The 53,820-nt window shown below is 33.0% G+C and overlaps 1 protein-coding gene across 1 annotated transcript; it reads left to right on the top strand.

Annotated features, from left to right (window-relative positions):
• Positions 1–22,292: 22,292 nt before the first annotated feature.
• On the top strand, positions 22,293–28,246 carry LOC137397447 (protein PML-like). Its single transcript, XM_068083736.1, has 5 exons — positions 22,293–22,416; positions 24,026–24,196; positions 24,802–24,880; positions 25,768–25,909; positions 28,121–28,246. Exons 1-5 carry the CDS (start codon positions 22,293–22,295, stop codon positions 28,244–28,246), a joined length of 642 nt encoding a protein of 213 aa, XP_067939837.1.
• Positions 28,247–53,820: the final 25,574 nt, after the last annotated feature.

The raw sequence follows: 53,820 nt of genomic DNA, 5'->3' as shown, positions 1-53,820 counted from the left end.
GTGTACATATCCTAAATATATATATATATATATAATTGTTTCCTCACCCCGGATACTCCGTATGGGTGGTAAGTTATGCTCTAACTCGGGTCTCCTACCAGAGACCTGGGAGTTTGAGCACTCGCCTCAAGATCTTAGCTGTTCCCAATAGCGCACTTTTCTGCAACTCACCTGAGTTGATTGTTGTTGGTATTTGGGCAAGCCACATTTTATGCGCCGGTGTTATTGCGCCCAGTGCCCCAATGACTACTGGGATTACAGTTGTTCGTACATTCCAGCATTTTTCAATCTCTTCTCCAAGAGGGAGATATTTGTCTACATTTTATTTTTCTTTGCTGGCTATATTGTAGTCATTGGGTACTGCTATATCTATTATAGTAGCCCTCTTGTTCTCCTAGTCTTCCACCACTATATCTGGTTGGTTTGCTAGGACATGCTTGTCAGTTCGGATGTAGAAGTCCCAGAGGATCTTAGCGCGGTCATTTTCATTGACCTTACCAGGAGCTTCCCACCAGTGTTGTGGTTTATTAAGGCCATACACATCACATAGACTTCTATACACAACACCTGCGACATGATTATGCCGCTCAGTGTATGCGTTTCTAGCTAGCTGTTTGCATCTACTGATGATGTGTTGGATGGTCTCAGGTGCATCTTTGCACAGTCTGCATCTAGGATCGTCTCTAGTGTGATAGATTTTCGTTTGGAGTTGCCTTGTTGGGAGCACTTGCTCTTGGGCTGCCATGATTAGCGGACTCTGTATTGGCCGTTAGGTTTCCTTCGTTCAACCACATATATGTCTGGTGAAGATCGCCAACTTTAGCTATTTGTTGGTGGTAAGCACCATGAAGAGGTTTTGTGTGCAAGTCAATTTCCTCATCATCAGGGCGTAGGTCCGTTGTAAGAGCAGCCGATTGAAATTCAGCTAGCAACTTATCTGAAGTGGCCATGGAGGCTGCATATGCTTTGATGCTTTGCTCCTCCTCTTTCACTGTCTGCTGTACACTTTATATATATACATATATATATATATATGTATATATATATATATATATAAAATTTATTCATGTAAAACCTTAGATAAAAAACAACTTCATTACTATTAGTTTCATGTCTGTTACGCAGACAATCATCAGATAAAATTGTTTTGGTCCAACTGAGTTATATATAAGAAAGGTGTAATTACTATAACGACAGATAGCTATGTAATTGCATTTTGTAGTGTGTATTTAGCAGAATGTCGGCATGTGGAAGCTAGCTCATTACGCTTGTTGAGTGAGCTCATTTCTGGCTTTGTGAGGATGATATATTTTTCTGATATGCACAGGTTACAACGCTTGGTGGCTGGGTCGTATGGCCTTGCGTGTTGAATGATTTTCCATTTAATCGTATATGGTGTGTTCAGGCCTTTTAGCTGCCAGATGTAGTTACTAAGCTCTGTGGCAGATTGCTTGTCCTGGTGCCTGAAAGATGATATGTGGCCGCTGAATCGTGTCTTAAAGGAATTTTCTGTGAGGCCAATATAACTTTCTGTAGGTTTGCTACCGTCGTCTTAGCCACCAAGCGTTGTAACCTGTGCATATCAGAAAAATATATCATCCTCACAAAGCCAGAAATGAGCTCACTCAACAAGCGTAATGAGCTAGCTTCCACATGCCGACATTCTGCTAAATACACACTACAAAATGCAATTACATAGCTATCAGTCGTTATAGTAATTACACCTTTCTTATATATAACTCAGTTGGACCAAAACAATTTTATCTGATGATTGTCTGCGTAACAGACATGAAACTAATAGTAATGAAGTTGTTTTTTATCTAAGGTTTTACATGAATAAATTTTATATTTAAGCTCTGATCACTCATTGAGCACTATTTGGCAGCTTTAACACACTACTTTGGAATATATATATATATATATATATATATATATATATATATATATATATATATATATATATATATATATATATATGTATATATATACATGTAAGCACACAATTCTGTAGGCTTGTCTTGTTTTTAATACTATAGGATAGTGAATTGGCCCTACAATTAATTTGTATGTTTATTCCTTCAAATTCTCTTTTACTTCAATTGTCCAATGAATCTGTGTACCATTTCTGGTGTAAATACTTTGATCAGGTCTTGGTAAGCCATAAATCTGAGTGGTTATGAATTTATACTCTGTCAATGTCATATACATGTAGTAGCACTAAGGGTTAACGATACACAGAGAGCAAATGAAGTGTATTCGAAAAGCGTAGGTTCGGTTTGTGTTGTTTCGGGTCAGCAGTAAGATCACATTTCTTTTTACTAATCATCAAGGAGTAGACTGAGACCTGGCTAACAAGAATTTTAATTTTTTGAGCTCCTGCAGAGACATACATAGTGCAAGGATATCAAACAAAAACTAATATATAGTATTTTAAAAAGCAGTTGGATAGCGATGAGTTGCTCTAATGAAAGGGAACTTGCGCTATAGCTCATAAGTAGTCCTTCAGGTAAGGTTATATTGGCATAGGAGATGAGCCTGTTTGAACTATTACACATGTTCAAACTGCATATGGTCATGCGATGTATTTGTCGCTTTTACCACCTATACAACAAAAACCTAAAAATAAACAGGTTGGCAACATGAGTTGACACAAACAGAGTGACAGATTCCAAATCATAATAAACCGATCCAAAGCTCTGGAAATTGCAGGTAATATAGCGAACTTCCAATGCACTAATTTTCTGCATAATAATTCACTAAGGCTATTTATTATTTACATCAGCATATTGCCTCATTATATGTTTTCTGGATTTGTTCATGTACGCTGTCAATGTGATGGGCATAATTAAACTAGTATGTTAAGGCAATGTTTAGCTTAAAATTTTGAAATGAATAGAATTGTTATCATTAATTTCCACAAAATGGCATGAATCATATTGTTTTTAAACATATTAAAGCTTATAAAACAATGTGTAGCAATAAAAGCATATATTTTACGAATCCCAAACTTTTTGCAGTTTCATAATTTGACATGAACTTCATTGTTTTGTATTTTCCATTACAAAAAGTGTTTAGTTGATTGTAACAAAAGCAAAGAAAACAGAACTGCCAATCACTAATTCTCTCTATAAGATTTCACACATGTTAAGTATTTCAGCATTTTGATGTTACATGTATATGTTAAGGAAACAAACTTGTTGGATAGATGTAGCTCTTTGCCTTATAACAACACAATGTTCTCTGCTAACATGTCTATACGCAGTCTGGTGTCAAATGTTGATGATTACATTACCGTCATAAAATCTAACATTTAGTCAGGCATGACAAAGCAAGATTCACACTCAACTCTTTTTCCATGAACTTGACTTTGGCCAAATATTGGACTTGTTCCCTTCACGCATGCAGGTTTAGTCAAATTTACAGAGCCACACTCAGACTGATTACATTATTTAGACATTACTTTCCACCACAGCTATGGTAAACAGAATTCAGTAGCCTATCAAACAGTTTAAAACATTAAGATTTAGACACACTTTTAATAACCATATTAAAATTTGATGTAGTGGACATGGTTTTCAACAATTATTTTGGTTAAGGAATCATAGAGACATAACGGTCTCTGGTACGACTAACTAAAGATGTGACTATTTTGTTACTTACATATCATGTAACTCTAGTTTGACACCAAAACAGTGCATAGGGTACCGACTGAAAGGGAATGATAACAAATGGTCGGCAGTAAACATGCAACTTCATGCACATTTTAATTTTTAAAAATTTCCAGAAATCTAGAATGTGATGTATGAAGCTGGCCAATAAACATAGTGCTTGGCTATGTGTTTACATTGCAATCGATTATCTCTTTGAGGCAAATGCTTCATGCTTTTGAAATTGGCCAAAAGTAGGGTCGAGCTTTGAACTAGACACCTTGACATTTCAATTGAGTATTGCTACAAATAAAACTGACATCATTAATATTTCATTATTTCATTGACCTCTATCATGCTTCAAAGTCCACATTAACCATATGTAGTGTGAAAGTGATTGCTATTTTTCCAAACATTACTATTCACAATGTAATTTTGCTGTGCTAAAGTTTACTTATATCTAGAACGTTAGAGTCACTGTTGATAGCAACAGCCTGTGAAGCAACAAACTCAAGGACCGCTATTAGGTATTTATTGTGGTCACATGCCTTTTCTGATCATTTCATTGGAGTAAATGAAAAGCTTTTGGTTCATAATTTTGCATTCATCATCTTTATTTCATGAATCACGCTAGGGTTGAAAAGGCATCAAAGGTTTTCATGGTTTTGCTCACCACTTTGAAGAGTCCCATATACCTGTTGTATCATTGTGCACTCCAAACATAATTCGTTGCAATGAATCCCATTCAATTCTCTCTCAATTGTGTACTTCACTCCTAAGCAATGTGTACGCTTGAGCGAGCAGCATTTCTTGAAAGCCTTTTGACAAACTTTTATCTTATTCTTTGTTTTCTTTGTTACCTGACTCAGTCCATGAAATATCATCGTGCTTGCTGTAACTTTCCCATCTTTAGAAATCTACTTTCGGTGTTATTCATAAGCTCATGCGCGTTGATGCAACACATGCATAGAGGCATTCAAACTAGAGCACTTTATTGCAAGAGCGTGTTATTGCTTGCCATCGCAATTCTTGGCTATTCAGGCAGATTAAAATGTCAAAGGAGAATACACTCTGACGTTTTTCACATATAAGTCGCTATCACAAACCGCTGTAAGACTGATGACCATTTCTTTGAACGGCTGATGAGTCTCTTCCTGTTCAGAAGTACAAAATAGATTCTAAAGAATAATCTAGCTGCTCGTAGCACCACTAGTATAAATCAGCCGAAACCCTTTGAGCCGGTGAGTCTTACCAATAACTCTTCTGACAGCAGCATCTCAGCGCAATGCAAATGTTTCTCTATTGGAATGTTTTCTCTCTCAGCTCAGCGTTATTTAATATCAGTTACAGTCAAATCAAAATGGTAAACGGATAGGAGATAAAATTTTAAGTGATAACAAAATTTAAGTTTAGTTTAGCAAAATACACATTAAACCTTACCTTCAAAAATATGTTTAGTAAGCCAAATTCATTTAACTTAATTATAAAGTTCATGTTATGAATCTGTCTAAAAAGAAAGAACTATATGTTAGACTGAGGAACATAATTTTTGTATTAGGATGCCGACCCAGGAACGACCTAATGTAGTATGATGGGCCAGCATTGTGGTTGTGTAAATAGCCAATCATGTTCTGTGCTATCATAATGGAATAATCATATGTTTGCAATGAATGGATTTAAAACATGTTTGCTTTTCCCCCTGACCTTAACTTGGCCTTGCAAAAAAATGTTCGTATAGATTATTTCTTTTACTGAATTATCAAACACATGATGGCCACATAGAATCCATGATATGTAGATGCATTGTTTTCCAATAATTTTGTATTGGGCGATAGTATTAGTGACAGCATTTATTTTAAACATTTATAATAATGCTGTAAGCTATAATAATAATGATAACTCGCCTAACTAGAAACAAGCTCGACTGGTTTGCCGCAGTACTAGAAAGAGGAAAACTAGTGCTCCAACGTTTTCTGCAACATATTTGTAGTTTTTATGGCTTCAGATGATAAGAACTTTAGGTTGCTCAACTTGGTCAAACTACTGTTGGAACAATTTATATGAGCCAGTGTCAAATATTAGGTTTCACCAAATAACTAATTATAGTACCTTTATACAAATTATTTCGTACCGAATGAGTTAATGGCAGTGGTAACCGATGTTGTTATGTTTCATTTTTGTTAAAAAGTTGAAATAATAAAGGTTCGATTTGCAGTTGTTAAAATTAAAATTGCCAGTCACTTTTTGCAGCTTTCAAGTGGAGTTATGTACATATAAATCAGACTCATATTTCCTCCTATCAACATATTTTCATTACCAATATTAATTCCTTCTCTCCACTTTTGGTGTGGCGGAATAACCTGTTATTTAATAAGTTGCTCAATTTTTATTATCAATGATTTAATTTTTCTCTGCCGTGTATACCGCTCTACTCTTAACCAGATTCATCTTAGAACTAAATATACTGTGACAATCCACTCATGGAATTTAAAGCCATAAACATTGTGACTGGATACCTTTTGTAACACCATCAATGGTCCTTCTATGTATGTAACCATTGACCTAGTGATTATATGCAAGTCCACTAACCCCTAATCATCGGCTGCTCCTTAGTTTGATCACTTTTCGTGGTCTGGAGTTTGCTTATATGCAAATATAAACAGTTTATAGTTGCAATTTGCCCACTTTTGCTTTTTGCGCAGTACTCAGTACAGCCATACTTCTACATGCGAGTGCCCTAACATACAAGAAACTCAAAATACAAACTCATTTTTTGGCAAGTTTCTTCCTTGAGATACGAGTGATATTTTAGATATGGGAATACGAGTCTGTTTTGATGGCCTTTCCAGTTTATGGCCAAGAATGCCAGAGGCCCCTTTTGAAAGTAGCATTGTTCGGGCTAAAGTTTTAACCCGATTTGACTGGAAGCTTTTAAATAATGGCTGAAATCTATGGTGACCGCAAGAAAAACGCGTATAACCAGAAACAGAAAAAAGGAAAATGATGTCAAAATTAAAGTAATATTAATAAAAAGGTAAAACTAAACTTCAAGAGCGTTTTTAGTGATTAAAATTCATCGACGTTAAATTCAGACTTTTGATTACGCAGGGTCACAACAGTTTAGTGCAATGCATGCTTTGCCCTCAAGTTTGTCTCAGATTGCCGTTATCAACAATGCCTGTCTCGAAGGCTATAACTCTATTCAATAGTGTATGTAGTCATGTTACACTTTATTGCAGATCATAACAACTAAAAGGGTATGTGTCACTTTGTTAGAGTGAGCTGTGGATTACAACAATTACAAGCAGTTTTTCCGTCATAATAACCTCTTTAATTGTTTTTTTCATGAAATGTTAACAGATTAATTTTTACCTTGTTATTTTATAAAGGAAATAAGCCTTGAGATGCTGGTAAACTAGTATACAAGCTCATTCAAAGAGCATTAGGCTCATATTTTGAAGCTTGACTTCAGTTCTGCACTAGTTGGTGGGAGTGTTTCAACTTCCATTTCACAGTGCTGGCTGCATAGCGACTTTTGCATGTTACGCAGTACATGCATCTACAGCACATTTTCATCAACCATTTTCATCAATCATTCATTTAAATTTGACATAGTGCATAGCCTATGACTTCTGTTTGGTCCTCACGGTAGTTTTTATAGATAGATTGTTTTATATGCCAATTACAGTTGCTTTAATAGAGCTGTTGCTCCTTAGTGGTGATGGTCACAGAGCCAAACGATAAAAAGGCATAGGTTGAAAAGAATTTATTCATTGGTTGAAGATATACTTGAATCAATGATAAAACTAGTTTTCCTCCAATAATTTACTGTATGGGGGTACCAATGCTATTGGTATAATATCAGTTTATACCTCTGTAACCTTTGAGTTATTTAATATGTGATAGTAAACTCAGATATGCCGCTCATGTGTAACTTCACTTTTCAGATATCCCAGAGGTCTGTACTGATTGTACTTAAAGCTTCTTATTAATAATACTAAATGTTTGATATCACAGGCACATCTATCTTCACTTTTATTTCTCCCTTTGTACATGTTTCTATTCATCGGTATGCTCTTGTATATGCAAATCTTATTTTATGTTTGTCAAATTACTTTGGTTTTAGGTCCTTTCATCAACTACCATGCCTGAGTTGTGTAGGCTAGTTTTAAAAGCTATTTAGGTTTTGAAAGATAAGCCATTTTCTATCACTCTTGATCCTACCCTAAAATGGTCTTGACTCCCAACATTATGTAATGAACTTGAGAGAAAGAGGAAAACTCTTGTGGTCAATGAAAGAGTGCATTTAATACATAATAAATTATTCGTTTTTAATTCCCAAATTTTTATTTGTCATGGAGGGTGTTTGTCTCTATTAATACTAAAAAAATTAGGAATAATGCTATTGATAAACTGTTATGGTGTCATCCTACCATCTTGCAAGGACCTATTATAGAGACTCTACTCTTTCTTATATATTGGATAACGGGCCTGGTAAAAGGATAAGCTTATCTTAAATAAAATGACAAGTTTAAACATTAACAGTCACTTTCTTCAGTTGACTACTAGATTCAAGCTTCAGCGTACATCAGCGACAAATGAAACTGGGTGAGTGTGAAACTGAAATACAGGTAACTATAGCAATAGCAACGAATTTACGCCACTCTAGTGATTTCCTATCTATTTGTATTATTCAAGAAGCCACCCACTGTGACCGCTGGTTGATTACTTTTGTGGAGGCTATACAAGTTTTTTTTTATCTATTTATGTTCTTCAATAAAGTTGGTATTAATAAAATTGATTAAATCTTGTTTTGAGCTCCACATACAAAAGCCGGAAGTGCCTATCATTCACTGTGGTGTTTTCTCTGTAAATAAAAGAATTTGATATGTTGAAGGAAATATCTTTATAATCATAAATTTTCTATCATAATGTTGTCGAAACCATTGAAATTTGACAACCAATATATCGATTACATACAGAATTAAAGTGGTTACATTACATAAGAGTTATGTAAAAACTAAATGTAAAAGTGAAATTTGTATTGAATAACTCAATATAATAACAACCAGTAAAAATGTTTTTGTTGTAACATTGCCTTTGAACAAACAAGTCGTGATGTAGCCATGGCAACACATAATACAATTTATGCATAGGTAGAAGACATCATAGATATTTGGAGCTAGTCAAACACGAATATGCATGTATTTATAATTATTTTGTTATTCTATGTTTGATATTTTCAAAACAAGCTTACTAATCTTCATGAATAGCTGTTTACCACTTGCTAATGTCAAGATTTTATATATGTTCACCACTTTCATTTGTTTTGCACTAATGAATCGGTTATGTGATTGAAATTTAAAATGGTTCATCAGAGTAAAAATAATGCAGAGAGGTGTGAAGCAATGTAAAATATTGTTCGTACCTTGTAAAACAATATGTCAAATATATCTATGTACATGCATACTTATAAGCAGAATTGCATTGTGGCAAGTAAAATTAGATAACATGAATTTGAAATTACCATTTGTATATCCTTTGTATTATTTTGTATTGAGAAACCTCTTTTGCTCATTTACATTCTGTGTTTAAATAGTTTTCAGTTGATTTGTCTTAGGTTGAGATATGACTGTACTTTATAATTCAGCACACCCTTAGGTTGACATTGCTATGTGACTTTTTTTGCATTTTGTTGTAGAACATGCTGATTTTTTACTCTCTCAATATGAAATATATTTTGCCAATCAAAATAAACAACACATCTTTCAAAATTCAAATTTAGCAATCGGCTTGCTGAATAATTTAGAATAAAAATTATGCTAATAGGCTATTTGCTAAAGTCCCTTGAACAATAAATGAGAGACATAGTATGCTCGACCTCGCTCAGTTTGCTGTCAGTCATTATTAGTTTTTATGAGAACAAAACCGGAAATAAATAAGCAATAAAGTTTTACCAATGAAGAAATTTAATTTTAGTGAAACAGATAAAATGCATACTAAAAATTTGCTTTAAATATGTGTTTAGCAAGTTAATTTTATTAAATTTAATTTTATTGTTTTTTATGCGTTTTGGCTCAAAAATACATACTTCCTACTGGTACCATCTGTACATATTACATAGCTAATAGTTAAAATGATAGCAAACAGTAATTCATCGTGGCGTAGATACTGCTTCAGTGGGTCCACCAAATACTTTTTCAGTGAAAACCGAAACATTTATTTCCAACTTTTTTCACTTGATTTTAGATTTAAAGGCAAAATAGATTATTGAGTTATTAATACGTTTTGTAGGCTTGTAATTGACAAATTACGTCAAGTTTATAGACAATATTCTTATTTTGTACTAAAAATACTAATAAATAGCAGAACTAATGAGTTAAATGGCTGAAGAGTAAAACTTTATAGCTCAACTCCCAGATTTGATTCACTGTTGTTTGTGTTCTGATAAATGCCACTTGAATTATAAGAGCTGCATCAAAAGATTTCAGTAGCTGAATACAAAGTTCATAAGGTAATTTTATTATTGAGAGTAACTTTGTAATAATAATTAATAATGATAAAGTTTGTTTTATTAATTTTAATTTTTTTTTGCTGGTGGGGTGCCAATGTTTTAATAAAGCCTTTTTTCCAATACTTTTAAACAGTTGATGTTCTTTGCATTCTTGCTACCTGTATTTTCATACATGAGCAAAGTCTAGCACTTGTTACACAAAAAAGTAGCGTAGATGGCTGGCGCCACAATTCTTGTGATAGAAGGTTTTGATAGAGCAATGGGGTAGGCCCTATCTTTTACAAAATGAAGTTTGATCATTTTGATTATACTTCGTTTGATCATCAATAAATACATTAACTAAAATTAACCAGTAGTCGTGTGAGCTTTCTGAACATGTGAATATTTCTACTGATCATTAAAAAAGTGCACATTTGAAAAAGGGCTGGTATTGTATGATTTGAACAAGTTATCTAAGATTATACTATTCAGTTGCTTATCAGAAAAGTATCATAGAGTCTAGCAATTGTAACATGGAATAGACCTGGAGCTACCATAGACCTATTAACTATACTAATATATAGTTAAAGGTTGACTTGCAATAAAATTCACATTACAGTTATTTGGTATCAAAAGATTCATCATGTCTTACTCTGTTGTGGTGTAGGTGCCAAATATGTGGAAATGTGATTACAAGCTCTTAAAAGCTCAAAAACAAACAGAAAGTCGCAGCCACACGAGACCGCCGTAGTTTGGATTCGTTTTCCAAAACGGCTAAAATGTGACGTAGTTGTGAGAGATGGTTTCTGTTTACACTTTCATGCATCCTTATTTGTCAAAATATTTTCACAAATATACTTCATGCTTGCAATAAAAACCATGTATATTGTTCTTACGCGTCTATTTCATCGGCATCGTAATGTTGCAATTTTGAGCCTTGATATCTCAAAACCTACCATAGAAATATCTTTAATTTTTTAATCTTAGCTTGAACGATTGCATATCATCCTCTGATAAACATGATGAGCCTTTTGGTCTCCTGTGATGGTTGAAAAATGCTGTAGAAATTGTTCGCGTCATATGGCGGGAACTGTAGGTCACATGATCAGATAAGGATAGTTTCAGTTCAAGTTTGATCTATCGCAAATAGCGGACACGCTTTCTCGTATTAAACTTGTTAATTTCAATTCATCATGATGTCTAACGCGCAACATCGTGTTTGTGCAGCTGCAAAGCTGAGAAGCGCCTTTTTTCTTGGCCAAGAGCAGAGAAAAGACCAGACTTTCACCGGGCGTGGAAAGACTAGGTGAAGCTGGATGTGACAAACTATATTTATTTGCCTGCTTACTCTTACCTTTGTTTTCGCCAATTTAAAAACGATATGTTTTCTAACCTGTTTGCATAATCCACGCGTCGCCAAAGCATGTGAGTAATTTATTTTATAAACTACTTGTATTAGTAAAAAGTACCTTGGGTTATTTTCTAGTGATCTCCTAATACTACTGTATTAATTTATATTTAATATTACAACATAAATGTCATTTAATTGTAATATTATCAGTATTTTATCTTTTTAATTACCTGAATTATTCTTATTATAATAACATAACTAATTAATACTGCATATCTATCTGTAAAACGTTATATATTAATCTATAATTGATAAAATAATGTTATAAGTTTCACGATTAATTTTGCCAAATTTCTTAACCCCACTCATTTATAGATATGTTATATAAAATAGTTATTGTCATTTTCTGGTATCATCGTTAATAGCATGTTAATATTATTAGATAATTATTATTAGTATTATACGATGAAGAGTTTGTGCCAACCACTGAAGACTAGGAAGTGTTTGAGTGCTATGTTGGCCAGCGTCAAATGCTCTCGAATTACATGTAAGATAGAGCTGAACTTAACCAAACTTGACAAAATATAAAGAATATCCATAGAGTTATTACTCACGTACTTAAGTTTACAATATCATAGATTCTGATAAGGTTTTGTAAAATCTGTGTCATGATTGCAAGGCTGTATATTTATTCTTTTTCTGATAAAGCAAATATGATATTATAACAGGAAATGATGTTGTGCAAATCTTTTTGCAAGTCAACTAATGTGTTGTAATTTCAGCCCAATTCTTCATTCAAAGAGGAGAAATTAATAGTAAGTGTGACAGCACTCCAGCAACTATTTCACTGTCACGCCTGCGCCTCCCCTGCTCATTCACGGTGGTGCGAGAAGGCGGATGGGTAGAGTTCAAGGTTACATTTGCCTCCTGTCACCAATCGTACACTTGGGAAAAACTGCCAGGGTGAACAGAGCTCACGTCATCAACCCCCTGCTGGCAGCTGCATCACTCTTTTCTTGCGGATGCCTTACGCAGAACCTCCGTTTTCTGTCGCTCCTGAACATTGCAATACCAAGCCACAGCATTTGCCTCTACCAAAAAAAAGAATGCTTACATGGTGTGAGTGTTAATATTTACCCATATACTTGGAAAATGTGAGTAAAAGCTTAGCACACTACATGAATAGCAACATTTAGAAACTATTTTTTCTTAAAATGTAAATATGTCATCCTTTAAACAAAGTATATTATAATTTAAAATTCTGATTCTTTATCATAATATAGCACAAAAAAGGGGAAGAGGATTTTACATTTTTAGACTAATGATATTGATACAAATTAATCTTGTATAATGAAGTTTTACTATATTTTACAGTGTATTGCTGAGCAGTACACCCTGCATAACAAGGGATTGATGGCAGCAATCAATTGGGAGCTTGATTTGGTAGGTGACGGTAGATGCGATAGTCCGGGGCATTGCGCACTATACGGAGACTACACTATGATGGATCAGAGCTGCGGTTTAATAGTCAGCAGCCATCTTGTCAAGGTAAAACTTTGACAGTTTTTACTTCACAGCTTGACCAAAACCCAAATTTTTTAGTACTTATCAATACATAAACATGAAGTTGCTGATCTAGCTAAAAATTAATTAAAATAATGCGAAAGTGATTGTTTGTCGTAACTTTCTTTACTTTGCAGTCAACAGAGACTATCAGCTCCAACGGCATGGAGCTGGAAGGCTTCAAGCAATGCCAGTCCGATCTAATTTCCCACGGCCTGAGGGTGAGGTCCATCACAACGGATGTTGTTACAAAGGTTGTGTGCATACCGCAAGCTTGTGTTTTGGCTTATGCCACAAACTTGCCGGGGTGAGCGGCGACCTCTACCTGCCTGCTTGGTGTCTAAGATTTGGGCTCTTTTCTCACCAACGGATGAGGAAAAAGAGTTTGCAGACTATGTGTTCAAGGGCTTCTGCTATGGCGATAAAGAGACTCAATGACTTTGATTGAGAATTCTAGACCAACTCTATATCATAGGTGGTACTCATTTTTATTGCATTGTCATTTTATTATTTTACTTTTATTCAGCTAAGCCACATGGTGACTACACACCATGTGACTAAAAAACCAATTTTTGTTAGTAAATTGCTGTTACATTGCTTCCATATTTCAAATCAAATGATTAATGTGCATAAATCTGTCATCACTGATTTTATAAAATAAAAACAAATACATAGAGGAACGCATATTGGTTTCACTGCTTACCATTGGTTACTAGGCCCCAGCACTTCGTCAAAGTTTGCATTCATGGCTGGGGTTCCCTACCTGGGCGCCCACTCTGAGAACCTCGTCGCCGGGGAATGAGTACCACCTACTATCATTCTGGCTTTGAACCCTCAGAGCGGTCTTTAGAGTTGAGTTGGAATTCTCAATCAAAGCCGTTGAGTCTCTTCATTGAAACTCTTTAAAGCAACACAGTGCCAAAAGATATCAAAACATGCAAATTACCTAAACTTCTTTGTCATGAGATATTAATACAATTACCGGCGCAAAACTCATGAATTATGTAGCCTATATAATTTTATACCTGAATTTATGTATGTTTGAAAAGAGGAGGGCGTAATCAGTATATCCTGGTTTATTGAGATACGGTAAAGGCAGTGGATGAAGATCATGATTATACATCAGTATCTCAGTTTTAAACATGTGTCAAATATACTGCTTATTTGCTGCTACAACATACATGTTTACTCATATTCACTTAAAGAACACATTTTGTTGTAATGAAACTATTCCTGTGCATCAGTTTCTGAGATTATAAGTCCCAGTAAAGAAAGCATGAATTTTGTTATTTTTATTATTGCAGCGTAAATATTCTGCTACTTTGCAAAACCATATAGATGTTGGCAGTTATATTTCTGTATTATTTTTAAGAATAAATGCCATTTTATTACGCGAAGCATTCCATGGCCTCAGCTTCTAAGATGTACAAAAACAAGCAGAGAAAGCGTGATATGCCTTTTGTTTTGCATTGCACATGCTTGGCCTGTGGTTCCACAAATTATTGTATTTCAAAAATTATTCACCACAAAGCACATTTTTCTAGCTAAAACATTCCAAAGCGTCAGTGTATAAGCTTTACAAAAACAGGCAAGCGAAGCATGATATGCCCTTATTTTGCATAGCGGCATGAGTAGTGGAGGATTTAACAAAACCTTATAGATGTTGGAAGATAGTATTTATATTGTTATGCAAAAATACCATCTAGTCTTTTAAAACATTCAAAAGCATAGACTTTAAAGCTTTACAAAGAACAGGCAAGTGAAATACGATTTGCCCAATATTGTGCCTTGCATCATGAAAGGTATCTGATATTACTATAGATGTTTTGCATAGCCGTAATGGAGGGTGTGTGATTTTGCGAGGCGCTACCCTGCCCTGAGCAAGCAAAATGCCCTATCTCGATCTTTGCAAATTGTTCGGTACAAGCCCAAACGTGTTTTAGTTGAGCCTGGCATCAATATTAGCAGTATATCAATTGTTTTCTCTGACTTATTATGGTGAGATATCCAACAATCTTTACCAAAGATTTTGTTGTGAAAGTTCAGAATCAAAGGAGTTATTTTGCTTAGGGTGTTTTGAACGGCTAAATTGACACTTTACTATGTTGGCACTAGGCAATCAAAACGTCCTATTACCCCAGATAGGGCGTTGTGATTGGCTAATTGGACTGGTTTCTCGATGTTTGTTTGCCATAAGGCAATTTGTTATGTCTGGATTATTAAGGGTTTACATGTTTCAACCCTGATATTAATCCAGTCAGCAAAAGAAAAAATGTTGGAATGCTTATTACTCATCCAGTCAACACAAGGATTAAAACTTTATAATACCCATCCTTCAGCTCAAAAGTAAAGATGTGGTCAAAAATCTAAGTCTCATTCAAACCTGATGTTATGCAATGAAAGGAGTAACTAAAAGAGTGGTTTTAACATGATCAGACTCTTTTATTGAAAATAATTTAAAAGAAACAATTGAGTGCAATAATGTCAGTATTTTAAGAAAGCAAAATCTTTCCATGGACATTTAGTTAAAACAATTTTCTCATCAAATCTCTGAGTCAGATTTTAGAATCTAGACTTATGTCACTTATAGATCCTCTGGTCATAATAATTATATTTTGGTAAAAATATAGCAATAGAATTGAGCACTTAGAAGTGTATTAGCTTGTAAAAACTGCCTTAGAAATAACCAAGTATATCTTCTACAATTTTGCTTCCCATTGTTTAAGTACTATGCGATCACATAATGCTGCTCATGCCCAAATTTGTGTATTTTCAGGCCAATCAAAACGCCCTATCTGCAGATAGGGAATTTTGATTGCCACTTCATGTATGGTAAATGTGGATAGGGCGTTTTGCACAATGTAAAATGTGCTATTTCTGGTGGTCTCGGAAGTATGAAATTTCGGGACATGTTAGATCTCAACCTAATTTACACATGAGCACAAAAGTGAATTTTCAAAAAAGTGTCAAATAGGGCGTCTTGCTTGCTTAGGGCAGTATAGATGTTGGCGGTATAAATTTCAAATCCTAATCTAGACAATACCATTTTTAAATGCTTATGTTAATATTTCTATTGTTGTTGGCAGCTTAGCCTGTTTATCCAATATTATTTAAAATGTGGAAACAATTTTCTGTTCAATCAAAGCTATTAAAACTTGCATTTTTTTGTTGTTGCTAGCTTGATTTGTTAGCTGAAAGATAAGCATAACTAGATGGTTAAATATCTAAATAAAATATCAATTGATATTTTGTTTTCCTACTAAATAAAACATTAATGATTCTTGAAAAGTACTTACATGTAAAATATGAGAACCATATATATTCCAAATGATTCTAATTGATCATGAAATGACAAAAGGTATAAAATAATCAAAGTGGAACTTTATGTAATTTCCAAAAGTTCACCAATAAACTGTAATTTGTCTAATCTAATTTGGTTATTCATATATAAGCAAAGGGAAACTGGCAGATTCTGAAAACTGTTCACATACCTGACGGTGATTTAATTTACTGGTAGTCTATGTTATGAAGGTGTACACTTTGCTCACAGTATTTACATGTCAAGAACTTGATTCTGCTTTTTAATGCCTACTCCCCAGTTATTTTCAGACCTTAGGCTACACAGAGAGTGTCAGAAGAAAATTTCTACTCATGGAAGTTACGTAAAGTTCATCAAGATGAAATTCTAATACAATCACGGTGCAACTTTCAAAGATAGACTCTTGCAATTGATCAATATGTATCTTTCAAAAAGGAAGAAAATCGATGAATGTGTCCTGCTTAATAAGTTTTGGTAAAAGCAGTTAGTGAACCCCATATTTACAAGTCAGTACCTCAGTTTCGAACATGTGTCAATGACAATCAATATGTATTGCTACAACATGCAGGTTTACTCAAATTCATGCAAAGAACACCATTTGATCTGCTTAATACAATCCAAACCATCAGCTTTTGAGATTTAAATAAGCTAGCAAACAAAGCGTGATATTTCCTCATTTTTGTGTTGTAGCTTGATTTGTGAATTCACAAAACCTTTTTGGATACTGTCAGCTTGTATTTCAAATTTTGTTCTAAAAAGAGCATGCTTTTTTCCACTTTTAACATTCCAGAGCAGCAACTTATGCACATTACAAAACAAGCGAACAAAGATCAACTTCCTTATGTTTAGCATTGCAGCAATAAAAGTGTATGCTTTGACAAAACCCTATATAGGTTGGCAGATTGTATTTCCGATCTCAGTCTAAAAAATAACTCCCTTTTTGTACTCTAAATATTCCAGGGCATCAAATTGTAAGGCTTACAAAAAGCTAACAAATGAAACATGATATGCCCCTGCTTTTCATCGCAGCAAGAATAGTGTCTGATTGTGTCTGTCAAAACCTGATCAAGCTTGAATCACTTTTTATCTTTAATCTTGTTCTCAGACTAAATGCCATTCTTCTCTATTTTAATCATTGCGTGGCATCAGCTGATAATTGAAAGAAACTAACAAATTAAACATGAAATATCTTTATTTGGCTGACGTACTCCAACAGTTTGGTTATTGTTTTGACACGTGATGTTATCACATGAAATTAAAGGCCAACAAAATGCTTGATAAAAAACGTCTCGTAGTACTAATTCATGATAAATACCTTGGGCTCTACCGGAAAGCCTGTATCAAATATAAATGCTTTCTACTTTACAGTATCGTCTCAGCCTGGTCTAATCATCTAGTCATATTCTGATCACGTGACCCATACTTTCTGCCAAATCTCGCGAACAGTTTCTGCAGCATTTTTCGACTATTGCTGGTAACCAACAAGCTTCTCATGTTCATCAGAAGATGATCTGCACTTCTTCGAGTTAAGGTTAAAAAATTAAATTTTTATGGTAGGTTTTGAGATACCAGTGCTCAAATGACAGCTTTACAATTATGATGGAATAAACACATGAGGACAATAGACATGGCTTTATTAAATGCGCAAAGTATATTGGTAAGAATACTTTGAAGAATGAGGTTGCATGGAACTGTAAACAGAAACCATTTTGTTCAGCTACGTCCCATTTGAGCTGTTTAAGAAATGAAATCCAATCTACGGCGTTTTTGTGATGGCTGCAACTAACTGTTTGTCTTTGAGGTGTTAGGAGCTTGTAATCATTTTTCAACATATTTTGCACCTTCAAAACAGCAGAGTACGACATGGTGAATCTGTTGATATCAAAGAACTGTAATGTGAATTTTGTTGCAAGTCAACCTTTAAAAAGAGACAATTTTTTATTTAAAACATCAAATTTGTCTGCCTATCCGGTAAGTCTAGTACTACATTGATATAATAACCTTTATGATACTAAACTCAATCGCATAGGGTATCTAGGGTCAGATATATCTAAATGCTAACAACATTCTGGAAGTGTATGTATGGCTATACAATATTTATTTGCTACAGAAGGGTCATGTGTTAACCTTAGATTCAGTAAATACATTAGTCATATTGTTATAACTGAAAGACTTCCTCCATGAGAGTGCTTTAGCTTTTTCTGTTTACAGGTATATTGCTTGGTTATGTTTACTGAAGGTATACCATCATGTAGTATCTTCCATTTAATTTACATCCCATTAATGAGCGATTGTTACTTATTTCACGAAAGTTCACTAATGTATTTGCACTGAACATGTGAAAACATTCATGAAATCTGCTGCAAAATGTTTTTATCATCAAAACTTGTCACTGATCACTAGTAGCCAATTATTGTCTTTCTCAACTCATTTTCCAACATTGCGACAGCACAGAGAATGTCAAAAGAGAATCTCTAGCCATGCAAGTTACTTACTTATCATCAGCTTTAGACTTCATTAAAAGTAGATATGGATATATGTAGTATATTTCAATGTGAGAAAGTTTCCTGATTTGATAAAAAATATATATACATGTATGTGCAGTTTTTAAAAAAAATTGAAGTAATAAAATTTAAAAAAGAAAAGTTCTAGGTATCACACTTAGAGTAGATATTTTTATGTAAATATATATTCACCAAAAACTCTAATTCAAACTTAACTTTCCTGATTCAGCTGGCTCAGATTAAAATTTTTCTTATGTTAGCAATAGCTGGTTTGATCGAAGACTACATAGTCAACTAGAAAATCCTTTTGTTCTCCATAATATCAAAGACTACGATTCAATTGACTGATAATATTGGTGTTCAGCCTATAAGCATTACTACCTCATGTTAAATTGTACACTAATAAATTTCTTTTTTAAATCTTTCACAGCAGTCTCGCATATAGAAGGTTGTCGTATCTACAAGGTTTTTTATGTTTTAGGCATTAGGAATATATCTTTGGGTACTGATGGGCTTTTCAGTGTCCAATCACTTACAATCTGCAAGTTAAACAATTTTTGGTCAGTAATGGGGCACATGATAGGAATTGATAAATTAGTTATTTAGAGTCTGTGCGCAACAGGTAAAGCATGCATAAGGATGCCTCGGCAAAAGAACAGACAATATATTTTGATAAATGTATGTAAATTTAGAGGTTAAAATATATATAGTATGCATCATGTGATGCTCCTCACTACAATAAATTATATTATTTCACCTCATAAAACTTTGACGGACATTAAATGTATATCAAATAATATTGCATTGAACTACATGTCTTTGCAAACATGAGATAGCATTATAGGATGTCACATGATATCCCTTTCTGCTACCTGGTATAAACTATTGTGTTCATGCTAGTTCTCATCTTACTGATTGTATTGTGTCGCACTTTATGGGTTGTGTTTTGCTGTGTTATATTGTACTACCCTGAGTTGAGTGTATCTTGCCTATGTTTTGCCTCGGCAGACACTTTATTTTGTATCAGGTTAGAATTGGCTCTACAAAATTCTAGTTTATTAGATCTACTATCATTCACTTTTTTGTTTAGTTTTAGAATATCTTATTATACAATATTTTATCACATGTATGGTATTATATCATATTACATTAGCTAGTCCCATGCACTGTGAGAGATCATCATGATCAAACAGTAAACATATATTTATGCAATGAATTGTAAGGGCTCCCGAGTGGTGTCGTGGTTGCGAGCCGGCCTTCGAGTTTAATGCTTTGGCTCCATTTGCATGCGGGGCAGTTGTTTCCTAATGCTCATCGCGATGCTTTGAGCAGACAGACAGACATTGCTCATATGATATTATAAATTGCATTTTATTAAGTTATGTTATCCTATAATATCTTAACCTATTTATTAACATAGTGTCACAAAGAATTATCATTATTAAGAGCTCTCAACCATTTTTGAAGTAAGATAACTTCAATCAAGTATGGCTTGATTGTTATTAGCATATATTATGTGATAGTAAAATCTTTCCTTTAAGATTTCTTAGTTAATCTACATAAGTATTATATTGATCAAATTCATTTGAAGTTCAAAGCAAAATGCTTACCTGCTGAAATTGTTTTAAAATTTGTGAGTTATTAGACTATTGACTAAAAGGAATTGCTGCATATACATCATTTTTGAGAGATTGATCTATAAACACTAGAAAGCTACTGTTTATTGTCCTGAATAGAATTAGCCGGTTGTTGATCGATGAGCAATTACTTTGTAATGGGAAAGGTTACTTGTGAAGGACACACAAAAACTATTATGCATGGATTTAGCAACGCATGTTCTCCCTTGCACTTGCGAGGAGCTGCTTGTTGATCCACCAGTTATGAATACCTTCCTAGCCACTATTAAATGTTTAAAAGGACATATGAATGCTATAGAGCCAGTCTACCTGAGACTCTATTTTACCACAACATCATCACTTTATATTATCACTACTCCTTTTCTGAACATAAGACTGTGAGTCATTTTTAATTTTAAACAATTAATACGTTAAAACCAACATAAATTGTAAAACTCAATTGTTGATTTACTCTTCAGTTTTTGATTTACTAGGAATCAACCACATTTATTACAAAACGTAGGCATATATAGATATATACACATATATATATATATACATTTATATATAGTTATATATATCCATATATATATATATATATATATATATATATATATATATATATATATATATATATATATATGTATATATGTATATATATATATTTATATATATATATTTATATATATTAACTTTCCTAATTATATATTCCTAATTATATATTCCTAGTAGCCAGTTAAAAGCATTTCATCAACGATTTTGGGCGGAATGCACAGCTCTGATAATTCTGTGAATTTCGGCAAATAATTTTGTGTTATTTTTTCATTTTGTGATTTTGTTTAGAACCAACAAAAAGTTGGCATGTGTGGCAGTGCTTTTAGTGTTTAGCAGTGTTACATTAGGCATTTAGCTGTTACATAACTAACAGAAGGCTTATGTACATTTTGTCCGTAGAAAGAATACAGCAAACATAACATGCCACTTTATTAGGTGTTTTTTAAACTCATGGTGAGGGACTACAAATGTTATCATCACCAGGTAAATGTTGTTTTACATGTTAATTCTTTGATTTAACCAGTTAAAGAATTGAACAAAGTATTTTGGGTGAATTGAAGGCTAACATGCAAACAGTCTTTATAAGACTGTCTCTAGTGCTATAATACTGCAAACATTTTTGGCTTATTCAACACAACAAAGTGTGATAAAAATGCATCTACTGTTGTATGAACTTTATGAATGCAGATTGCTAGGCCTAACTTGGTCCCTAGCAAGCTACTAATTTTTCTTAAAACAGCAGAGGCTATTTGCTTTCTAGCGGTAGTATACAATACAGCAGGTGTGTGAAGATGTTGTAAATGAATTGCATTTCATGTTGGCTTTTCATAAACATTAAATATTTGTTATTGAATGCATAATTTGATAAAACAACAGTGTTAACTGTTAAAACTTAATACACACCTATTTGGGTCTGAATAATTATATTATACAGACTCGATGATACAGCTATGCAGTACATTAGCATCTTAAAGTTCTCAGCTATTTTTATCCCCAGTTATCTATTCAATTTCTACCAAGATCTCTCTGCACTGAGTAGACTGTATTATCTTGTGTTATATACTAAGGTCTGCTAACATGTTCCTAAAAATAATATTCCGTTAAACTTTCTGATATTCTTATGAAAAGTATATCGGATGTAAGTGGGAGGCGTTGGAAATGTCTGAGTAAATTTTCATCGATGTGTTTAAAATAGACCATACAAAAAAAATCTGTAAGTTCAATTGCAGACTTCAGTGTGAATAATGGCAGAAGGAAGAGAAACTCTCATCAAAAAGCTAAGAGAGCATTTAATCTGCCCTATTTGTACGGAAGAAGCTGAGCTAAGAATGTTGCCATGTCAGCACAGCATGTGTGTCTCTTGTATTGGTGAGTCAGCAAAGAGTGCATGTCTTGGTCTACATGTAGATTAATATTCATGCACTACTAGACTTCATCAGAACTATTTTATCCTAATTATATTAGAAGTCTTGTTGCTCATTCTCATGGTCTAGTAATAGTTACCATAGTTACATGGCTACTCAGAGGTGAGGTAGATTGATGTGAGCAACTGACTATGCAATGAGAGACAAACAAATAGACTACTTCTATTGTAGGTTGGTTTTTTTGGTATTCTTCATGAGGCTATAATAAAATTTGATTTCTGGCCAACACATTGCTGTATAGTTTTAAATAGCTATTCAATGATCTGTTTGCTAAAGATGGCTTGAACTAATAACATTTATCTACAGTGTATATGAACGATTAATAGGTTCTCTTTCACTGACTGCTAACCGTAGTCTTTATATTAACATGTGTTTTAACACCATAAGTTAAACAGTGCTTCCTTCCAGCAGGTACCAGAAGAGAAGGGTCATTGACAGAAATTTTACCAGGTTATAATAGTATATTATCAAACTTCCGGCTTAACTTACACCCTCTAAACTTTCATTTGGACATCAAAATTTGCCGGCTACCATATTTAATTGCTTTAACGAGATCATTGACCGAGAGAAATGTTTTTGCTGCTACTGCATGCATTTGCTGTATTGTCATAATTATTTGAAGCAGTCTGATACTAGATGATTCTAATGAAGTAAAACACATCATCTATAGTATTACATGTAAATAACCAGGTTAGTGTAAAACTATTTACAATGGTAACCAAAGAGTAAAACAAAAGAACATGACTGATGTTTATTCACCACTCACCAATTATGTATAGAACAGCTGTACATGTTCAGGTGCACTCATTGATTTCTCCTATGTTTACTGACAGCTAGTAACATAATTACTATACTACTGCTGGTTTAAGTACTTCTTTGAACTGCGTAGAGACTAAATGATAATCTACTTTCTATGTAAGTCAAAGATGGGTAATCTAGTAAGTCTATGTTAGTAGCTCTAGTACATGGTATTAATATAATCGGTATTATTATTACTCTGGCTATTTTGGTTAATACCTAAGTTGGTAAAGAGCTATTTGATCATCAATATCCAGCAATGATCTCACGAGTAATATGTCTGCTTTCGATGTTAATCCTGATTATTACTATAATATTGTAATCGAATAGCCTTTTGCTTTTTTGTGCGAATTTTCTATTTAGCTATTATTCTACTGGGTACTTATGTATCTTTATCCTAAAGAAATGTCTAAAGGACAAAGAGTGTTCTCCAGTTTCTCTGTTAAAATTTTCAGTATTTTAACTACCACTTTGGTATCATCTGTTTCATTTTCTTCTACAAATTTTCCACATATGTTGGCTTCTCAATTTATTATGTTTCTATGTAGATGTTGCAAAATATGCACCTTTAAAGAACAATAAAAAAAATTCATTACAAATGTCTTCTTTTTTATTAAGTAAATTCAATTTTTCACTTTTTCTAATGTAAAAATTTAGTTTTATAAATAATATTAACTCATCAGATACCAGTATTATTAGACGCTTTGTAACTTTAAACATACTAAATTCTATTAATGTCATATTTTGCCCTACAGAGCGAGTAGTGTCACCATCATCTCAAGATGGAAGAGATGCACACTGCCCGTACTGTTATTCAGTACTTTCAAGGTCTTTATCAGACTACCCCAAAGCTTTATTGGCAAATTCTCTTCGAGAGCAGTTGGACCAGCTAGAGGTTGCAATCAAAGAGGAAAAGCTTACAGAGGGTAAAGTATGCTTACTAAGTTAGGGTCCACAAGCCTGTTTCAATTAAATAATATCTATACCCTGATATGACTCTAATTGAATGTCTAGCTGTATGTAGTAGTTTATTATTAATTGGCCAATCAAACATACACATGTAATATTAAAGTAACTTTCCTAAATGGAACTGCTATAATTTGCTACTTGATTAGCCAATGAGCTTGCTTATACCAGCAGTATTTTTCATTGATATCCTGTGCGTGCTTATATTCCTTTTATATCTACACTATTTTTCTATTACTTCTAGCATATTACACACAAAACTATTTTGCATAAAATCTAGTTAAATCTGAATGTTTTGCTGAAGCAGCAATACAAAATTTAAATGTCTTCCGCTTAGTTTTTTTCAGTGAAAAAAACTGTCTCGCCGACTGAGTGGCCAATAATTGAGTACTTTTAGAAAAAAACAATGATTTTTATGTTAGACATACTTTGCTGATTGTATGTTTTATGAATAGTTACTAACATCTTTTGACTGTCAAAGGTGTCATGTACAACTGCCTGTGTAATTTATATTTATTGTTAGTTACCTCAAATAAATGTGTTGTTTACTGTAGTCTTGTTTCAGGACCAATTTGTAAGTTGGCTGGCTGTCAGAGACCTGTAGATTGGCAGTGCACAGCCTGTAAAGAGTTCATCTGTCAAAGGTTAGTTAATGAATATAAAAAGTAGTGTTTATTTATTGTGTGTCTCAAGATGAAATCGACTTCAGGTATACAAAAATATTGATGCGAATATGTCATTTTCCGCAATTATTTTATTTGAACATCACCTTTATTTGAACTCCACCTCTAATAGATTATTACTATAAGATAATGGTTAAAAGAAAACAATTAACAACCACGTAATTTTAACTTTAATTTTACTTTGACCTTCTTTGATGTTTATGAACCAATAATACAAAGTTATTAGGAAACAGTGTTCACAAAATGGTACCAATAATGATTTACTTACATCAATAAAATGAATTATTTTGTTGTTGCTGTAGAGGTTGTCATGGTTTTATTGACAGAGTACTTGTAAAAATTGATATTTGCAATCATCAGAGCTGCATCCCGATTTGAAGTTACCGAAGTCTAAGTTCAATCTAATATTTGCATTTTTATCTTTAATGCGGTTTATTATCTTACCTGAAGAATTTGAAATGTTTTGGTAAACCATGAGAATTATTTTAATAAACTCTTTACCTTCTAATAGCCACCATTGATATGCTTACCCAAGGTCTCTTCTCTAACTTTTTGGACTTCACAACTTTTATTTTAACTTAGAAAGCAACACTATGAAAATATTTATTAGCTGTTTCAATCTACTATGCTTTACTTGAACAGTTCTTTATTTAACTCAATGTAATGTTGCAACACATTCAAAAAGTGGGTAAGCAAAAAGGCATTAATGTAACTCTATTCTGAAAAAGTTTATAGTTTAGAAAAAGTCTATAGTTTAAAAACTCTATTCTGGAAATTTTTCTCAGGTATATGGCAATCAAATTATATTGCATTTTATTCAAAGTTTGAGAATATTAATATTTAATCAGATGCAGCAAGAAGAAGCAGTGTCCAATCTCTCATTCTCTCCACGAACTTGCTGATTTTCAAGACTTGAAGAAGAAATGTGAGGAGCGTTTTAAAAAATGGAAAGTAGAAAAAAAAACTGAAATCGACTCTTTGAAACAAAAGGTAAGTAAACATAAAATGGTTGGTTTACAGTTCACACAGTTATATGACTCAGGTAATTTTATACCAAAATCGGAGTGTATTTAGACGCGACTAATTTATGAGATGGTCTGTTGAACAGCTTACTTAAAACTTTTATTTGGCTTTTAATCTTGCTTATGTAAGACAGTCATTTATTGGTGATAACTTGGTGCTTTAAAAGCTGTGGCAAATATTTTGATGTCTTGACCTTTTTGAAGGCAAAGCTTGAGGCTATTTCAAACTCTCACAGGTGAATTAATTTATTTAAAATGTAATTTTTTGAACTTGATTATCACATTGATTAATATACTTTTTTACATTTACATGTTTTTTAAAGGTTGACTTGCAACAAAATTCACGTTATAGTTATTTGATATCAAAAGATTCACCATGTCTTAATCTGTTGTGTTGTAGGCGCAAAATATGTTTGAATGTAATTAAAAGCTCTAAATAGCTAAAAAATTAACAGTTAATCGCAGCCACACTAGACCGCCATAGTTTGGATTCCCTTTCCAAAACGGCTCAAAAGTGACGTAGTGGTGGGAGATGGTTTCCGCTAATACTTTCATGCAACCTTATTTGTCGAAATATTTTCACAAATATACTTCACGCATTCAACAAAACCATGTCTATTGTTCTTATGTGTCTGTTTTATCGTCATTGTATCGCTGTCACTTTTAGCAGTGATATCCTTTAACTTATCGTAAAAATTCATTTAATTGTTTAAATTTACCTTGAAAGAATACAATCATTGTATGATAATCAAGACGAGCCTGTTGGTCACCTGTGATAATCAAGAAGTGCTAAAAAAACTGTTTGCGGAGTATTGGGTCACATGATCAGATTGCGACTTGTCGATTAGATCAAGCCGCAACAAAACTGTAAAGTAGCAAGCATCTATATTTGATATGGGCTCTTCGGTAAAACCCGAAGTGTTTGTCATACACTAGTGCTTCTATAGGTTTTATATAGATTTTTTTATTGGCCTTTCAATTCATGTGAGAACATCAAGTGACAAGACAGTAACCAAACTGCCATGACTACGCCAGAGAGATAAACAGATTCCAATATACGTCGACTTTTTGTTTTTGAGCTTTTAATAGCTTGGAATCACATTTCTACATATTTGACACCTACAACACGACGGAGTAAGACATGGTGAATCCTTTGATACCAGAAAGCTGTAATTAGAATTTTTTTGCATGTCAACCTTCAATGCAGACTAAGATATCATTGAGAAATAAAGAAATGCTAGTGTCGATGCTTGTGCTAATGCTAGTCATTATAACTAATGCTCAAATAAGTATTCTTCTTTGCAGAGTGTTATACCACAATCAAGACCCCAAATTGATTTTCTGCATCATTATTAATGTTTTTTTCTGTTTTTTTACTTACATCACAAACTGCACGCAATTATTACAAAAAGATGCATTGAGCAATGACAATATGGTCACTAGGCCAACCACGCGCAAATGAATGGAGCAAGGATAACATCGCTGTGCTTGTGAAAAAAGCTGAACTATTAATTAAAAAATGAGTTTTTTTTGCCCATCAGAATTATACATCTTAATCAAAATTTACTTTACTTGATGTCTTTGTATTGGCGTCTGGTGTTTTTTACCTTATCTCTCTAGGTGGACGTCATTACAATACGTAGTTGTCTCATCATTACTGAGTGCAGCCTCATTGCTTGTGTTTGGGAAATTCTCGAGGTATCAGTTATATATAATAGGACTTCTTAATCTATAGCTCTGTATAGCTTATACTTAGTTCAAATTTTCACATGCGTTTTCCTTTACGATTGACTATGAAGTTCTGAAAAAAGAAGCATTTTCTGTTTTACTTCTGTTAATATTTTCTTTATAAATTCTGGTCTTGCTAGATACGGTACTTGTCAGATATCTAAAATCTGTAACTAAAGTTTCAGCTTTTCGACTATGAGGCTATCTTTAAAATCTTGTGGTTGATGCAAGTCTTTTACAGTTTGATACAGACCTCCTGTTTTTTTATGTTTATCTTTCTGCTGAATTTTGATGCCGGTCTGACAAATTATTCCAAGAGCAGTTGCTTTCCTCAGCTGAGTGAGAAAACAAAACAATGTCATCCACAAGTAACATCTCTCTCTCACCGGCTATGCTTTCTATGAACTGAGAGACGCGAAATAGATTGTCATTTCGTCTTCTCTGATTGTAGACTCCTTTTCTACTCTCTTTAAACACATCTTCAAACATAGCATCGATATATAGTGAGAAAAGAGTTGGTGCTAAAACACAACTTTGCTTGACACCATTTGATACGGAAAACATCTCCGAGTCATGATTTGACAAGCCAACTTACGCTCGGGTTCACCATTTGGGTCTTATAAGGTTTATCGTTTTATCAGTTTAGCCTAACAATTCTAGAACTATCAAAAAATGCTGCTGGAGATACATGTAATTAAAATCTTTAATAATTCACTTGAAGAATGTACCGAAAGCATTTTTTGCACTCGAATTTCGATTTTTACACATGTACACCTGCAAGTTGAACACCATACTCAGTACATTACGTTCCTCTAAAATTTAAACTGTTCTCACACTGTACATTTTGTGACATTAGGTCATTGATCCTGTTGAGTAGTACACTGACCGTAGTATTTCCAGCACTTGACAGAACACAGATGTATTGATAGTTCCTGCAGTACTTAGAATCTCCTTGCTAAAACAAAGTTGCGATTTAAGCATTTTTCGAATCCTCTGTCATTTTTTTTATCCCATATATCTCTAATCAGTTTGAATAGTTTATCTTGTGGCTGCTGACCACCATACTCTCAAACCTCAGTTCATTCCCACAGAGAGCAGCTGCTCATTTTATTTTGTTGTTGTGACGATTTTGATGGTTTCAGCATTATCAGTAAGTTAATCCAGACCTCACAAGATTAATCTTGTGAGAGGGAACCTAAAGCACTTTGCTTCGTTATTCTTGGCTATTTAAAAGCAAAAATAATTTCAGCAAAGCGATGTAGAATCTTATTCTTATAATGTTAGACTGCTTTTCTATCAACTTTTTTTCCTTTCTTTTGTGAGCCATATTATTATTATCTGAGATCGTCAGAAAAGTCTTTCATATCCTTTAGATAGGCACCAGAATGTAGGTCATTTGTTTTTCTCCTACCAAATTGACTTTGGTTTGTTAGAGATTGCTGGAATTGTTTTTCACTTTATAAATGTCTTGCCTTTTCCGTTCTGGTGAATTGAGACACTTACCGACTTTTGAAACATTTCTCACTTCAAGCAGTCGGTTTATTTCTGTACCAATTTTAATGTCTCCTCAAACGCTGTGCTAAACGACAAACTCTTTCAAATATTCCGCTGTTCAACCATCTCTCCCATTGCCCTCTCCTATAACGTATCATTAAATTTTTTCTCTTGACCTTTTTTAGTCTAGTTGTGATTTGGCAGCCTGAAAGTTTGGTTTTAGGTGATTTCAAACAAGTTTTTCCATATTTATTTGTAGTTTGACTGTTAACATAGAACAATCATGTAATGGTCTGTACTGCAGTCTACATCTCTATAAATTCTGGTGTTCAAAACGTATCTACGGTCTACTAGATTTATTATGGCATAGTGTAGTAGTCGCCTATGTATGGAAATTGAACCTACTTCAGCCTTTTTTGGTACATACTCACACTTGCCACTCAAGTATAATTTCTAGCTGTGGTCCACCAGGTTTTCTGGAAATGGTAAAAAAGTCATGCAAAGTGTTTGGTTTCAGTGTGATAGCTCTGAAGTATTTTTGACCATTAGTGCTGCTCTTTTCGATTGAGTGATCTATATTAATAAGTGTTTTTACATTCCAATAAAAGTTTTACATGATTCTTTTCACTCTTCTGTTTGCTTCATAGCTAATTTCTCACTTTGCGCTTAAAAAAAGAGCACCACAGTGTGAACTTTTTAGATCGATGATCTTTGAGCTGGTATGATAAGTATTGAATTGAGTCATTTTCATAACACAGACATGCGAAATGTGTTAAAAAAGGCTAGCTCTTGGATTAATAGAGTCACTTACTCAAAAGTGCAAAAATGCAATCTAGCACACAGGAACCTGTCTAGACATACTAGCATAAAGCATTTGCAATGTATATTTAATCCACTACTACAACTCTAATATTTTTTTTTTTTTTAAATTCACAGCTATCATTTGAGACTATAGCCCAGCCAGTCTGCATGACCTTTTCTAATACCTGGTCTACTTTTAACTTTCAGAGATATTCGTTGGCTTCAAAAATGCAGCAAGAGCTTGCAAAAGCCACTCCAGATACACTGCCTAAAGTTTTTAGTAAACATGACAAGCTGGGAACATCACTACAATTACAAGCTATGAAGGAGATAGAAAATGGAGCACAGTCTGTCTTAGACTATTATAGTGCTGATATGGAGAAAGTCATAGATACTGACTTTATAAGACTTGTGGAGCAGATGTCTAGTGGTAAACAAATATCTTAACATATTTTAAGTGTTTTATAGTTTATAGTGTGAGAATGTGAGTTAGGAAACACATTTTACAAATTCATCATAATTGGATGAGAATTTTGCAGGTGATAGCATAACAAGAGTTACTATTATGGATGACTGACTGCAAATTTTTTTTTAAGATTCGGTACAGTATTTTGCCATATGTTACACTCATAACATTGTGGTGTTCATTTAATATTAAACTTTGTAATGAAAAAGAAAAGATTAACTGAAAAATACAGCCGGTAAAATAAGAATGTTTAGTCTCAGTATTAGCCTCAGTCTATGACAAACATAAATTCGACCTTCATAAATTTCCACTAGAACTTAGTAATCGTAATTTGTGATCAATTGTAGCAATAACCATTCTAATTTGATAGAAGTATTTAGCAAAGCTCAATCTCCAATGACACGGTGTATAAACATTGAGCAAAAATGGAGAATGACTGAAGATTATTCTGAAAAGCTATTTTAATACTTGAGCCTTTTCATGGCAACCACAAAATTTATGTAAAACCCAAATTGTTTTTACCGAATGTAAAATGTAAAAACCAAATCACAGATTGCCTTTCAAACTAAAACCAAATGTTTGTTATGCTAACATTTGGCAATACCATTAGCTTGAAATGTAAACAAAAAATGCATCTGTTTCAGCTGAAAAACAAGATCTTGAGGTTGTTCGGAGATAGCTTAACACTTTGTTTCTGTACAAACAAGGTGTTGCTTTCTTCACTGGTATCAATGATTTGTGTAATTTAAATATACAAAATTGAACTTCGCAAAGCTTTCTTTAATATGTACTTGTAAACAACGTAATTACCAAAATTCTCTTTTCAGTAGAGTAAATAATCTGCTTACAAGTACAATGTGTTCAGTTATCAATTTGGTTATGGATCAAGATTGGTTAAAAATGTGCCTATCAAATTATTGCAATACAAATATGTTTCTCGAAACATTTGAACGTTGTGTTATCATGATATACATGGTGTAAGGAATCGTTGAAAAAATATATATACATATATATTTCTTAAAATTTGTGTGTTTATCAATGTACTTTTTGTTTTGATTGTCCAGCTATAGCAATTAATTTAGCATGCGCACACACGTTACGATGCTCTTGTTAGGAATTTTTGGTCTAAGGTGTAATCCTATTCAATACAATGTAACCACATGCTAATTATTTTAGCAATGCGCCCGCGGGATCTGATACCCTGTTAAGAAGTTATTTTTTGTAAGGCTCAATTACTATATATGGAGTCAAGGTCACTGCTTCTCCTGTGAACATTTATGGAAAGAGCTTTGATATTCTCTTTTCATTTGGTCAGTCAAAGACTGTACGATATCTCATTTTTACATTTGCACCAGTAACAATTGTGTAGTTGTTTTCTTAGTGTTTTGTGTTGTTGAAATAAAATATGAGATAAAAAGACATCTGTAAAGTTTATAAAATTTTGTCAAACAACTGTAACTTTCAAAATCTATATCATGGGGAAAACTTTTGTGCAGGTCAAATAAATTGAACAAAATAAAACAACTAAAAAAGGGTTCAGATGTAATTCTTGCATAAATGTGTGTGTGTGTATAAAAAAGGTTACTGTCCCATCAGAAGTTATTTCATCCAAACCTTTCTCATGGTACGCAATTTGAAATTAAAAATGAGAAACTTTATTGTATGTTAAATAAAAGTTACTTTTCTGACCAAAGACTTTTTTATTACCCAGGAAATGCGAGGTAGCACAGCTCATACTTTTATATAGAAAGCTAGAATTAAGGTAAAATATTCCATAGAGCCACCACCATTATAAGTCTATATTTTTAATATTTATTGTGTATGTATTCATGTTTTTGTCGTTGTGATTGTCCAGCTATAGCTATTAAAATCTTGAAATAAAAAATCCGTATCGCAAAAGACTTGATTTTAGAACTTCCCATTGGCCAGTACGATACCATACTAATTAAGCCACACCAGCTGGATAAATTCGCTAGCCAATATATGTCTCTGTATGGGAGTAAATACGCCACTGCTGTCCATCCAGACTCAAAGTGATGGTGTAACATCATGAAAAGCCATAGCTCTCATTAGCACGCTTACTGATATTATCCAATGGCAGTTTGTCAGGCTAATAGCGAGTTGCGGGCAACTTTCATTACCTGTCCTTGTTTTAGGCTGATTTTTAATACAGTAGCAACGCAGGGCATCCGATTAAATTAAATATAAACATAGAGCTTATAATGAGATGAAAGGTTACATAACAATACATTAAAACACACAAAAACTTTAACCAAACAATAGTATAGATAAACTAAAACCATTAAATTAACCAAAGAGAAGAACACAATAGATGTCCACATAATAACTCTAATACCAGCTGTATGTGTTTTAAACAGTTGTTAGTTTAATAAAGCAAGTTACTGTATTAAATAAAGAGTTTTAATCATTATATAAAAGTTAGATGGATAGAATTAAACAATTATATTTATATAAAACTTCCAAGGTAGCCTTGTAATCTATTAAGCATTATTCAACATATCTAAAACAGGGTAAAGTAGGTCTCAAAGCCTCTAATTCAAAAACTTTACCAAAATACTTTTTGGTTTTTAATAAATTTTTCTTCAGACTGTTTACAAAGTTTATTTGAGTTTTTATATGTAATTTCTAAATTACATAATGCAGTAGTTGTCCAATCTGTTTTCATCAAAAACAAGGAAAAATAATATTTGCTTGCTGATAATTTTTGTTGTAAATGGCCTAGCAACTTTATTAGAGCTTCCTATTACATTTAAGCCCAATGAATGTAATTTGAGTCATTAAATTATTAGATAAATGCAAATATTTTAAAAACTTTACCAAAACCCAAAAGAGCCTCTTTTTAATAAATAAAATTTGTTTTAACATTTTCAAAATTTGTTTAATAGTGCTAATTTTTATCCTCTTCTTTTCCTAGACTATTTTTACTTTAAGTGCCAATTTTTCTTAGAGTTGGAAAACAAAATGCAATAATAAAATAAGTTTTGCAACAAAATATGTAAAAGAATTATTAACATGCCTTGGTAACCTCACAACTCTAGCATTTTATTAGTATTCACTATTAGTATTACTATTATCACAGACCTGATAATGTGTATTACTGAGTTACTCACTGAATGTAATTTATTTATAGACTTCATTTTTCTATATTGACTCCAAGTAGTTTAGACGTGGTCCAGATTTAATATTACATATCGGTATTGTTAGTTATACTATTGCCTGATTATACTTGCAGGGCTTAAGGAGCAGACAACTCTTGGAAATTGTGATACAGTCCTGGCTGATACTTGCTACTCTGTAGATGGAACATCTACTGGGGAGATCTTAGCTGGAGGAAATAACAAGTTCATTGTATGTAACAGCGAGGGAAGTGTGGTAAAGACTGTATCTGTATATGATGGTAATATCACATCCATCCAGTGGTACAAAGATTGCATATACACATTGTGCAAAGCGAAAAAACCAGGGTGTAAAAGAGAAGTTATTGTGTATGATGGAAAAAGCTATAATGAGTTGAGGAGGTGGTCTGTACCTGATTATGCTTATACTAGCCAGCTGGCTGTTACTAATGATAAGGTTTATGTTGCTGACTCAGAGCATCATCAGCTATGTGTTTATTACTTAACTGGTGAAACTGCTGATCCTTTTTTGCATGCTATATTTACTAGCCTTAATTACTTAGCCACCAGCCACCCAAAGGGTATCATAGTCAGTGACTTCATTGAAGACGAAGTTCACTCACTGAGAAATGATGGCACAATAAGATGGACCAGCTGTAAAGTTGCTGATCCCAAAGGTGTTTGCTGTAATACTAGTCAAGATGTATTGACTTGGTCCAGCAGTAGTAGAGTACTGTTCCTGCTCTCTCATCAGTCAGGTGAGTCTACTGCTGACACAACAGTATTATTAGTTAGCAGTTTATTCTTTTTTGAACAATTAATTGATGGAAAAAGCATCGAAAAGTACGTAGATTTAATTGCAGGAAAGAATACTTCAGCATATCTGTACTCACTACATTGAACAGATGTATGTAGCACTGTTGTTAAGAAAGGTTAATTTGATCAGCTGAGAACTGCTGCAGATTTTGATTAGGCCTAGCGCAATGCCGAGCGGTCTGTATAGTAGCTAATATTTTATCTTATAATTATCTAATGATTATCATACATGCACTGTTATGGACTGAAGCTAGTACATTATTTTTCAATAGCGCTTATCTTGCAAACTTACTACATGGCTGAACTGTGTGTGATTAAACAATGCTCAAATCATTTTCCCGCTTTAGTTTTGAATATTATTTTTGTTACATCTTTTAGCAAAAATGGAAAATTAGCTAGCTAGAGTTAATGACTCTCAACTATCATCATATTGATAACTTTCTACTCTGGTGGTCTTTCTTGTTATTAGCTCTTTAATATCATAATTATTTAAAGACAATTATTTTATAATTTAATTTGTATACTATAGTAATTCATACCTCATTTTAAGATTCATACAATTATGTTAGCTGGTAGAAGACAACTTATGTTATCACTTTGTCGTGGTGAAATAACTAGTCATATGTACGGGGTATAACAAATAGAACATTTAGTAAAACAAGATATCAACAGGAAGAGGCACAATATAAACTACTTTATAACCTATTATGTTGCCTAAATCATTAACTACTTTTAGTAATAAGTATTATCATTGTTGTTTGAATTTTATTGAAAATAGCTAATAAGCTAATGCCATTGACAATAGTATTTTCGCGTAGCTGCGCTACTCAACGATGCCCGAATATTAAAAATCAGGTTGTAAACAATGAGAGGTAATAGGAGTTGCCTGCCACTTGCTTTCAACTTGGCACATTGCCAATGCATAATTTCAGTAAGCATTTCAGTAAGAGCTACAGGCTTTGTGACGTTACACAATCACCCTGCGTAGTATGCAAGCCGTTGCGTATTTGCTCCCATATAGCAACATATATCGCTTAGTGAATTGATAAAGTTTGTGTGGCTGAGTTGGTACAGTGTCTGACTGGCAAACTGGAGGGTCCGAAACCAAAACTTCTGCGATACGGAATTGTTATTCCAAAATTTTAAGATCTAAAGCTGGAGATACCAAAAATAAATGACAAATTTTGAGAAATATATATATATATATATATATAGATTGAAATGCAGATAACTTTTTTATCAATCACATCGATCAAAAATGCAACATGCAATATAACAAGAGAACAACAAGATGATGGAACAGATAAACCAGATAGTAAATTTATTGCTTTTTATTATACAGCTCTACGTAATAGGCAACAAATATCATTTCAAATATTGTCATAAGTAACTAAGCAATATTATTATAAAATATAATTATAAATTAAATTAAATTATGGTAATAGGTACTGTATATCCTGATATATAGGCTGAGTTTGATGCTGAAAGATTCTCTGAATAATTCAGCAATCTGGATTCCCCGTTTTTCTAGCTTTTATTCTCATGATAGGAACGTTCACTCAAATACACAAGCAACAAACTTGGTTGTTATTAGTGATGACAGTAATAACAACCGATTATTGGTCTTTTGTAACGCTGACCTACATGTAATTAGCTGTCATTAACATTGCTTGTCATGTACACTTAGGTAGTTATGTTCATCACATGGCACTCAACACACAGTTTGCTTGCCTCAATAGTTCCATTGATACCAATAAAAAATTAAATCGATATCAAAAATTAAAACGTAACAATAATGATTATCACTTTCATTAATTCTTTTTCCACTTTTTTACTGTTCCAGCTGCGTACAGCCACTTTACAACTTATACGATCTGCTTTTCTAAATTCAAAATTTTAGGGTGACTTTCTGGTTGCTAACTTTCAGGTGAATTTTTTAGGGAACATCCTCGTACATGTATGTTGCTGACTATTCAACAACTTGGTAATTTTTTGTTGTATTTATAAGTCATTTGAATGTACATCATCAAAAAAATCAAAAGGTATTTATGCGACATGGCTGAAAATCATGCTTCATCTTTGTGAAAAACAACTTTTAAAAGTGTGTACAGTAAAACTTTTAAAACATTTAAACTGATAAAAACTTAAACCGATACCAAAAATTAAAACTTAACAATAATGATTATCAATTTCATTAATTATTTTTGCCGTTTTTTACTGTTCAAGCTGTGTACAGCCACTTTACAACTTTTACTATCTGCTTTTATAACTTCAATATTTCAGGGTTACATTTAGGTTACTAACTTGCGGGTGAATTTTTTAGGGAACATCTTTGTACAAGTATGTTGCTGAACATTGAACAATTCAGTATTTTTTTGTTATATTTATAAGTCATTAGAACGTACACCTTCAGAAAAATCACATGGTATTTAAGCAATATGGTTGAAAATCATGCTTAATCTTTGTAAAAAACAACTTATAAAAGTGGGAGCAGTATAAGCTACTTTCCTTTCCGGACAAATATTATTAAATAAGTGTATAACAATTTAATTTCTCTCTGACTTCATAAAAGAATGTTGGGTTAAAACCAGATTATTCGGCAAATACATATGAAAGTAGAACTTTGGTGTAACCCATACTACATCCCATTGTAGCTGGTATCATGTAGTCACTTTTTAGGAATTGAAATAAGTTTCATTACTATTATCCACATTGTTGTGTGTGTTACTCACATTGCACTCTGGGAATATTGTTTAGCCTTAGGTGTACTTGTAATACACTTTTTTATAAGTATTAATGTTTTTTCTGTTTAATATACCAACATATATAATATATATAATACATAATATATTTAATAGCCAACTCTTTATGCCTATTTATGTTTCTGTAAAAAATACCATAGAACAAATGATTACTGATTGATAGTCCACTTACACAAAATAAAAAGGTCACGTTTAGAACTGTGTCTACTTGACAGGTGATGTGAAAGGAGAAATAAATCATCCTAAATTTTCCGAACTCAAGAATAAAGATGCTTTTGCGAATATGTGTATAAATGAGAACACTCTCTGGGTGGCTGCTAGGAGTGAGGGTCTACTTAGGTTTGATATTCAGTAGGATAGGACTAACTTATGACCTCTTTGCTTTTTCATTGTCTTTATTAGTTTTATGGAATCTTCTTTTTCTCTAATGTTTTCATTGGCACATGTTAACCATTTCCGCTTGCTTCAATTATTAAATAATGATTTATTAGATAATTTAAACGTATATATTTTTATTCATCAAATTATAAAGTTGTATATTTACATTTAATTCTTTTTCATTATTCATTTAGACTAGACAACCTATAAGTATAAGTAATACTGATGACTTATTAATATTACTCTAAAGAATCTTGCTGTCTTAAAATATAGGAGTCACAGTTACCCCCATAAATTACCATGATTCTATTGCTAGTTTTACAAGTTTTAAAACACATTGTTTACCGTTCTCTTTGACTTTTTCAATTGGTGAGAACTTGCAAATATTGTTTACTTAACATGAAAGTAGGTCAGTTTTCCCTACTGTTATGTCATAATTGTCAGACAGGTGTGATTGCTATATGCATAACATAGCAAAACTACATGTAACTTTGAAAATTTTTCACCAAGATTGAAGTAACTTGGAAAAAAAATTTCAGCAGTTGAATTGTAATGTTGGACTGATCAGTTTCAATCAGTAATAATTTTTTTAAGTAAAAAAAGTCCTTAAATAATAGTGTCAATAATTATTCCATTGAAATATTGAACGAGAGAAACTTTATAAAATGCAGTGAGGTACTTGCAAAGCTTATATCAATATCAAAAATCCCATTTTCTGTGACAAAAATTTGAGAAACAGTTGCAGCATGTGAGCATTATCAAAACTGTAACACGAGTTGCATGCATGCTGCTACGATGAATGACCATTCCAAGTTCATGGTCTCTGCTCACACAGATGCTCAAGACATTTTGTAATTATAATTGGTTAATACACTGTTCACAAGGCCTCTAGTATTATTACCTTTGTGTGTTATCTTGAATGATTTGCAATGTTTTGTACTTTAGTCCATAAATTCAATAGTATTTTACAATGTGATATGAGATCATCTCACATCAGAGTGCATGGTGCATAAAGTGTAGCTTCCTGGACACTTAAAGATCTGTGTATAACTTGAGAGAGCAATATTTAACATTTTCCCTGCTGCATGCTAATGTATCAGCTCGGGTTACCTTCTCTTTGTGGCCGGAAGTTGATAAAATGCCTTTTAGACAGTGCGTTAGTTTATTTATAATTACTCAGCTTTGGCATCAGATAGAACAATAATATCTGATCTCTATGATAACAAGCTTGTTGCTAACAATATAGACAAATCAGCAGGCTTCTTACTAGAGGCTCACCAATTATCAAAACAAAAGTTCACCGCGGAAAAAGAGTGGACTCAAAATAATACAGCGAACGTTTGCAGCTGTAGAAGCTTCTAACATTCTTAGCCATTAAGACTCCAGTAACTCTATATCAAGTGATTCTAACCTTTTAGTGCATATATTTCATGTGACAAACTGTAACCATATTCAAAGAATATGGGGACAGTCAAAATATGACGATTGAAACTCCTGACAAAATATAGTTGGTAAAGTTTGTAAAATGTTTGTCATTTTTAATTGAAGTTTTTTCAAGATTTTTATCTAATTTCTAATAAAGTATCTTCTTTTTAAAAACCCTTTTTGTTGAATTAGGGGAATATGTTCATTCTTTCTGAAGTTATAACAAAATTAATGGTGTTGTGTAAACATTTGTGTGAATAGAAAAATAACTTCTGGCAGAGCTAAAAATAAATTTGGTAGCAAAAGCGTTGAAGGTACTTTGTTCTTACAGTTGTATTGTTACAACCACAATTCACTGTAATAGGTTTTAAGATCTGAAATATTGAACAGCATAAACATAAAACTGGCAGAAAATGTTAACCTTGGTTTTTGGTGATCATTTTCGTAGATTTTGCCATCGGTCCATTATTGTCAATTTATACAAGTAACTTTTGTTTTACTTTGTTTCGTACTAAACAATTGTTTGTAATAGAGCTAAGACACGTTGTTTCTATATATGTAAGTTATGGTTGGTTATTATACTTTCATTTAAATAGTGAGAATAATGTACATAGTGTGGGTAATCCTTCTAACTTTTTTCTTGTATAAATTACAAAGAAAGTTTTACTATGAGCTCTGTTGTATCCTCTCATTGTATGCATAATTCCATACAACATAATCATTCCTACAACTATTACAAAATCTAAACAAAAAAAACAGAAGAGTAGAAAAACAATAATAGAAAAAGAAAGAATAATATAAATAAATAAGGAGATAGAGTGTTAAAAACCAGGAGAAAATAATGGGGAAGGAAAAAAATAAAGAGAAAAGGGGCGGGAAAGAGAGATAGATATAGACATGAAGAAAAGAAAAAATGAAAGAGGAAAGAGGAAAGAGAAAAGAGAAAAATAAATGTAAAGAATGGGAGAAAAGAAGGAGAGCAAAATTCAAAGAAAGAGAAGAAAAACAAAAGGCATATGAAGAAATGGAGAAAGTGAGCTAAGCATGAGTAGTGAAATATTTGAATGAATATGAGACAGGGAGAAAAAACAACAGAATAAAAAAGAGAAAGATACAGAGAAAGAGATAAAAGCCAACTTCATCACGGCTGTGACATCTCGTAAATTTACACAGAAGTGAAAGTTGTCATAGTGCTGTACAAGCATTATCTGGTGATCGATACTTTTTTATGTTACACAAGTATTGCAGAAAAACTTGCAGAATGTTAAGCAAAAATATTACAGCAACATTCTATGGAATGTTACATCAATAAAACTGGTTAGTGTTATCATGGCAATGTTAGAGATTGTTGTTATTAAATAATTTAGCAATGTTCCATCAAGGTTACTTTAAGATGTCTGAGCATAAACGCCCTAATAGAATTGGCATGCAGTGCAAGTGGAACGGGAGCAGGAAGGTGTAACATCATTTTCAATGTAAGCTGAATGTACCAGAACTGCTCAAAGAAAGTTAGCTATTTTGGAATGTTTGAACATAAATTTTCATTTAACATTGACATGTAATTTAACTGAAATGTTATGATGTTATGATACATTCAAAGGAATGTCTAGGCAGTGTTACTGAAAAGTTATTCTATATTGCTGAAGTGTAAACATCTATTTAACATTTGCTTACACTGTAAGGGACGCATTAAGGTGTGACCTCTTTTTCGCCTTTACCGGAACGCCCCAGGAATGTTATAAGAAAGTATATTTCCTAATTTTTGAAGAAAGTCAATGTTACATGAATGTAAATATCAATGTAGCAATGACTTGCAATGTACAAGTGTACTGTACTCTTTCTTCAGAAGGTACCATAATAAAGGGAGGTCTTAGGTGAGTCAATTATTTCCTTAAACAATGGATTTTTAAACTTATTGATTGTTGTATTAATCATACCATGTCAAAATGTCCTCTCAGTTGATTGGCTGTCATGCATAAACAAGCAAATAATTTACATGAAAACATATTAACTTGTGGCTTCTGAGATACAGGAATTCCTTTGTCCAATTGTCTAACCCAGTTGTTGTATTGATTATGATTATTCAGTATCAATAGCATCTGGCTGATATATTTACAAAATTTCACCGTGGAAACGAAAATGCCAACATACTGGACTTGCAGGTAAATATCAGAATGATATGCAAATACAGGGTTGTATAAAGCTAAGTTTTTAGTTAGGGTAGGGTTTTGAGAGTCGCCAATATTGTGGTGTTATGACCGATGGTTGGCTCTTCAATTTTTCTGTGAACATTCAGTACTACTATTGTAATACTCACCGTTTATCCACTTTTAGATTTGGGCAATCGCTTTTTTTTTACAGAGTCGTACAACTTTCTCAAGTGTTCCTTCAGTTTTGCAGCAGAATATTCTAGGACAGCAATGATACTGGTAAAATATACTGTTGATGACAAAGTTTTTGACCGCTCGCTGCATTCACTTGCTATTGTAAGCTGCAATTTTACCCTTCTTAGTAGCAAGGGCTGCAATCAGCACTGTCAAGACTCTTGTCACAAAAAAGTAGATGAGCTTGCTGAAGCTGAATAATTGTTTGCCACTTATTACATTGAACGGCTTACAGGGGAATTTATGATGCAACATCCTTTCCCACTATTAAATGTATGTAACAAAAATGTTATGGTTATGTTTCGGTATGAATAATAACACAAGCTATAACAAACACAGTTTATTCCCTTTCATAGTATGTAATGAATTAACAAGTAGATACAACAATCAAAGTAAAACAGTAATAATAGTTACTTGTATGAATAATAACACAATCTATAACAAATGTGGTTTATTCTCTCTCATAGTATGTAATGAACAGTTGCCTTCAAAGCCTTGTTCATATAACCACTAGATGTCCTACCCGGCATTGCCCGGCTAGTAAAAGAAGTTTTTGAGCAGAAAATTGATTTGTATTTGACATTTAACAGCATTTTTCATTCTAACTTTCAAATTACATATCATGAGAAAAGTGTTTTGTGCATTTGAATTAAATTAAGAGAGAAAATAAAACAACTGTAAAGGTTTTCAAACCAATTTAACTTTAAAATTTCATAACTTTTAGCGACCTATATATTTTAATAACGCGTAGTGGAACCTCGGTTCCCAAACAGAATCCATTCCAGAAGGTTGTTAGAAAACCAAGTTGTTCGAGATCCGAAACAATTTTTTCCATAAATAAAATTATGTAAATTTTAAACCGCTCAAAGGCGAGAAAAAAACTTCGGTAAAGTATCTTTTCAACATTTTTTACCATAAGCTGTACTTGTATCCAGGCGTTTCCTGGGTAATAAAAAATCTATGCATAGATAATTTATTTGTATTTAACATATATAACAACATTTGCCATTTTAACTTTCAAACGACATATCATGAGAAAAGTGTTTTGTATAGTTGAAATAATTTGCGAGAAATTAAAAACAACTGTAAAGTTTTTCAAACATTGTCAAACAACTGTAATTTTCAAACTTCATATAATGGGAAAAATATTTTGTGCCGGTCGAAAAAACTAAAAAAGATAAAACAATTGTAAAAAGGATTAGATATAAATGTGAAATAATTAGCAAGTAATAGCTAAATTCAGTCGGTTTTGCTAAAATAACAAGACAAGATTATTCGGTAATGATACCAATAATACAAACGGAGAACACAGAATAAAATACCTGAATATGTTGAATTAATAATAGCAATTATTGCATAAAAGTGTGTGAGTATAAAAAGGTTACTGTTCTACCAGATGCTATCTATCAATTTTTTGAATACGATGGCACTATAAAATATGGCAGAATATGGTAGTATGTTGTAGTAGAAATTTTATTAGAACAATGTCTGCCTAAAATGATTAAATAAAAAATAATCTTAATAATAAAGATTGGAAACTAATCAAGTAATAATAGCAGGGATAGAAAAATGAATAATGTTTAAACTTCAAGCACGATAGTCAAATTATGTTTTAAAGAATGCAAGTTGAAATTATAACGATGATGAAACAAACTTAAAAAACTTATATTATAAACTTCAAAAGTTATAACAAGTTTATAAATGTAATAAGAGAATGTAAATTTATATATCTATACACATATTTCTCAAAGTAAGTAAATGTATGTGAATATAAGAGAGTGAGGAATAACTGATACTTGAATTCTTACATGATAAATCTTATAATTGTATTCTTACAAATGTTTGTTGTAAAATGTGAAATTAATTACGGAAAACTAATTGGTTAGCTTTAGGAAAGATGTGTAAGCTAATACACCTATATGTACAACCCGGCGTTGCCCGGATAATAAAAAAGGCTGTGTACAAAAAATTTATTTGTATTTAACATATAACAATATTTGCCATTTTACCTAAATACTACTCTAAAGATTTTCAAACTTTGTCAAACAACTTTTAAACTTCAAATCGTGAGAAAAAAAATTTGTAAAGGTCAAATCAATTAAAAAAAATCAAACAAATTTAAAAGGGTTTAGATGTAAAAGTGAAATAATTAGCAAGTAATAGCTACATTGAGTCTGTTTTGCTACGATTGCAATAAGAGACGATTTGGTAATGATACAATTAATATGATCTGAGAAAACAAATTAAACATTCTGAATATCTTGAATTAATAATAACAATTAAAGCATAGAAACGTGTTTGTAAAAAAATTACTGTTCTACCAACAGCTATCCATCTAAACTCTGAATACGACGATACTGGTATGACGATATGTAAAAATGAGACACTGTAATGTCTTTGTCTGATCGAAAGTGAGAGAATCTAAATTCTAGAGGCTATTTCTAATTGAGATAATGCAGTTGTCCGCGTGAAAAGCATTAACCTTTACTGCGATTTAGCAATTGAACCTTAAGAAAAGCCTGAAATAGAGGTTCACAAGAACCCAAAAAAGGCATCGTGTGTCATAGAGGTAATATAATTTAATTGCCTAATCCTAATATCGAGAGAGTCCATTGTTGATATTGTTTGCCAAAAACAAATTAGCCCTAATACGGCGAGGACAAAAAAGCATGCATGTCATAGAGCTAAAAATATTCATAGAGTCGTAATTATTACGTCATTTTTGTGTGAAAACAGGAAAACGATAAATAGTTTATGTATAGAGGCGTACTAACCGGATATTTCAGTTAATGCGCCCTAGCGGTGAAAGAAAAAACCACAGAATAGCTACACCCTTATGTAAGCCGCATGGGTCAAACCATTGGAAAAAATAGTGGTTCATAGTCCGAAAAGTACGGTACTTTATGAGGTGAACAAACACGCACCCAAGCAAATATACAGACATATTTTTTGCCATTAATACAGTAGATTAGCTAGGGCTATTTAATAAATAGCTTTAAAAAGCATAAATTGTAATAAATATATAGCGCAAAGTGAGCTTGACATAAGCGTTTTTTGGCAATATATCACCTCCCCACTAGTCTGGAGATAAGATGAACAGATGAAATGTTCCTCCTAAATGATCTGCTTCGACTATCTGGTTCATAATCACTGTCCAGAAAATGTCTAGAATTTCGTTTCCTTGGTTGACACACTGGTTTTTCATGAGGTACAGAAATAGATAGTCTTTCTGTATTATTATGTGAAGTGTGATATATATATATATATATATATATATATATATATATATATCCATGGTCCAGATCTTCTTTCGTGCTAAATATGGGTTGTAGTTGTTCTACGTACATGTCTTATCCATATAGGTTCACGTGGTGATAATCTAACATTAACACTTCGGTGGCCATAGACTTTAGCCACTAATGCTGGAACCCATCAAGGCTAATTAGACCTTTTAGGGCCACAGTATAACACCTAGCATGGGTTTCCAATTTGAGAGCTGGGAATCTTGTTTACTGTATCATTAAGAAGCTGTGCACTTCTACATTGTTTCCCATGAGCAGTATGGGTTGGTGATGGATTAATTGTGTCAATTTTGCATCAGATTAACCTTCCATGTGGCAGTTGGCTTGGTGAATACTGTGTCTCATTAGGTGTTCTTCTATAATGCATCAGGAATTGTAATAATGCTGCATTAGGTGTTATGCTAGACATGGTCAAAACTCGTTTAAACGATTTCACCATTCTCTCAACTGCCTCATTTGTTGCAGAATGATAAAGAGCTCATGATAAATGGGAAATTACTCTTTCTTTGCACCAATGCCAAAATTTTTCTGATTTGAAGCTGGTAGCATTATCTGTAACTAACGTGTGTGGATAGCCAAAGTGGGAAAAATCTTGTTCTAAAAAATCAGTAGATGATTTGGTCAAGGTAAAACCTGTTGGTCCTGTGAGTGCTGAGATATTTAGTGTAAGTATCTGCGAGAACTAGCTAGTTACTTCCCATGAAGTTGATAGCATGATCTAAGGGTAGACGACTCCAGGGTTTCTCTAGCAGCATTCCGGGATGTACAGGATACTTGAAGGTAGTCTCTAATTTTCAGCACTTAGTGTACACAGCTTTTTTGTCTCCGTAATGTCAGCATTCATTCTACATGTAGGTCAGTATACTGCTGCGCATGCTAGTTTCTTCACCCTTTGTATCCCAAAATGTCCAGGACGCAATATATTCAGTACTTCTTTCTGCAAGCTAATATGAAATACTCCTTTGTTTCCATAGAGCAGACAACCATTACACACAGAGAGTGAGTTTTTTAAGTTTTCAAAGTTTTAAATTACAGGAGTAGCTGGAATTGTTTCCTCTTGCTGTGGCCATATTCTTTTGTATATCTCATTATTGTAGAGATAAAAATGTCTTTAGAATATTTCTTACCTATCACGCCTGGACCTGTAGGATTTAGTTGAGCTCCAATAAGTTGAATGGTGCAAATAATGTCTATGTCAGCATTGTCTTACTCTCTGTCACACTCAACATCTTGTCCGACAATTAATCGACTAAGAGCAACTGCAAGTCCATGTTTGTTACTCTATTTATATTATTTTTTATATTCGTATTGACTGAGTAAGAGAGCCTATCTTGCTAATTGGTTAGCAGAAAGTGCAGGCCTTCTTTTTTTCAGTGCAAACATTGATGCCATTGCTCTGTGGTCAGTAAATTGGTGAACTTTCTGCCATAGAAAAATTGGTGAAACCTCTTTGATATGATAGCTAGTGCATCTTTTTTAATCTGGCCAAATTTCCTTTGAGTGTCAGTCAATTTTTTAGAAGCATGCATAATAGGTATTTTGCTATTATCCTCATATCTGTGAAATAAGACAGCTCCAATTCCTGTATCAAAAACATCACATGCTATTCTTATAGGCAGCTTTGAGATGAAATGTGTAAGAACTGTGTCAGCAGTCAGCAGTTGCTTTAGCTGAAGAAAACTGTTTTCATGTTGCACACTCCACTTCCGCTGCACTTTCTTTCTAGTTAACTGTTGTAATGGTGCTGTAATCGTTGATAGATTAGGTAGGAATCTTCTGTAGAATTGTACTGATCCAAGGAATGAATGTAAACTGCTTATGTTAGCAGGTGCCAGCATCCTTTTAACATTGTCTGCTTTTAGTCGTTTAGAAATTCCTTTTGGTGAAAGGTGATGACCAAGATATTCTACTGAAGGTTGAGCAGAACGGCACTTTTCTTTATGATATTGTAAATCTTTCTTATTCAGTCTGGTAAGTAGGTGTAGCAAACTCTGTAAAATACTTGTATCATCAGTGCCACTAACCAGTATATCATCTAAATATACAGGTATGCGTGGTAGATCAGCTGCTAATGGTTGCATTATTTCCAGAAAATATCCAGGTGGGGCACTGATTCCAAACGAAAGTATTATCTGCAGTAGTACTACTTTTTGAGTGCTATGAGCAAGCTTGTTCTGGCTGTTTAGTCCCAGTGGGATTTGGCTGTATGCATCAGCTAGATCACTAGTAATGTATCCGTGCCCACCTCCTACTGGTTAAAAATGTTTTTTCGTTAGTTGGCATGGCAATTACATTTGAGTTGCTGACTTCATTTTTGTACCATGCATGTGATTTGTCTCATTAAAGATCAGTGCTATGCAAATGTTTCAAAACTTTAAAAAAACTGATAAGAACACTAACTGCTCTTGAAGTGTTGTAAAATATGTTTAAAAATGTTGATCTCTATCATCTCTAATTGCTAGAATAGTCTTATCATGAACATTGATTTTTTCTAGCCAGTTGGTAAGTAAAATTCTATAATAAAATGTCTGTCGTCTGCATGTATGTCGTGCAATTTTGTTATTGTATATTGTTGCAAAGATTTGCAACAGGATATTTGAACTTTAATGACATGCCTTTGTGACCTCGCAACTGTAGAATTTCTATAGTATTTACTGTAAGTTTTTTAGTATCACAGGAATCATATTTTGTATTACAGATTCTCTCACTAATGGTGACTTTTCTATTGTTACTCTTTGTCCCTCTATATTGACCACAAGTTGTTTAGAGACGAACCTGGTTTACCATCCAATATCATTATTGTTAGTTACAATATTGCTTGATTACACTTGCAGGTCTCACGGAGCAGTCAACTCTTGGAAAGTGTGGTACAGTCATTGCTGGTACTTGCTACTCTTGGGATGTGACACCTAATGGGGAGATCTTAGCTAGGGGAAATAAGAAGTTCAATGTCTGTGACAGCAAGGGAAGAGTAGTAAATACTGTATCTGTATATGATGGTGACATCATATGTATCCAGTGGTACAAAGATTTTGTATACGCATTGTGTAAAAAGTCTCTACCAGGCAGTAAAACAAAAGTTATTGTGTATGATGGGAAGAGTTATTGTGAGTAGAGGATTTGGTCTGTGCCCAATTATGTGCATATCAGCCTGCAGGCTGTTATTAATGAATGGGTTTATGTTGCTGACTCAGAGCATCATCAGTTATGTGTTTATTACTTAACTGGTGAAACTGCTGATCTATTTCATTTATTATGCTGTATTTAGTAGCCTATGTAGCATTTAGTAGTATCACTTAGCAATCAGTCACCCAAAAGGTATCATTGTCAGTGACTTCAGCGTAACCAAAGTTCAATCACGGAGAAATGATGACGCAATGAGATGGACCAGCAGTAAAGTTGTTTTTCCCCGAGATATTTGTTGTGATGCCAGTAAAGATGTATGGACATGGTCCGACTGTAGTAGTGTACTGTTCCTACTCTCCCGTCAATCAGGTTGGGTCTGGTGCTAGCTCAAAATACTATTAGTTAGCATTTTATTCATATGCAGACCACATAATTAGTTGAGGAAACATGGCAAAAAAGAATAAATTACGAAAGATAATATTTCGACACACCTGTAGTTACTAAACTAAAAAGCCGTACATAGCACTATGAGTAAAAAGAAGATACATTAATTATTCAAATATAACTAAACTTGATCAGCTGAGAGCAGCAGCTAAGTTTGAAGAGCCTTAGCTCAATACTGAGTAGTAAGTACAACAGCTGACTTATTATATCAAAATCAGCCAAGATTGTCATAATATTATTGTAAACTGATCATAATTAAATACCGATCATTGTTTTACTATGTATTATGTATTACGTAGTACTTCACACTTTAGTTCATAATTCACAAAATTATGTTAGCTGATAGAAAACTCCTTCAATTTTTGGTTTTTCTTGAAGTAATAATCAGTTATATGATGAGGATATAACAACTGGAACATTTTGTAAACAGATAAACAACGGGGCGAGAGAACATATAAACCAGATGATATATTATGTTTTTTTTATAAAGCTGCTAAAAGTAATAGGTAATAAAAAATAATTGTATTTAAAATATTAGTATCGTTAACTAAATCCTAGTAATATGTACTGTATATTTTCAAACTAACGTTTAGTTCAATGTTGTAAAAGGTACCAAACTAAGAAGGTGACTTTTTACTGAATACTTTGATCTCACTCAACCAAAATGACAGGGTCTCTTAATTTTAGCAATTACAACTAAAACCATGCGACTGGTAGTCTGTGACTGTCGGCTTGTTTCATACCATACCAAAAGCTTGCGCTTGAAAAAAGCCCACATGTAAAGGCTCTTTGAAAATAATGAAGAAAAATGTTGTGTTTAGTCTTTTTTTCTGTTTTGCTTCGGTTCTTGCAACAATAGCATGCACATAAAAGCAGGAAGCAGTAGTTGGTTGGTAAAAATATGTTACAACAGCGATAACAGTACATGATCAGTTGGTCGTCATGTAAAAGTTTTTAGCTCTCGTTAACGATAAACTCTTCACCTGCCATCTAACATGCTCTAGAGTTACATAAATAGCTCCATTACCACAGTAAAAAACATTAACTGCTATAGCTAAACTTAGAACTTAACAATAATGATGATGACATTTTTGTATTATTATACCATCCCAGCTTTGTATTAATTATTTGGTTCAGCTTTTGCAACTTTACCAGTTATGAGGCTGTTGCTAGGTCAGCTTATATACAAAATTTATTTGCATTCAATGATATACGATATAAAATTGCAGTGGTTGGAAAAGATCTTAGGCTACCCAAAAAATAGAAAATGTCTGAGGGAGCATAGAAACTAGATAGCATTGTTGAAGCGTTTATTTATAATTGTATAATAAGTAACTATAATTCTAGGTTTGTCAGAAAGCTAAAAATAAGCATGAAGTCATAGTAACCATTCAATATTTTTATGTTGTCTCTATAATTATTTATAGGGTACATCTAAATCTCGTGTAATACATATGTAACACTTTTTTGCGTTAGGCGTTTGACTCAAAATAACTGTGTGTATCAGCTGGTAATGCATGTCTTAGTGATGATTCAGTCTGCAATGTTTTGTTGGGAAGTAACCTTTATGAATATAATAGGTTGTAGTGTTGTCGATAGATAGCTACATGATATGTTTTAACTTTTAGTTTATGGAAATAAAATATTTAGGTTACTGCATTTCTATATAATATAACAGTGTGAATTGTATATATTTTCATATTTATGTGTATATTAAATTTATCATATGAATTACATTATTACTGATAGATTCCCAACCTACACCAAATGAAATATTCATCTTGAGAGTTGTGTCTACTTGGCAGGTGATGTAAAAGGAGAAATCAATTGTCCTAAATTATCTGACATAAATGATGAAGATGCTATTATGGATATGGGTGTAAAAATGAGAACACTCCCTGGGTGGCTGCTATGAGTAAGAGACTACTTAGGTTTAAAATTCAAAAGAGTAGGACTAACTTTTGTCCTCTGGACTTGAGTGGATTGTTTTTGGTGGTTTTGTGGAAACTTGTTTAACTCGTATTTTTATAAACATTCAAACTCAATAATGAATATTAAACAATTTTAACTACTTTTGTCTATCATGCTTTTATGAAGAATTTAATTTTAACAACCTATTGAAAAACATATAATAATATAATATTTTATCTGGCTTTATTGTTCGTTCCTTACATATTTACTATTGACCAACTAAAGGTACAAGTAACACCGATTACTTATTAACAATGCTATATTAGGTATAAGTGGCTATTGAAAAAGTATTCAAAATTACTTCCGTTAATTAGCATGAGTCTATTGTTAGTTTAACATGTTTTAAAACATATTTTTTTACAGTCATCATTGACATTTTTATCTGAAGAGAACCTGCTGATGTTTTTTGCAGAATCTAAAAGCATTTCAGCTTAGCCAAGTAATGATCAATAATCTATCCCCAAGCTATTTTAAGTGTGTTTCATATAACAGAGCGTAGACAATTCTGGCCATTTCTAATTGAGGAGAACTAAATAAATTAATTTGTAAGAAATGTTTAGAAGTTGCAAGAAAATGCTAGATGAAGCAGTTTCATCATTGAAAGTTTTCTTAAATAACAGGCCCAATTCTTGTATTAACGAGTTGCAAGAACTGTTTCATGGGAAATGTTCAGTAACCCAAAAATGATCAAATAGAATCGATGTACTTACACTGCTCTGGGTAATACCACAAAGGGTATTCTTTGTGACTGAAACCGAAAAAAAGTGTTGCAGCGGACAAGCCTTCTCGGAACTCTAATAGAAGTTGGGTGCACACTGATATGATCGACGACAGTTCTAAATTCATGCTATCTTTTACAGCAGATGCTCAAGTCAATTTGTTACTATAACTGGTTAATGTTGTGCTCAAGTAGCTCATTTTATTAGCATTTTTTATGTCCTTTTTTGACCAGTTTATCATGTTTATTCTAATAGTTGATAAATACAATAAAATTGTATTACATTTTCAAGACCCTTGAGATTAGAGTGTATGGCGCTGAGAGTTTAGGTTCTTTACTGCTTAGAGATTTATGTGTGTATTGAGTATGTACACTAATTAAAAATCTTTTTTTCAGCGTTTAACTGTTAAAACCGCATTTCACTATAGCATATTTTTGATCTGAGCAACTACAGAGCTGAAATTCACAGGTAAACAAAGCATGCTAGCCTTGGTTTTTGATGAAAAGTTACATAATTTAGGACGATGGCTTATTATTTGTGTTACAAAAGTTGCCAAACATAACTGTATATTTGAGCTCAACAACAAAAAATAATGTGAAGAGAAAAATAAACTGAACATCAAGAAGAGATCTTTGCAAGCGGTAGTTGAAAAAACTTTGGGTGAACTGCCTTCTTTTGTTATAAAAAACCTTTTACCAATTACATTGACAGCCTTTTCGGCTCGCTAAGTACAGCTCAAATGAGCAGTTTAAAGATACAATTAGTCAACTCTATTATCTGCACTAGTCTGATAACAAGTAGAGGGAATCAGAAATATTTGCAATCTTTTAAGAAATGACAAGCAAAAGGCAAAGAATTATCTTCAAATGGGTCCAGCTCTAAATACAAACAGAATGGACTCAGTTTATTTTTAGTCACAACATTCCAAATCAGTTTTCTCATTATATATTGCAAACACTCTAACTGTAGTTTCTAAAGATGTTTTTTCTAAATATGATGAGACTTCAGGTAAGTAAACACAACGTACACTTGAGCACAATTGTAAATAAAATAAGGCTATTAAACACAAGATTTTAATATACAAAATTTCTAATCTGTTCATGTAACAGCTAGTATCTAGAAGTTTTGTTTAGTATTCATTTAGTTAGCACTTTAGTACTTACTCTTTTCCTAAAAAATCTTACTACTACTTATAAACTCAGCAAGTTGGGTTTCTAGATGCAATTAATGCTTCTTAATTTTTTTGCAATTCATCACTCAATATCTCTCCTTACAGCCAATGCTGCAGTCTTATGAGCGGAGAAACGATAATCGGTCTTAAAAGATAAAATTGGATAAAAGCGGTCTTATGAGCAACAGTAGTCTAAGTAAGCTTTGGATTATAAAAAATGGATTTAGATTTACTCCTTGATATTAACTCAGGATAAAATAGGTATAAAACTACAAACAGGTCATATGCATGCTGCCTCCAACTGTAAAAACCAGAAAGCACACGACGACTGAACTCAAATTAAAACACTTTTGCATTTTTGTCTTGCAGCCCTGTAGAAAATACTGAGTGGAATCGGTATTTCCAAAACAGATGTATAGCAAGCCTTGTTTTATGGAAGACAGATTTTTTCTGAATAGGTTGAATGTTTTTGGTTTTTTTCAAAATTAACAGTTGTTTTCAAAAGAAAAATAAATAAAATATCACATGTATCTTGGTAACATATTTGACCTTGAACATATGGTATTTTAATTTACACATGTTTATTAAGGTTGATTAATACACCTCTATTAGAATAATAAGAGCTATAAATACAATAGTATTAATATCACTAACTTTTCATCATACTTGTCACAAATGGAGTGTTACCGTGAGCTTTTTTTATTCTCTCAGTTTTGCGTAACATAACTATGGACACATGGAACACTCTTTGCTTGCACTCTTTTATAAATCAGAAAAAAAGAAAAATAAGAGAAAGATAGATATAGGAAGATAATGAAAACGAAAAAAGGAATAGAGAAAAGAATGAAAGAAAATATTGATTAAAGGGTTAAAGACTAGGAAAAAAGAGAGAGAGAAATAAAGAGAGAAAAAGAGGGAGAGAGAAAAAAAGTTAGAGAGTAAGAAAACAAAAAAGCAACAGAGATTGAGAGAGAAATAGAGAAAACAAAGCAAGAAAATATTAACAAAAGAAAACAAAAAAATATGATGCAAACAAAAATGAAGGAAAGCAAAGGTCAGAGTGAACATACATACGTACATACATGCGTACATACATACATACGTACATACATACGTACATCCATATGTATGTACATATGTGCATATGTACACACGTAAATATGGACATACGCACATACGTACATATGGACATACTCACATACGTACATACATAAATATGTACATACATAATTACACACATACGAACATACGTACATACGTACATATGTACATATGTCCATACATGCATACATGCATGCATACATACATACATACATACATACATACATACATACATACATACATACATACATACATACATACATACATACATACATACATACATACATACATACATACATACATACATACATACATACATACATACATACCTACATACGTACATACATACATACGTACATACGTACATACGTACATACGTACATACGTACATACGTACATACGTACATACGTACGTACGTACGTACGTACATACGTACGTACGTACGTACGTGCGTGCGTGCGTGCGTACGTACGTACGTACGTACGTACGTACGTGCGTGCGTGCGTGCGTACGTACGTACGTACGTACGTACGTACTTACGTACGTACGTACATACGTACATACGTACATACGTACATACGTACATACGTACATACGTACATACATACATACATACATACATACATTCATACATACATGCATGCATGCATACA

Source organism: Watersipora subatra, chromosome 5, assembly GCF_963576615.1.
Source record: "Watersipora subatra chromosome 5, tzWatSuba1.1, whole genome shotgun sequence".
In the NCBI taxonomy this organism is placed as follows: domain Eukaryota; kingdom Metazoa; phylum Bryozoa; class Gymnolaemata; order Cheilostomatida; family Watersiporidae; genus Watersipora; species Watersipora subatra.
The sequence above is the reverse complement of the archived record's forward strand: the minus strand, read 5'-3'. Positions and strand labels throughout refer to the sequence as shown.

Excerpts from the sequence above, each read along its gene's own strand:
- LOC137397447 (XM_068083736.1), top strand. The coding sequence starts at position 22,293 with ATGGCAGAAGGAAGAGAAACTCTCATCAAAAAGCTAAGAGAGCATTTA. Across the intron at positions 22,417-24,025 it reads CATGTGTGTCTCTTGTATTG|AGCGAGTAGTGTCACCATCA; the intron begins GTGAGTCAGCAA and ends TTTGCCCTACAG. Across the intron at positions 25,910-28,120 it reads TCGACTCTTTGAAACAAAAG|ACTCCTTTTCTACTCTCTTT; the intron begins GTAAGTAAACAT and ends CTCTGATTGTAG.